Source organism: Grammomys surdaster, unplaced genomic scaffold, assembly GCF_004785775.1.
Source record: "Grammomys surdaster isolate TR1022 unplaced genomic scaffold, NIH_TR_1.0 139, whole genome shotgun sequence".
Classification (NCBI taxonomy): domain Eukaryota; kingdom Metazoa; phylum Chordata; class Mammalia; order Rodentia; family Muridae; genus Grammomys; species Grammomys surdaster.
Window position 1 is genome coordinate 9,476,487 of NW_021604597.1, and position 61,346 is coordinate 9,537,832.

The 61,346-nt window shown below is 36.9% G+C and overlaps 1 protein-coding gene across 1 annotated transcript; it reads right to left on the reverse strand.

The window, feature by feature from the left end:
• Positions 1-13,409: 13,409 nt before the first annotated feature.
• On the reverse strand, positions 13,410-31,479 carry LOC114617828 (arylacetamide deacetylase-like 2). Its single transcript, XM_028763447.1, has 5 exons — positions 31,342-31,479; positions 22,175-22,397; positions 19,220-19,289; positions 17,446-17,617; positions 13,410-14,012 (listed from the first exon to the last, which is right to left on the reverse strand). The coding sequence occupies exons 1-5, from the start codon at positions 31,477-31,479 to the stop codon at positions 13,410-13,412; spliced, it is 1,206 nt and encodes a 401-aa protein (XP_028619280.1).
• Positions 31,480-61,346: the final 29,867 nt, after the last annotated feature.

Genomic DNA, 61,346 nt, shown 5'->3' on the forward strand with positions numbered 1-61,346 from the left:
CCCTCCCTCTCTTTTTTCCTTCCTTTCTTCCTTTCTTCCTTTCCAGTTGTAAGAGCCTTCTTGTTATGGGTCCTCTCATCCCCATATTTCCTATGGTGTCTTTTCTTTCCAAATTCTTTTAACTCTAGGTTTATTTTAGACTTTTAACCTGGGACTTTATATATTATTTAACTCCACATACTTTCTTAATATTTTGGGAGTGAATTTATGAGTTACATTTATAATTCATGTGTATACATACATAGACATTATTTTAAAATTTAAATCATTTGTTTATGTATGCATGCATGCATCTCTGTGTATGTATGTGTGTGTGTCTGTGTGTCTGTGTGTCTGTGTATGGCATGGACACACCACAGAGGCAGGTGGACGTCAGAAAAACTTGCAGGAGTCAGAGATCATCCTCCATTAAGTGAGTTCCAAGGATTTACTTCAAATGGTTAGGCTTGAAGCCAGCATTCTTCTTGCAGAGCCATCTCACCAGCTGATATACATACATAAATCCTCTTAATTCTATTAATAGTACATTATTATTTCCACAGTCAATAATTTGTCCTTACAAGAAATGATTTAAGAGGATGTATCTTTTAAAATGGAGTTATGAAGAATTTTTCTAAATGGATAAAGGAACACCCTGAGAAGAATTATTTTCCAAGTTCTTTCTGTTGCCTAGAGAAATATAAATAGATATGCCCTATTTTATTAAGCCAATCTTCAGGAAGTTCTCAAATCTTTCCCACATGCAACTGCTGCTGGTTAAGTTGTCAATTTGAGTCTAGTATCTGTATCTTAAGGGAGGTGTAGGAAGTAGGGGTCAGAAGGAAAACATGGGATACATGGTCCTCAGACAAGTAGCAGGGATCAGTAGAGTTTCAGTGAGGCACTAGTGTCTGTCTAGAAAAGCCAAGAAGTGGTCATCTTGGCAGGCTGTTAATATTAGTATGTGCTATCATTTGCGAATTATTTGTACTAGAATTTCTCTTAGAGCAGCAAATAACTAAAATGTTTAGTGTATTTTAGCATGTTAAATGCTAGCTTTGATTTGTTTTATGTTTATTCTCTCCTTCAACATGTAGTTTACTATAAATGATATTCCTTCAAAATTTTTTCAAGAATTAATTTTTATTGACTTTACATACTGATCACAGAACCCCCCTCTCCTCCCAGTCCCACCCTTTCCTATTTTCTTTCCCCATTGCCCCTCCCCTTCTCTTCAGAGATGGGGGACCCCCCTTTGGTACCACCCCACTTTAGAACATGTAGTCCCAGGAGGACTAGGCACATCCTCTACCACTGAGGTAGGGGAAAGGAATCCAATGTCAGGGAAAAGAGACCAGTACAACCGTCACTCCACTTGTTAGGGGACCCACATTGAGACCAAGCTGCACATTTGCTGTAGGGTGGTCTAGGTTCAGCCTCTGCATGCTCCCTGGTTGGTGGCCCAGTCTCTCTGAAACCTCATGGCTAGTTGACTTTGTAGGTTTTCTTGTGGTGTTCTCGACCCCTCCCTTCCAGCTTGCTCAATTCTACCCCCTAGTCTTCCACAAAACTCCCCTAACTCCCCCTCATGTTTGGTCACGGGTCTCTGCATCGGCTTCCATCCACTGCTCAATGAAGCTTCTCAGGAGACAGTGTTGCTAGGTTCCTGTTTGCAAGTGTAGCAGAGTATCATTAATAGTGTCAGGAGTTGGCTCTCTCACATGGGATGGAGTCTCAAGTTGGTGCAGCCATTGGTTGGCTGGTCCTGCAGTCTCTGCTCCATCTTTATCCCTGAACATTTTATAGGCAAGACAGATTTTGGGTTAAAAGTTTTACAGGTGGATTGATGTCTCCCTCCCTCCTCTGGAAGTCCTGCCTAGCTATAGGAGGTGGCCACTTTAGTCTCTATATTCCCCTCTGATAGTAATCTCAGCAAAGGTCACTTCCATACATTCCCGTATCCTTCCCATTCCAGGCCTCCAGCTTGTTGCCAGAGATGCCCCTCACTGATTTCTATTCTCATTCCCAGCCCTTTCCCACCCTCATCCCCCCTCCTGATTGCGCTCTCTGTTCCCCTCCTCATCCTTTCTCCTACCCAATCTCCTCTCTCCATCCACCTCCAATGATTAGTTTCTCCTGAGTGGGATTCGCACAGCACATCCTTCCTTGAGACCTCCTTATTACCCAGTTTCTTTGGATCTGTGTGTTGTAGCACGCTTATCCTGCACATCATGGCTAATGTCCACTTATAAGTGAGTCCATACCACATGTATCTTTCTGGCTCTAGGTTACCTTGCTCAGGATAATATTCTCAAGTTCCATTTATTTGTCTTCAAATTTCAGTAAGTTTGTTTTTAAAAGCTGCATAGTATTTCATTGTGTAGATATATCACATTTTCTTTACACATTCTTCACCCAGGTCCTTTAGGCCCTTAGAGAATTCCACAAGAAGAATAGGAAAGAAGTTCAATGCTACTGGGAGCTGAGAGCCGAGGTAGCTTGAGTATGGTCATAAATTCACTTGTCCTATTCCACTACTGAGTATCTTTGTAGTCATATAGTCTAAGTCACATATTCTCTGTAGCACAGGTCACACATTAACTGGGCTTGCTGCCACAAACTACAGTACACTCCCCTACAATCTTCCCTGTAAGCCTTTAGGAATGGAAACCAGATCTCTCTGTACGGCAGGCCTAAAACTCAATACTCTGAGACTTTCACTGTGGCAGCATGATTAAAGACCTTTTAGGTCAGAGGTTCTTCCAAGTTTAACCTTCCTCTGAATCCTAGGGGTTAGAATTTAACTTTGGTCTTTTTTTTTTTTTTGACATTGAATAAATTTCCACACTGGAAGATGAAAGTTCCAAAGATGCTGGTTCCTTTTCTAGATTTTTGGGTTACTTAAAGCCTGGTTGCTCAGTCACATCAACCTAAAGACTTTTGTCTTGGTTGTCTTACTCATAGACTTAAGCCTCTTCATTCTGTGGGTGCTATTAAACACAGGACACTGATTTTCTTTGCGCACACTGTTTGTCCATAACACAAACTAGATAATGACAACCAGCAGTCTCATAATTGTATCTTTGATTTTAAATTCTTCGAGACCTAGGGAGCTCAGAGGAATAGCAACTTGTCTGAAATCCCTTATATTTAAACTTGCCTTTAACTCTGTAGCTGCCCCTCTCTCTGTCAATGCTGCTCTACATCTCAAATTTTGTTACTATACAAAAATCCTGTTCTATTCAAAGACTTCCTCTGTGTCTGGGAAACAGCACCTAAATGTAAAAATCTGGTCTCATCTTTCTACGTTAATGCTGTAGATCATACTTTTCTTTTTGACATAGCCCCAAATTCCTGCAAATTGCCTTCAATTCTCTAACTGGACCCTACTCCTACTCTCCAGAACCACCCTTTCAAACTTTTTTCCCTTGTTGCCATAGCTTTCCTCTGCTTAAAGCTTCTAGCTCTCTCTTCTGCCATCTCTCTCTGCTCACCACCTTTCATTTTCCATTTATTTACTCAAACATCCAGTACTTTCAGGTTTCTACAAAAGACCCTGCTTCCCAGATACATTTATAGAAAGTCACTTGAGCCAACAACAGTCTCCATTAACATATCCCTTCCTCCCTTTCTGACCTTCCCAAATTGGAATTGTCTGGGGTTCTTGTCTACAGAGCCTACTCAACTGCCTATGGAGTTCTGACACATTCTACATTTTCACAATGTGACTCTGTAGAATATATAGATCATTGTCTCCTCTTGCACCACAGCAAAGAACAAACACACAAACAACACAACAATACCAACCAAATAAACATGAACAACAAGAACAAACAAGAACAATAACTAGAACAATAACAACAGCAAACCAAACTAAAATTAAATTAAAAAAAACATATTTGATGCTTTAGTTGTAGATTTGCAGATTCTTTTTCATGCTCAGGGATCACACCAATATCTACCAAGATATATCAGTGCCCTCTTCTGATCCTAAGTGGAATTGTGTGTCTAACTACCAAGTCTGGTCGGTATGTCCCACTTAATTACGTAATAAGGGAAATGAGAGAAACTTTTCTCAAGGCAGCACATTATGAGAAGATCCAAGAAATAACCTGAAGAACTAATGAGAACCTGATTAAAAAGACAAAGAAAAGTAAGTTTATGAGCTGGGTTAGAAAAGTACTTCTTAAATATGCTAACCTAGATCCTAACTCTGAGATCAGAGACAATATTTACACACTTACTTCTTTTCCCATGATTCCTCAGACACTATTAAAAAGCAAAATGAAAACTGGGTGATAGCCCTCATCCCCCTCAAATTTTAATTAAAACAACATCTTAAATAATGGTAGAGCAAGAAAGTATGCAAAACGGACAAGAGATCAGACTGGAAAACAACTAATCATAACTGCCATTCAGGATCCAGGACAACCACAGACAATCGTTCCCTTAGGAGGACCTTGCTTCAACTATACCAATATGGAGAGATGGGGTCAACACATCCCCTAATCCATGAACTCCACTGAGAACATGTCCAGTGTACAATGTTCGGGGACATTGGAAAATGGTATTCTCATGTTATTAGGCAGAGGCCAACAATTCCAATATCTAACTCTGAAACAGGATGGCTAATTCATGACCTTGTGAGGCTGCACTCTAAGGATAGAACCTGAGTTCAGAAACACCCACTGCCTGAGTAACACCATGGTTGATAGTAAACCAACTTTATCCTTTTAGATTTGGAGGTTATGAAGTGGTCTTAATTGAACACTCATGACCATCAAGTCCATCTGCCATCTCTATCATGGAGATGGGAGGCTATGGAGGAACCTTACTATTAATGTTACTGTGACTAGATGGCTTCTAAGCTTGGTGCAAAATGGGGGACTCCCTTTCTTAGTGGGGCTTCCCTGTCCTTGCCGCTGTCTGGAAAGTGTCTTTGCCTGGCAAGTGTCCATGAACACAAATGACTGGCCTTGTGTGAAAAGTGACCTTGTACAGAGCTGGAAGGCTCTGGAAGGCTGCATAACTCAGTACACATTTCCTGATTTTGCTTCCTGCCCACATGAAAATTAGGTGCTATAGTATAACCAATCATCACTTCCTGATCGCCTGATGCCATGACCAATTACTCCTTTCCACTCCTATCCCTAAAAACCCCTTGTATATGTTATCCCTGAAACAATAAAGTAGACTTGTCACACTTCAGTGGTCTCTGGAGGCCATTCCATCCATACTCACTGTCTTCTAAACCCTGCTCTCTGCCTCTGCTCCCTTTTTCCCCTCAGGCTTGGGGACACCAGTCTCAGGGGAGAGAGGGGGCACAGGAGGCATTTTTTTTCAAGCCCCAGTATGCTGGGGATCAGCCCAGGGTGAGGGCAGGGCTTAAAGCAGGTGAATGCAGGGGCATCAAGGGAAGAATTAGATTCTGGACACCATGTAGTTTTATTTAATGAAAGAGAAGACAGAGAGGAAGGACACCTCAGTATGGCTTGACTTACTCTGACAACCTGTGTTTCTCACAAGCTTTATTTATACTTAAAATCATTTCCTCAAAAACTTCAATCATTTAATCACACAGCCTTTTAGAATACATTTTTCTTCTAAAATCTTCATTGATTACATAAGTATATTGAAAAAGAAACAAAACAAGCAAACAGTAATTTTATAAGAGCTAAACATTAACATTATGATATAAATCAATTTTCTTTAAACGCAATATTTTCTTCCTTAAGACTGATGTTGTAAAGCTTTGCAATTACAGAAATGCTAGACAAGATGACACTATTTGAATTTGATTTTGTTTCACTTTGACACAGAATAGATCAAAAGTTACTTCCTACTGCCTGTTACGTCCAACTTGTCTTTCTACAAAAGTCCAATCTCTCTAATCCTTAATTCTTCCTTTCCTTCCTAATATTTTTTATATTTGTATGCATATATACATATATGCATATATATACACATATATAACCATCCTCTTTCTTTAATTCTTAAAATACTGTGCTGTTCATTGCTTAAGTAAAGACAATCTGTTCTTTGTTTATCTATAATATCCAAAAAGTCCTGTCCTGACAAGTCTGTTCTGGAAGGCAGGCAGTTCACTGAGATAAATGTTTTCCTCTGTGTCTCTGTCATGTACTCCTGCTTCAGTACAATTCCTATCTTTATTACAATTCTATAAAGAATAGAAGTACAGAAGGATTCCTCAAACTGATTACGTTGCCTTCAATAAAGATCAAGGTTTTTCATTAATTGTAGATCAAAATCTTTTCCTATTAATTCTGACTCCATATTACTGAAGCTGAACATAAAAACCCAGTGATTCAATCACAGTTTGTCAACTTCTAGAATTTCCCTAAATTTCTTTCCTTTAATAATTTTTCTCAAATCATTTTTTATCATGCTTACTAATAATACTCAATAATAAACTAATTGTGTATCTAAATAGTAAGTTGTAAAAGAGACTCAATCTTTTGCAAAACGGTTTTTCCCAGTGAAGTTTCATTAATTTACACCAGTTTCTGTTATCCCAGGTCTAGTTTTTGGAAGTAATTGGCCTTTAACAGTGAGAAATATAAATAAAAGCAAAAGATGTTTAGCAAAATTCCAAGGGTGGTGAAGGGTCAATCCAGGTTTTCCAAGCATTGAAACTTTCTCAAGCAGTGCCTTCATAATGCTTGGCACTGCCACCAGAAAACAGCTTCTCTCTTGTGATTAAGACATACTAACCTCTACTCATTCCTTCTTGGCTATCCTCTACTGTTTCAGTTCTGGATGAGACACTGTTCTTTCTAAACTCCAGATCATTATCTCATAGTTTCAGCCATAACTCACTAATGGATTCTCTTCCTTTTTGCCATGATTACATCATTTATTCATCTATTGCACCACCAACTTATTAGAACAGACATCTTCCTCTTTTGTAACTTCAGCCTACTTTTGTTCTTTTACCAACAAGTCTGGGATGTGAACCTTGGCATCCTTATTCATAAATTGGCTCCTAAAGCAAGAGCTTTCCAATCTTCTTAATTGATCATACACTCAAATAGTTGCCCTCCTTTGTGTTATTACATATAGTAGCTATCACGGGAACATAGGCTTAGCCATATTAGTGACATACATACTATCATTATTTGTCTTAACTGTACAAGAAAGGCTTGATGACATCTCTTAGAGCTATCAGAATCCAAGACCAGGTAGACTCCTTGACAGTCCTTGCACTTCAAAATAAGAGAGGCCTAGGTCACCAGAGATGAGAAAAGAAAAAAGCAAAACAAAAGCAGAAACAAAGGACCCAATGTCTTCTTGGAGGGGGAATGCTACTTTTATGTAAATCCATGAAGTTTGGTCAGAGACACAACAAAGCTTTCATCTAATAGGTTTCAAAATTCCAACAGACAGCCTCACAAACTCATCCTGGATCCCCTAGTTCACACCTATCAATACCCCCTTAATAAACACTTTGATTATTTTATACATAATACCTACCTAGTTCAAGCTTTCTAATTTCCAGGGCCCAGGAGATGGCTGTTGTCTACCTTTCATAACTTTGGAAAACATCTATATTGTTTTTCTCCAAACCTTCTGTCTTTTCAAACTTTTTTTTTTGGTATCACAGCAATTTGGTAAATTTTTTTTAAAATAAATACTTTTTAATGTTTAATTTTGACATCTTATCAACCATTCAAAAATTGAAACACAACTTTCAAATTGAATAAATTGACAGGTAAAGTTGACTTCAGTCTATTTATTTTGGTTTCTAGCACCTTCTTTGGTTCTATGTTCTTGAAATGGTGTTTCGCTTTCTTCACCGAAGTGAAGGTTCATTAGAGCAGATATCCAGACTCTTCCACCAGACTTTCCTGATATGGGATGGGCCATGTTCTTCTTTCTAGACATAGTATTATTTTACTAATCTACCCTTTTCTTGGTTTAGTTAGTGAGAAGAGAATTTTTGTCTTTGTTTAGCCTGACTTTAGAGGTTACTAGTATTTTATGCTCAAACTCTTGAAAAGATAAAATAGAAACAGATCTGGGACAATAGACCACTATCCTGTGCTATAAGTTTAAGACTTCTAGCACACTATCTATCTTTTCTTCAACTTTCAGACTGTTCATGCCTTTTTATGTGAATTATTTACTAGTTTCATTTATATTTAGTGGAAAAATAGAGTAAATCATAGCTACTCCTCTTCCTGGATGCAGAGTTTCATTCTTTTATTTTTCAGTCAGTTTGAAACACTTTGGTCTGGTTTGTCCATTGTCTACTCTACCCCATAGATTCTGATCTTCTTATAAACCAAGTTGAAATTGCTTTCTTTAAATAAGACAGTAGCACTTTTCATATTTATCAAAATGGGTAGTATGTTTCAGTTATGATATTCTACAACTATTTTGTGTTTGCCGTGTGTTAGTTTATAAGACACATATTTAGCATATCTACTTATTATTTTACCTAGAAGAGTTCATTTTTGTTATCTTTGTGTTTATGCTTTTGATTACTATTTTTTTCTGTTTCCTGTTGGTTTAGACTATTTCTACTCAGTGTACTTAAATACTCACCCATTTTCTGTTTTTTATACAGTAACAAGCATTATCTACTTTCCTCATTCTTTACTGTTTTCTGTTTTTTTCTACTTCACGAATCTGGTAAATTTTGACCCTACTCTTCTACCCTCCTCAGTCATTGCTTATGTATGTGTCTGTCAACATATTTTAAAAAGCTCATTTTCAATTATTTTGCTGAAGGTTTCCAATCATTACTTGATCAGATTAAGTTTACTTTGTTATATTTTTCAAAAAGGGCCATAAACTTTTTGGAGGGATCACCCTATCCACTTGCTCTGAAGATTATGGATTCACTAGCCTACAATTGTATAAAGAAATTCCTGAAAATGTTTGTAGAGAAAAATCTACAAAAATTAATTTTGTGTTGGACATGGGACCCACCTGTAAGTGATCACAACATGGAGTTTTATGTGAAGAGTTACCATGACCACAGAAACTCTTATAAAGTAAAACATTTAACTGGGACTGGTTTACAGTTTCTGAAGTTCAGTCCATTATCATCATTACAGGCAGGAAACATGGCAGCATGCAGTTAGGCATGGTGCTGGAGAAGAAGCTGAGAGTTCTAAATCTTGGTCCAACGGCAACAGAAGGAGACTATGTGCCACACTGGACATAGACTGAATATAGGAGACCTCAAAGCCTACCATTACAGTGACATATTTCCTCCAACAGGGCCATAACTATGCCAAAAGGTCACACCTCCTAATAGTGCCATTCCCTATGAGCCAAATATTCAAATACGTGAGTCTACGGGGCCATAACTATTCAAACCACCACAGTGAGTGCCAATTCTCAATATCTTCTTGACTAGAGATGGGAACCCATGTCCTAGTCTTTTTGTTGAGTCTGGTATCCTAACTTGAACCTATGATGGCCTTGTCTGTGCTGCAACAGTAAATTTGAGTTCATATGTGCAATGATTTTGTAATCTTCCTGAATGATATGCTGGTGCATTAGTGGCACAAATGGATGGAGTAATGAACCACTTTGACTGTATTTAAGGCTCAGTCTATGAGATACAACCTTACACTTCAGGCATAAAACCTGAGACTGGAGAGGCCAGAGGCCTAGGGGAAAACCAAATACTACTTTTCTGCTAAAGGAGAAGCAGGGGGAGGTGGAATAGGATAGGGGGATTTTGGGGAAGGGGAACCAGGAAAGGGGATGACATTGGAAATGTAAGTAAAGAAAAATCTAATAAAAAGATGAAAAAAAGTCTCATAGCCATAAAATGACCCCCCATTGACATTTCCATATCCTTGCCCAATGTCAAATTCTTTTTTTTTATTATAATTTATTTTTCTCAAATTGTAATTCATTCACACAGGAGTTATAAACACAGAAAGGCAGGATGTGGGGAAGGGTATGACAATGGAGTGTGGGTGTTCAGGGGTAGAGACCTCTCTTTATAAATTGCATTGTGGTTTGTAATGTCAAGGACAGTGGAGGTTGGGAGACTCATCCTGAATGCCAGACTATAAGTAAAAGAGTGAGCTGAGCACTTGCACAATGTGACTAGGCAGCTTTCCCTACCAGGACAATATACTCACCAAATCTACCAGAATAAAGCCTTCCTTTTTACTATTGTTTATTGTCAGGTATTTTTTTCCAGAAAGGATCATGGAAAGAACATTTGTAGGAGAATATGTGGTTAATAAACAGGGCATATAATCTGCAAATACCAGCACTGATACTTACAAACAAAAAACTAATTCTACAATGAAGTATTGTCTTCATACAAAAAAACAACTGAAAGGACAAAAAGTGAAAGGAAAGCACAGATTAGTTTCCCTGGTGAATACAGACACAACAATTCCCTGGAAAGTGACTTTATTCTAGATTCAGAAGGCCAAAAAAAATATCACAAGCAATGAACAAATTGGTTCTACTCTACTAATGTAAGAATACATCAACAAATAAAATACAGCACCAAAAGATAAATTTACAAAAGAGAGAGCGAGAAGAAATTAAATTAAAGTTGAACTATTCAGAGGTGTTGGGAGAGAAGGGAACAAGTGGGACCTTTCTAGCAAAAGTGAAACCCAAGCAAGAGTGCAGAAATTGCATGATTCCCAGCAAATGTGGAGTGAAATTATGTATTCGTAGGTAAATAAGTTTGCTTCATCAAAAGATAAAGGAGCCATAGTGAGGAAATTGGAAATACAACATATTGCAAATAGAATGGCTTGTTTCTCTTTACTTGGGTTCACCACTTGTTCTTATTGTTTGGGATGCTAATAACCTCTCTGTGCCAATCACTCATGATGGTAATAGTTTTGATTATAAATTGCCTGCTGGTCCATTTGATAAAAACTACTCCAGTGTAGTAACATTAGCGGTTAGGCTGACAGGGAAGATATATTAGGACATCCAAATACTCATAGAAGAATTGACCCTAAGCTGAGTATTGTAAAATCCTTGAGAGATTATAAGTGTTGTATTGCTGATGCTTCACTAGCAGCTCCAAGGCTAGAGTTGTCAAAATAATCTCCTAGAACCACATAAACCTGACACTTATCTAAATGGTATTCTGACCTCAATATTTCAGCAAAACCAAGAAATATTTAAGCTAAAAGTCTGTACAAGGCAAAGTGATATTATATATATAATCTCACTATAGTCCAGTAATCCCAACGATGACTAGCTATAAATGGAAAGTTCATGAATCTAGTAGTTGATCAGTCCCACAAGACTGGATGTCTCTGCTGATCTTCAGTGAATGCTGGAATCCTGAAGAAGTGGGCTCTAATGCTAGTGAAGAAATGGGTGTGCTAGCAAGGTGAGGGCAAGCAGGCAGAGAGAAAGAGCTTCCTTCTTCCAAGTCCTTATATAGGGGACAACCAGAGGTGGGGCCCAGATTAAAGGTGTGTGTTCTGACTCAAAAATCTGTGTGTGTCTTCCTATTTCAAAGGTCCAGATTAGAAGTGGATTCACACACTTCAAACCAACCAGAAAATCTCTCACAAGTGTGCCCTCCAGTTTTGGGTTGTAGTTTGTTCAGATATAGTCAAGTTGACCACCAAGAATAGCTATCACACTACGATTCTAGTTTTCTATCTATATGTTCTTGTTTTGTCAAAACTACAGAAGTCTTATAAGCAAGTTAATTAATAAAATAGGGGGTTTGTTTTTTGTTAAACAATGATCTCAAATTCTATGGGACTTAAAGTAATGTAAAAGAAAAAAAGTGAAGGAGGAAGAGGTCTTGTGGTTGTCTAGGAGTTTACTGAGCTCATTCCATGTAAAGGACAAAGAATTGAACATCCAGGTAAGACAGAAGACCAAGTCATAGAGAAGCAAAGTAACAGCTTTATTTTAAGGAGCTTTTATCAGGATGGGAGGGATCCTAGGCTGTATTCAGCTAAACAGAGTCTGGATGGGGTACTTTTTCGGGTCCCTAGGTCTTCCCCTTTGCTGTTTTGTTTATGTCTTCTCAAAAAAGTGAACTATCATCTGAGGGAAAGCACATTCACTTTCTATGGCTATTTCTGTCCTAATTCTCTCTCATCCTGTGATTAACACTTAATGAAGATAAGCAATTTTTATCAAGTCTGGCTTGTTAGAAAGATCAATACTCTTCCTCTTTCACAAGTGAAACAAGCAGAGTGATGTTACTACAGCAAAGAAACCTATTAGTCAGCCTTTCCTGATGTTCTTGGAATAGCTTAGTGTCTGAGTGTCAGAGAAGATGCTCATATGGTGAAATCTGAGAGGTCAATGAGCTAACCATAGCTGAGATGAACAAAAAAGCTCCAGATGCAGAAAAACACTAATGAAAATGTTGGAAATGAGGATGAGTTAGATTACCAACTAAATTCACAAGACACGCTTAACTTCCATTTCACAAAGTCTGTTAAGCATTAAGGATAAGCACCAAACATGTCAAACAATCATAGACAAGCAGCAAAATCACCAAAACATCAGAAAATTAACACTGATTTTGATGTTTCCTAGTGGAAATCCAGCTATTTATGAATTGATTTCTGCTGACAGGAACATGAGTTCCATCATCACAGGGAAGCAAACATGTCTGAAGATCATCAACTCAGATAACTCCCTGGATATGCAGTCTCTGTGTGCACAATGAATCACCACATGACTCTAAAAGAATACTATAAATAATTACACCTGCATCCTATAGTTGTCTGGGTACCATCCCTCCATTAAGAGGCATTGTCTATCAGTATTTCACCTTACAAAAGTTAAAGTAAATATTTAAGCTTTAGGAATAATTTGCAGTAAGATGTTAACCTTTTCCTCCAATACACAAGTATACTATAATGCTCAGTCCACTTAAATGTCACTACAACTGTACTTTATCACACTTTCTTCTCATTTGTGGTTTCTTTTCTTTACTATTTATTAAAATTTTTCTTTTCTTTTTTTGAGACAGCATGCCACTATACAGCCATGGTTGTACTAGAATTAGCTATATAGATGATCTGGACCTTGAACTATCAGATTTGTTTACCTTGTTGCCTCTAGAGTACTGGAGAATAATGTGCCAACCTAACTAGTCCTCGAGATTCCATTCATATCACAAACCTCATCACATTTTTGTACTGTCCTATCATTTTTTGAATACTCACAGTACAACTTTCCTGAGAAATGATAATTAATGGCAGTGAATATTGAATTGAATAATGAAGTGAATATTGTTGTTTATAGCAATATTTCTAAGATTTAGAAGATGAAGTAACTTTCTCAAATATATTCAGTAATCTTTATTCAAACTGAAATACAATTTTACCCAAAACTCAGATTATTTTGTGTCCATTCATCATACAGTAGTTCAAAGTATAGCTATCGGATTACTTTTCTAACTAAATCACTTCATAGCTTCATGTACCTCTAATTTATAGGTTTTCCTCTAACCAATGAATATACCTATCTCTTATTTTAAATCCTAGCTGTAAAGCCACTGTACCGGTAGTAAATGATAGAGCTCCATGAACTCCTTTCTCCATGTGCTCATGAATAACTTGAACTCCAACATTTCTAAGCCGAACGATGTAAATGAAACTGTCATCTCTTAATAGATCATGTTCGCAAGTGAGGATATAAGTTAGTGGCAAATTCTGTAACTGGGAGTCATTGGCTAGCAAAGGAAACAGCCTGCTATCCACAAGTACTGGGTAGGAAGCATTCAATTTTCCAAGAACTGGTTCAGTGTAAACATGGTTCTTTTTATATTTCTCAGGAAGGAAGTCACTCCAGTTAACAAACTTGAATATGTGTCTTGATCCTTCAGGCATGTGCTCATTTCTCAGTAAGGCCTGGGTCAGTGATGAGTCTCTAGTCACATATAGAGATGCCACCTTGAGCATCATCTCCCTGTGCAGGATTGGACCATGTTCATACTCTCGATGAGATGGCAGAAAGGTATCAATCAACTGTAGGCCAGGGTATATCAAGGCTTGTGCCTTGATTCTATTTTTGAATTCTGGATCATTCCGTAGCTAGAAATATAATGAATACTAATGAGTCAATAGCTTTCAAACAAAAGGATTGGCAGCTTTAATTTAATAGCCTGAGGTAAAATTAATTTATTTATCTGAAACCTTATCAGTGATTTTCTCATAAAATTTATTCATTAATTTAGACATGAGAGTAAGTCATTCTAATTTCATCTGTTCAGGAACAATGCCTATTTTGTTTCTCACACATTTATTCACATATAACATGTAAACAGCAACATGATCAGGATGATCCCAAGCGTCCAGGTAAAGATGACAGAATAACTACAATGTATTTGTTGTTTGTTTCTTTTAAGAGATTTAGCTTTTGTTATTTGTAATGAAGCTTTGTTGTGAATCTCAGGCTGTTCTAGAACATAGTGTCCTCTTGCTCAGTCTCCCAATTGCTATAATAATAAGCATATTACCATGTCTAGTTTCCCTAGAAGAATATTTGACCTGAGTAATATGAGAAAAATCTACAAATATAATTCAATACACTTGCCAATACTTATATATAAAGTAAAGTCTAATGGAACATGGCATGCTAAAGAAAGCACTTATTTACCTAAGAAGTGTAGTTATGATAACAGTGATAGATGAGACAGAGAATAATTTATGAAAATCAGAAGATCAGAAAAGGATGTGTAATGTTGCATGTCAAGCCTCTGTTTCTTATCAGAAATAAGAGGAGTTGTGAGTCTGCAGCTACATTACTTTGTTCTTGTGCACTCCGCTTAGTGACTCTGAACTTCACCTGTGAGCATGAGAATCTCAACAGCATCAGCTTCTACAGCAGTTCTGAAACAGTGACCATATCTGCTGCCAATCCTTGGGAAATTCCACCCTATGAAAAGTGCTCTCAAGTGTAGAAAGAAACTCTTGTGTAATGTATGAAAGCATCACTTGTCAATAAAATGTTGTTGGCTTAGGCAGGAAATAAAGGAGGTGGAAGTTCTGGTATAGAGAAAGGATTTCTGGGATAGAATCAGGTGCCACGAGATTTGCCCCAAACTCTGAGGAAGATGGTCACATGAACCAGAGGAGAGGTAATTAACCACGTGGAGGTAGTTAGAATAGAGTAAGGGTGGTAACTGAGCTAGTGGAAATAAGCCAAAGCTTGTGGCCTAGGCATTTATTCATAGATGGCTAACTTTCAGAGTCATTATTTCTGGAACTTGTGCATGGGCAGAAAAGCATGAGGATTTACTCAAGGCCATGCCCTCATATAGGCAAAAGACTTACACAAAATGAAAGAATTCTGTGAAATCTCCTTAGCTCATCACAAGGCTAACATTTGAACAATTCCAAATTACAGAACAATAGAAGGCAGTTTGTATAAGTCAGGAAGAAAATGAAGAAATAAAAATTTTCTCAAGAGAATCTTTCTAGGTTCTTGTTACTTCCCAGTGGTTTTGGAGTAGGAATTTTCTAAATAAAATGAAGCCTCTCCTAGGAGTAGAGAAAAATTCTTTAGTGAGCACAGTTTCAAAACGGAGGCAGAATTGTTAAAGCTTCTTCATGTATATAAGCAGGGTTGCTGCCCCCAAGTGACTTAGTAAACATGCTTGTTCCTGAAGAACAGCAGCCAAGTTATAAGGTAGTTGACCTTTTAATTTCATTTTGAAATACAAAAGAAAAGAAAATGAGTAAGAAATTAATCCAATCAGATGTGGAGTACATGGAAATGGCTGTCTGTAAATGATTTGTCGATGCCACCTTGATGAACTGACTACAGATGGCCAGAAGAGAAAGCTGGGCATCGCAGCATACACCTGTTACCTCAGCCCTGTGTGAGCATGGTGAACTCAAGGGGAATCCTGAAGGTAAATGTAGAGCAAATCTAGCTGACTCAGAGATCTTAGGCCCTATAAAAAAACCCAGTTTCAAAAATGAGGTAGAGAAAGATAGAAGAAGACACCCTATATCAACCTCTGGAATCTACATGCATAACCATACACATGAACATGCATATGCAAGTACACACGTTTTTAAATATGTATAATAACATAAACCCATGTACACACACACATTAAATAAAAACTATTGCACTTAACATAGAAAAAGGGGGAGAACAATAGTTCTCTAGGTAGTAGTTGAAAATTTCACATGCTCTAAATCAAACTAGTCTGGAATAAATGCCATGACACTACCCATCGGGGAGAAGGTCTGAGCTTCAAATTTCACTAGATCTGTGCTGTTCTGAACCACTAGACTCCTTCTTTTTCTAATACCCACTGCACTAAAGGTAGTAAAATTTCATGGTGCAAATACTGTCTTTACCTCTAATTTCTCAGGTTTAAACTTTATTATTATAAAAAACTTTTCAAATAACAGCCATCATAAATACTCATTAATATCAGTATCATTTATTATAAATCCCTAAATTTGGATCCTATTATACTAAAACAATTTCAGAATATCCTATGACAAATCCCCTGTAGAGACTTTGGTGACCAGGTTCGTTTTCCCCAAAGAGGACAGTTGCTGAATAGTTGGCAGTGTTGACATTTATCTAGGACGTTGAACACCTGATGAGGAACAGCAATGGATGTCTCAATGTTGGCAAGTCAGATGGGTTACAGGGTATAACTTAGCCCAAAGCATCTGACCCTTGAAGCACTGGAAGGAGATTTGGTGGCCACATCTCTGCTTCTCACAATCTTTTCACTTGTGACAGCCTCTTGAGATACCAACTTGGACTTTGTGGGAAGGGTGTCACCCTTACAATAGAATCAGAAGATGTCTTTATACTCTGTAAAATGCTCCAACTGCCATGCCTTCCCTGCTATTATGTACAGACTAGTTGCTGTTAAAGTCCCCTCTTCTCTTTAATTGCTTCTTGTCAGGTATTTAGTCTCAGAGGGAAAGAGTAACTAATATACTCATCAATGATAGTGATACAAAAATATTGATAATTTTTATATTTTATCTATAGAAACTCAGTAAATCATGAATGCAAAATCCATTATTGTAATGAATAGAGTGGTTCATAAATTATGTTGCTTTTTCCCCCCTAACGTTGGCAGAGTGAGCCAGAGTCATTATAGTTTCCTAATACCTAGTTCTTGAGATGTTTGGGCAGGAGGCTCACAAGTTCAAGGCCAGCAGAAACTAAACAGCAATTTAGGGAATCTTAAAAAAAGCCCATTTTGAAACTGTTTAAGCTTAAAAGTGAAGTTTACATAGTCCTGTGGTAGCATACATGCCTGGAAAGCATACTGCCCTGGATCGAAGGCCCAGAACCTGCCTCCAACCTCTAAAAATGTAAAATTGTAAAAGCTTTCCCTAGCACATCAAAAGTAATATGCAAAATGTAAAATCATACTTGTTTAATTTAAATTTCAGATATAACAGTATAAAAGTAATGCAAACACACCTAAAACATAACTTCTTTTGCATTAGGATTAAAATGTATATAACACATACAGCATACCAGTTGAGTCACTGTTGCTGCCAAGGTACCCCCAGAACTGTCTCCCATAATGCAGATGCGAGAGGGATCCACTCTGTAGTTTGAAAGAATATTTTCCTGGAGAAAGAACTTGGTCACATGAACACAGTCTTCAAGGGCAGCTGGGAATGGATGCTTAGGAGCAAGCCTGTAGCTTTAGAGGTAGATCAAGCAAATCCACAACAAAACCCTTGTTAAAGTTATGCAAGTTAACATCTCACTCTCATCAACAGATACACTGATATGTTGACCCTATTTTGATTCCTAAGTCTCACCAATTAAGTGGAGCTCACTGGTAATGTCTGTCGTAAAGTGAGGACTAGATTGTGGGTAAGGATTTCAGATATTGGCTGTAGGGAATTGAGTGAGACAGAAGGTGTGTTCACCCTATGATGTCTGCATGTGTCAGTGGCCCTCAGTACGTGCCATTGACAGAAATACCCAGAAACTTTAAATTTAGAAAATATGAGAGTAAATTATTGACACATGGCTTTAACTATAAATGTATGTATGTAAATACTCAACAAAAATGTAGAGTTTCATATCTTAAGTTGAAGATCTGAATTTAAATCAACATAGACATGAAATATGCATATTTTAAGTATACCAAAGATCTTACTCAACTTTTTGAATTTTTTGATTAGACTAAGTACTAGTACATCTTTTCATTCTCTGTTGTGTGTGTTCGGTCTTTGAAGTACACTTCAATAGAGTTCACTTTTTTATTTTATCATCTTAATAGCTGCTAGAATTAGTGGATAATTCATATGCTTATATTAAAGTGTCCATCATATGATCCTTGTAGATATTTATATTTTATTCTGTCTTAAATATTTGAAAACCAGCAAAATGACTTAAAATATTAATAGTCTTCAAAGTAAATAACAGCCAAGTATCTAAAATCATGCAGAATTCATAAACAATATACAATACTTTATACCATTAAAAAGCTTACTTAAAACAATAATGCATTAAATTTAGCTAAAATATTGCATGAAAGACATATCATTCTTACTGTTATAATTTATATATTTCTGAAAACCTTAAGTTTTTTTTTCTGGTTCCATTAACAAATAGTTATGAACAGGACAGAACTGAAGTCTCTAGTGGGTTCTACCGGCCCCTAACATATTTTCAACTATGAAATTCCTTACAGTGATTTTGTCTGAGGTCTGTAAGTCTGCAAAGTCTATTTCTACACCATGTACTATGGGATTAGCAAAATGTATAGTAAAGTCTTCATCCTTCTGATGAGAGTTTCAGTAATATAGAGGAAACAATTGTTCATAATACATAATACTTGTAATGTCTTAAAATATTCAAACTTTCCTGACATTTTCACCTTAAAAAAAAAAAAACTAGAACCAAAAACAACAGTAACCTTACACTGTTTTATAACCAGGTCAAATAAAACCCAACATCCCAAGAATATAATGAGAACACTTTTTAGGTTTGTTATCTGCAGATAAAGTTAGCTACTTGTGAAACCTGTAAATTCATACTTCTGGAGATGTCATAGCTGAGATAACAAAGATGCTTATTCCTCTGGCCTTATACTTGTATGTACAATTTTTAAAATCATAGCAGATACTAGTGCCTTTGAGAACACATTGATATAAAAATTCTAAGAAAAAAATATATAACAAAACCCCACAGGATATAGCTATTTGATGGCTAGGTGACAAGCTCTGAGAAAGTCAGGCCTATGTTATGAGGGTCCAGGATGTGGTTAAAAGCATTATTATTATTCTCTTACTCTATTCCTACAACAACAGCACCAAGCTTGTTCGATGTGTGCCTGTTCAGGCTGTCATGATCTGTTGTCTCTGAAATGAAAGAAATGAACATAAATTGATGCACTCTAAATAGAAAATCAATGAGAACCCACAGATAACCTAAGGATGTGATAGAAATGTGGACTGTGGTTAATTGATGGAACCCTGTAACTTTTGTTGTTACCTAGAGAAATACTCTGTTAGAATTTAGGAAATTAAAAAAAAGTTATCTGAAACTCATTACCACCATATTCCATGAAACTCTTGCTAGAAGAATTGAGAAATATGGAATTAAGTTGAAAATAACATTGTAGCTACTGTTATAATTTTCACAAAGGAAGATATTTACCATAGTTACTTTTTAAAGGAATTTTTCAATGAAGGAACATCAGCTTACTTAAAGCAAGATGCATTTTTACTGTAATTAAAACAAATGAATTTTTCCTTTGCCAAAGGCTTACATTTTTACATAAGGTCATGCATATTTAATAAACTTAGAAGTAAACTTCATATTACCTTTCTGTATAGAAAAGTAATTTAATTTTTATAAAATCAAGTAATAGCATGGTCTTACGTTCGTAGTTCCTTACAAACGTTAACTGTGGATGAAATAAAGTTATAATCAACTTAAAATAATTAGAAAGGAGAGCAAAGGAAAATGTTTTACTAAATTTCATAGGTAGCAATGTCAATATTACTTTTTGATAGCAAAATATATTGATTCACCTAAAATGTATAAATTGCCATCCATCATGTTAGACATAAAAACATAATAACCATGAGGAAACAAATTAGAGAAAAATTAAAACTTTTTACTGAAAAAATATTAATTTTATGAGAATTTTCAAAGTTCAGAGAAATATATGTCACCAAGTATAGTTGAAATAAAAACTTAAAGTAGAGTCAGAAAGTGGACAAAATTATCAAAATAGGAATGGAAGATCTATACTTCAATATTCAACAAAAGTTTTATCACTAGGTGGTCAATATGTCGCAAATATTTACCAATAATTCATGTAGCTATATTTTCAAATCATGGAATGTGAGAAAGAAGGTACCAGAAATTAAATAATGGTGATGAGCCATTTGAATTACGGAGTGAAGATCAGATTGCAATCTAAAGCTACTAAGTGTGGACAGGAACAAGAAGATGCTCAGAATTCTGTGCCCAGAAAATGTCATAAAGTGTAGATGAAACTGTAACATAGAGCACAGTGGTTACTATCGAAGGATGTTTGCCTTTCTTGTGTTCTTGGGAGATTTATTTATTTTTCTGTTTACTCTTTGAGAAAGTGATATGATGGTACCTGTTAAGGAAATCACACAATACACTAACAATCAGGTATGCAGACTAGTCTGCAGGTGAGTTGATTCAACTTAAGTCCAGCAACAATGTTAGAGATGGGAAACAGCCCATATCAACAGGATGGGCATTGGGGGCTATATTGGAAACAAATAAAGAATTGGAAACAAAGTCTCAGAAAATAGTGATAAGGAAATAATTAGAACAACCAGGGACTGACAGAAGTCAAGGCAGAAAAGATAGTGCACACTTAGGAATCAAAAAGGGGGTACAACTGCAGGTAGAGGAATCATAAATCAGGTGATGAATTGGAAGAAACTATAATTCCTAGGAAAGTAGAGACTCATCTTGACCAAAATATAGACATGTCCTATCCCCGGATGTAAGTAGAGAGTAATGCAGAAGAGATCAGTAAGATGCCAGGAAGTTTCAGACAGTGGAGAGAAGTAAGGAGAGAAGTGGACTGGGAGACACCAAACACATGCGCTTATGTCCCAGAAAGAGCAGGCAAGGTTGGAAACGGGATGACAATGTAGAAATAACACTGGAACAAATCAGAGGGCCTAACAGCTTCTGAAAGGTAGCATTTTCCAGCAGCATGGATGGCATGCATGGGCTGCTCAATGGGAGCCATAATGCTCTGGTTTCTGCTCATAGGCCTATTGCTTTCTCTCCTTTCTGTCAGACTTGAAAACAGTTCTTAATCTATTTTTTTTCACCACTGAAACATAATACCTATCTGTAAAGGTACCTACTCAGCAGAAGTATCTGAAATACCTCTCTGAAACATGCCCACTCAGTTGGCTGCCCAGCTTTGCACAGTGGCATTTTTGCTTAACGTGAAATATTTACAGATTATGAAGAGAAAATACTGGATCTTATAATTAGGTGACAGGTTCATCGAAGACAGGAGTGCTATTACTTGTTTGTTACATCTGTTACACAGCACAACATCCTAAAGCTTTTCTATGTAGTAAATCCATGTCATCAAGTCTAAAATTCTCTCTATCCCCCTCACTTATTCTGTTTTTCTATGTCTCTCTGTCTCTGTCTCTCTCTCTCTCTCTGTTTGTTTGTGTGTGTGTGTTTGTATGTTGTACACACTACACTCACCTCCAGACAGGAATACAGAGGTCTAAGCCAGAAACTGATTACTCAGGTTTATTTTATTTTTAGCATTTTAATACCAAGTTATGTTTTGATTTCTAAGCCTCAAATGTTATTGTTATATCACAGTCTACAACTTTAACAAATGTGGACTGCAGTATGACAATTATATTTCAGATCTAACAACTAAAGCATCTGGTTCAGGTTAATGTTTCATACAATTTATGTGATTAGGTTATTTTAGTCTGAATTCCAAGCACATCATTTATACTTCCAAGTCTAGGCTATCCATATGTTTATTTAAAAACAATATTTCCCTAATGAAACAATCTTACTTCTACATGATTGTTTTATAACCAAGCTGTAAACGAAGAAATATGTGTGAGCCATGAGCCATACATCCTAATGTATCTCTGCTAAGAAGTACATATTACCCAAGTCAACATTATGCTGACAAAATTCTGTCAATATACAGTACTTATTTGAATATAAATATATGAACCACACACATCAGAAATATACTTACTGCAACTCCCGAAGACAAAGATCCCACCATGAATGAAAATCACAGCGGGTCTCTTTCTTTCAGACTTCCTCTTTGGCAAGTACAGACGAACAGGGATGCCACTGAAGTCTGTATCAATCACTGTGATGTTTTCATCTGAAACTGCTTGTGTAATGTAAAATGTTGCCATAGTTGAAAATATTGTTTCATATTTCATGAGACCTATGTTTTCAAATAAAGTGGCCTATAAAAGCATGACAAAATTTTTAACCATTATACATTTTTATTTTGATAACAACAAATATACATATGCAATGGTAAAAAATAATGTGATAATACTCTAGAGGACTGATTTTATTTTCTAATTATATTTTGGTAGCATGGATATCTCAGAGTGTTCATCTGCACCAGACCAGCACAAGATTGAGTTCATGAACAAGTCATACAATGGAGAATGGACAAATGAAATCCCATCCCTCCCTGAGGACATACTGGCAGTTATTGATTATTGAGAGAGGAGGCATAACTTTCTTTAATACTTGTTAGTATGTTTACCCTTGCTCTAGTAATTTATCTCCCTGCATTTCTCATCAAGAAACTCTAATTAAACTCATTGGATTGCACAAAGGATTGAAGACATAAAAGTAGGAGGGCAATGTGTTAAGAAGATGGAATCCAGTAGGCTCATGAAGGGGTGAAAGAAGGAAATTCATCAGGTGAATGAATAAAACTGTCAAATAAATAAATAAATAAATAAATAAATAAATAAATAAATGCTTGAAGATATTATATTGTTACTGACCTGGAAACTGTATCCTTTCTAGTTGTTTTAAGACTGGAAGTTGCTATGTATACTACCAGAGGAGGAATGTAATCACCAATCTTGACAAACTGTGAAGCTTGTGAAGGACAATAGCCACTGGGTTGGAAAGACTTGCCTACTTTTGTAATAGAGGTTAGAACATTATGGGTTAAACAGTCACATCCTTATTGGATTTAAGCCCCATTGCACAAGATGAAACTTATACCTAATCCCATTGTTGGGTCAATAATCTGTGGATAGACAGATCCTAGGCTATAGAAGAGGAACCTGCTACTGCTACTCTGTTAAGTGTGCATAATATTAAACTAACTCCTAATGACTTATTGTTATAGCCATAGATTAATGCATCTCTCGATCTTTATTACAGAAGCTTATGTTTGTAGTAGATTATGATTGACACAGAGATGCAATATGAATTCAACTCTAAATGGATCATCTATACTGCCTTCTCTTTTGCCAAAGCTCAGAGATCATTGCAGAAGAAGAGACTTAAAGACTATATAATCCAGAGATACTGAATGAATTAAAAAAAAACAAACAAACAGTAAGTTGAAGGGCCCAAGCAAGGATGCCTCAGTCCAACTTGGGAGGGAGAAAAAAGCATCCACAAGGTGGGAATGAGGGAGGAACCTGTGAGGGAAAGGGGATGGGGAGGAAGGGAACAAGATCTGATACTGGGTGGGTGAAAAGGACTAAAGCCCTGAGGGCCAGCAGAAAGAATAGAAACAGGCAACCTCAGGAGGTAGGAGGTTGGAGGGACCCTCCAGAATGTACCAGAGACCTGGGATGTGAGAGACTCTCAGGACTCAAAAAGAAGGACCCTATAAGAAATGACCTACAGGGAAGTGAGGGAACTTGTAGAGCCCACCTCCAGAAGAAAGACAGGACATCGAATGAGGGATGGGGTTGCTATCTCACAGTCAAAATTCTGACCCATAATTCTTCCTGTCTGATAGAACTGCAGGGATGGACATGGAGACGAGCCTGAGGAAAACAAAGTCCAGTGAAAGGCCCAAAGTGGGATCCAGCTCAAGGGGAGGTCCCAAGGCCTGACACTATTACTGAGGCTATGGAGCGCTCACAAAAAGGGACCTATCATGGCTTCCCTCTGAAAGACCCAACAAGCAGGTGAAAGAGTCAGATTTAGATATTTGGACCCAATCAGTGGACCTCTGTGGTTGAATTAGGGAAAAGCTGGAAGAATCTGAGGAGGAGGGTGACCCTGTAGGAGGACCAGCAGTCTCAATTAACTTGGACCCCCAATATCTCTCAAACACTGGGTCATCAACCAGGCAGCATACATCAGCTGATATGAGAGCCCCAACACATATACAGCAGTGAACTGCTGGGTCTGGATTGAGACAGAGAAGATACACCTAACCCCCAAGAGTCTGGAGGCTCCAGGGAGTTTAGAGGTATGGGTGGGCCTGGAAGGGAATAAAATGTGGATTGAAACAAAACAAAACAAAATGAAAAAACAAAAAGAAAGAATAATAAAAAAATAAAGTTAAAAACAACCACCACCACTACCACCATGACCACCACCACCCAGTGTTCTCCAGATACAACATGGTAGCTGAATGTGAAATCAATGATGGTGACAGCGTGCACAGGCCCATGAAACTCAAGTCACACCAAATCCCATCTTGGCAGATGGAAATGGACATGATGTCCTATCCCTAGCTAAGGAGCTATTGAACAATTTTAGCTGCTCAGAGAGAAGAGTCAGTTTTTTAAAAGGGCTTGGCTTCTGGTACATCGCCCTCTCTCTTGTTGATAGACACACATCCAAGAGTACTCAGGCAGTACATATTGGACATGATTAGTAGGGGAAAAAAGAGAATACAAATTAGGAAATTTGGATGGCTAAGTAAGGAGTTTCAAGATTGGTAAAACTATAATTGTGCACAATTCTCAAAGAAGTAGTAAAACAAGAAATGCATAAAGTATAAATAAATAAATAAATAACTTAGATATGAAATGTTTGAAAATAAAAGTAATTTCATATAATGCCATCAAATTTTCACTGTATTTTGCATAGGTATAGTTTAACTATAGTTTTATCTAAAACAAAAACTATCTGTAATATGTTATTTTATATATATTCCAAAATTTTATTTTTATTTTGTCACCCAATTTAGTATTATAAAATTCTCTCTCTTTGTGTTTGTGTGTGTGTGTGTATGTGTGTGTGTGAAACATGTCAACCATTTGTGCTTATGGGAGTCAGACTGTAGTGTGGGTCCTTATCTTTTAACCTTGTTTAAGTCCAATTGCTCTAGATATCTATATCTAAATCTCTATCTATCTATCTATCTATCTATCTATCTATCTATCTATCATCTATCTATCTATCTATCTATCTATCTATCTATCTATCTATCATCTATCTATCTATCTACCTATCATCTATCTATCTATGCCAAACTTTCCAAGAGCCTCCAGTGATTCTCCTGTCTTTCCCTCCCTTCCCACTGTAGGAAATCCATGCTACCATTTTCAGCTGTTTGTGAGTTCTGGAGACCTGAATGCAGATCCTCATTATGGCACAGCAAGGGGTTTTGCCCATTATGCAATCTCTGTTGTCTCTAATTTAGTTAAATATTTTAAAATGTTATGCAGTTACTATATTAATAATAGTTTAAGACCCTCATTTTCAGCTACAAAACAGCTTCTTCTTTTTTTCTTAAAATCCCCTCAAGTGGGGAAAAACCTCAAACAATGGGCACAGGAGAAAATTTCCAGAACAGAACACCAATGGCTTATGTTCTAAGATCACAAATGGACAAAAGGGACCTCAGAAAATTGCAAAACTTCTGTAAAGCAGAGGATACTGTCAATAGGACAAAATGGCAACCAACAGACTGGGAAAAGATCTTTACCAATCCTACATCCAATAGAGGGCTAATATTCAATATATACAAAGAACTCAAGAAGTTTTACTCCAGAGAACCAAATAACCTTATTTAAAAATGGGGAACATTTGTCAATGTTTTATGTGGAGGTCCTTGATCCACTTGGACTTGAGCTTTGTACAAGGAGATAAGAATGTATCAATTTGCATTCTTCTACATGCTGACCTCCAGTTGAACCAGAACCATTTGTTGAAAATGCTGTCCTTTTTCCACTGGACAGTTTTAGCTCCTTTGTCAAAGATCAAGTGACCATAGGTGTGTGGGTTCATTTCAGGTCTTCAATTCTATTCCATTGATCTTCCTGCCTGTCTCTGTACAAATACCATGCAGTTTTCATCACTATTGCTCTGTAGTACAGCTTGAGGTCAGGGATGGTGATTCCCCCAGAAGTTCTTTTATTGTTGAGAAGAGTTCTCCATATCCTGGGCTTTTTGTTATTCCAAATGAATTTGCAAATTGTACTTTCTATCTCTATGAAGAATTGATTTGAAATTTTGGTGGGGAGTGAATTGAATCTGTAGATTGCTTTTGGCAAGATGGCCATTTTTACTATATTAATCCTGCCAAAACATGAGCATGGGAAATCTTTCCATCTTCTGAGATCTTCTTTGATTTCTTTCTTCAGAGACTTGAAGTTCTTGTCATAAAGATGTTTCACTTGCTTGGTTAGATTCACACCAAGGTATTTTATATTATTTGTGACTTTATGTCAGCTGTTTCCTGATAGGCTCTGCCAGATCCTGACCAGTACAGATGCAGATGCTGTCAGACAACCAACCGTTAGACTGAGCAAAGGATCCCCAATGGAGGAGTTAGGGGAAGGACTGAAGAAGCTGAAGGGGCCTTATCTCACATCAATGTGAGGGAGGCCCTTGGTCCTGTGAAGATTTGATGCCCCAGTATAGAGAAATACTAGGGTGATGAGGCAGGAGTGGGTGAGTAGATAGGGGAGCACCCACATAGAAGCAGTGTAAGGGAGATGGGATAGAAAGTTTACAGAGGAAAAACTGGGAAAGGAGTTAACATTTGAAATATAAGTAAATAGAATATCAGTTAAAAAATACAGTGCAGTTTAAACAATAGTCTGTGTGGGTCTACACCCAATGTCAGACTATTCACTTCATTGTTGAAATTTCAGTAAGCAGCTGAATTCAACTGGACACAATTGAAAAACAGCATGGCAAAACTGGAAGAAACTCATTTTAGACTGTTGGCACAGGATAGTTTATCAAAAAGCCTTAATAATGCTTTAGGGGATATTTCATTCCTTGCCAATTCTAAATTTAAATGTAAACATCTAAAAGTTTTGTTGTACTATTTTATACTTGATTTCAAATAATGTCTCAAGATCTAGCATTGGTTACTCATCATTTCCATGATAAGTATATGTATTTTTGTTTAAATAATTGTTTTTGACTTCTCATAAATAAATGGATTTAACTAAAAAAAAAAGAAAGAAAGAAGGAAAGGGGAGACACAACAGAAACCAAGGAAATCCCAAAAATCATCAGATCATACTACAAAAGCTTATACTCAACAAAACTGAAAAATCTGGATGAAATGGACAATTTTATAGGCAGATACCAGGCACCAAAATTAAATCAGGATCAGATAAACTGTTTAAACAGTCCAATAACCCCTAAAGAAATTGAAGTACTCATTAAAAGTCTCTGAACCAAAATAGCCCAGGACCAGACGGGTTTAGTGAAGAATTCTATCAGACCTTCAATACTCTTCAAACTATTCCACAAAATAGAAACAGAAGAAACACTATCCAATTCATTCTATAAAGCCACAAATTCACTCTTACTAAACCACACAAAGATCCAATAAAGAAAGAGAACTTCAGACCAATTTCACTTATGAATATTGATGCAAAAATACTCAACAAAATTCTCACAAACTGAATCCAAGAGCACATCAAAACAATCATTCTTCATGATTAAGTAGGATCTGCACCCAGAGGTGATCCTGGGCCACAGTGCTCCATAACCAAATACCCCCAGGAGACAGCAGGACTCCCAGGAGGGCTGACAAGCCTGTGAGTACAGGTAAGACCACCACTTCTGCTCAGAAGAACATATCTGGAACCCTCAGGACACAAGAACCAAGGAACAGCCTGGGACAAGATCCTTCCAGTTTCTGTCTGCACAGGAGCTGATCCTGTACAACAGTGCTCCATATTCAAATACTGCCAGGAGAGAGCTGGTCTCCCAGGAGAGGCAACATATCAGTTAGCACAGGTAAGACCACCACTTCTGCTCAAATTCCTGGCCAAGAGGGACCTGGTCAGAGCCATCAGGGCACAGGAACCTAGGAACAGCTGGGGACAGGATCCTTCCAGTTTCCATCTGCACCCTTAAGCTGACACTGTGCCATAGCTCTCCATACCCAAATTCCTCTCAGAGAGAACTGGTCTCCCAGGAGTACTGTCATACAGGCTTGCAGGAGGGACAAACCACAGTGAGAAACAGCAAGACTAGCTAATACCAGACAGAGATAACCAGATGGTGAGAGGGAAGGACAGGAACATAAGCAACAAAAACAAGGCCACTTGGCATCATCAGAACCCAGTTCTCCTACCACAGAGAGTCCTGGATACCCCATCACACCAGAAAAGCAAGACTCTGATTTAAAAATCACATCTCATGATGATGATGATGATGATGATGATGGAGGACTTTAAGAAAGACATAAATGACTGCCTTAAAGAAATACAGGAGAACACAGGTAAACAGCTAGAAGCCCTTAAGGAGGTAACACAAAATTTCCTTAAAGAATTACAGAAAAACACAACTAAACAGGTTAAGGAATTGAACAGAACCATCCAGAATCTAAAAATGGAACTAGAAATAATAAAGAAATCACAATAGGAGGCAACCCTGGAGATAGAAAATCCAGGAAAGAGATCAGGAGTCATAGATACAAGCATCACTGACAGAATACAAGAGACAGAAAAGAGAATGTGCAGAAGATCCCATAGAAAACATTGGCACGACCGTCAAAGAAAACGCAAAATGCACAAAGCTCCTAACCCAAAACATCCAAAACATTCAGGACACAATGAAAAGACCAAACCTAAGGATAATATTTATAGAAGAGAACAAAGATTCCTAACCTAATGGGCCAGTAAATATCTTCAACAAAATTATAGAAGAAAACTTCCCTAGCCTAAAGAAAGAGATGCTCAGGAACATACAAGAAGCCTACAGAACTCCAAATAGACTAGACCAGAAAAGAAATTCCTCATGCCACATAATAATCAAAACACCAAATTCACAAAACAAAGAAAGAATATTAAAAAGCAGTAAGGGAAAAAGATCAAGAAACACATAAAGGAAGACCTATTAGAACTACACCAAACTTCTCAACAGAGACTATAAAAGCTAGAAGATCCTGGACAGATGTCATACAGACCCAAAGAGAACACAAATGCCAGCCCAGGCTACTATACCCAGCAAAACTCTCAATAAACATTGATGGAGAAACCAAGATATTACATGACAAAACCACATTTAGACAATATCTTTCCACAAATCCAGCCCTACAAAGGAATAATACATGAAAACCTCCAACACAAGGAGGGAAACTATACCCTAGAAAAAGCAAGAAAGTAATCTTCTTTCAACAAACCCTAAAGAAGATAGCTACACAAACATAATTCTATTTCTAACAATAAAAATAATAGGAAACAAAATCACTTTTCCTTAATATCTATTAACATCAATGGACTCAATTCCCCAATAAAAAGACATAGACTAACAAACTGGATATGTTAACAGGATCCAGCATTTGTCTGCATACAGGAAATACAACTCAGTGTCAAAGACAGACACTATCTCACAAGTAAAGGGCTGGAAAACAATTTTCCAAGCAAATGGTCCCAAGAAACAAGCTGGAGTAGCCATTCTAATATGGAATAAAATCAACTTTCAACCAAAAGTTATCAAAAAGGATAAGGAAGGACACTTCATACGCATCAAAGGAAAAGTCTACCAAGAAGAACTCCTAATTCTGAACATTTATGTTCCAAATGCAAGAGCACTGACATTCATAAAAGAAACTTTACTAAGGCTCAAAGCACACAGTGCACCTCACACAATAATAGTGGGAGGCTTCAACACCCCACTCTCATCAATGGACAGATCATGGAAACACAATCTAAACAGAGACACACTGAAACTAACAGAAGTTATGAAACAAATGGATTTAACAGATATCTAGAGAACATTTCACCCTAAAACATTAGAATATACCTTCTTCTCAGCACCTCATAGTACCTCCTCCAAAACTGACCATATAATTGGTCACAAAACAGGTCTTAACAGATACAAGAAGATTGAAATAATCCCATGCATCCTATCAGATCACCACGGCCTAAGGATGGTCTTCAATAGCATCAAAAACAACAGAAAGCCCACATTCACATGGAAGTTGAACAATGTCCTACTCAATGATAACTTGGTCACGGAAGAAATAAAGAAAGAAATTAAAGACTTCTTAGAATTTAATGAAAATGAAGGCACAATATACCTAAACTTATGGGATACAATGAAAGCAGTGCTAAGAGGAAAACTCAGCTCTGAGTGCCTCCAAAAAGAATCTAGACAGAGCATACACTACCAGCTTAACAGTACACCTGAAAGCTCTAAAACAAAAAGAAGCAAATAAGGCCAAGAGGAGTAGATGGCAGGAAATAATCAAACTCAGAGCTGAAATCAACCAGGTAGAAACAAAAAGAACTATACAAAGAATCAACAGAACCAGGAGCTGATTCTTTAAGAAAATCAACAAGATAGATAAACCTTTAGCCAGACTAACTGGAGAGCACATAGACAGTATCCAAATTAACAAAATCAGAAGTGAAAAGGGAGATATAACAACAGAAGCTAGAAAACTATTCTTAACAATAAAAGAACTTCTGGGGGAATCACTCAAGCTGTATTACAGAGCAATAGTGATAAAGGTATTGGTACAGAGACAGGCAAGTAGATCAATGGAACAGAAATGAAGACCCAGAAATGAATCCATACATCTATGATCACTTGATCTTTGACAAAGGAGCTAAAATCATTCAGTGGAAAAAAAAGGCAGTATTTTCAACAAATGATGCTGGTTCAACTGGAAGTCACCATGTAGAAGAATGCAAATTGATCCATTCTTACCTCCCTGTAGAAAACTTAAGTCCAAGTTGATCAAGAACTTATATATAAAACCAGCAAAAAAGAAAAGAAAGAAAAACAAAAATCAGAACAAGAATACGAAGACCTCCCCAAAAATCAACAAAAATGAACAAAACAAAAAACATAACAAAAAAAATTGACCAACCAACCAACAATAAAACAACAACAATAAAAAAACCTGAAATCACTTTCAAACATTTAGAATTAAAAGAAGTTTCAAGTATAATTATAAACTGGTACTCCAATTCTCCATTTAAAATATATTACCATACGTGAAGCCACTTTTATAATAGTATCCACATATCTCACTTTCCAACGTTCTTCAATATTCTCTGGAATTGGTGAATAAAGACAATAAGCAAATAAAATACAAGAAAATCCAAAGCACAGAGTCTTGTACCCCATGATAAATCTCCTGCGAACCTGTCTGTGTGCTGTGATAGTGAACAACATCCCATATATGGAGATGTAAGACAAAGGTAGGTAAACTGTGTGAGGGACAATGATAATATTAGCAATAGTGATGTGCAATTGAGTTCTAAGATCAAGCTACTGTTGAAACTAGTTATGCAAGTGTGAAGCTTTGTGGAACAGATTTTACTACAAAATGTCTGATAAAGTATGCAGCAGTGGCAAAAAAAAAAGTCTTATGAGAGCAGTGAGTTCCTATTTCACCACATAATACCAGACAAGCAGAATAATTTAGGAACCTAATTAGGGTACACTGAAAAAAGACCAGGAAATCCCTTTGTTCTATTGCCATTTGCAAAGAGTAGTGGAGACAGTATGGAAGCAACATAAAATGTTAGGTAACATTTGATCAACATGAAGAGGCCAACGCCCACAGCACAGGTCATTCACAAACTTTCAATGAAATGAAATTGCTTTTCTTTTCCAGCTTACAAACCAATTCATCTAATACTTAGATTTGTATGTAGCTCACCACAGGGTAAACATAAAGCTTGTATATTCATATAAATATTTTTACAATCATGGAAACACTACACTTTGATTAAACAAATACTTGTTCCATTCTGTTACTCCATATATTCAGGTTAGATAAAAAAAATTTAAATATTGAGTAAGACTTGGCATCATCTGTTCCCCTGTGAAAATTCTTCTTTCTTTCTCTTAACCACGTTCTACAGCTCTTCCATAGAATGCCTACCTCAGGCGAGGGCTCTCCCACCTTCCTCATTAACTTGTGGGGCAGAAGCCTTTCCTGGCACTCCTACTCCTCTCATGTTGTAATATTAATGCAACCTTGCTTTGAGGTCCATCTGAACACCAGAACATCAGGGTCAAAAGTCATTCTCCAATTTGGGGAACTAAAAGGTATGGATCATGGATGAAAGAGGTTAGGGAGGCTGCAAACAAGTTGAACAGAGCAACCCTGTTCATCCTGGAAGCATCAACCCACTATTTATTTGGCATGTTATTCCTACTCTCTCTCTTCTGAGGTCCATAGAACTCACATGGAATTCAATCAACTTTATCCTCCCTACCATCCAATCAGGTTAGCTCTGTTTACCCTCAAATTTTCAAAAAAAAAAAAAAAGAATTTATAATCAGTAAGGAAGAAAACATAAAAAAAGCTTTTTATCTGTTTGGCTTCTGACATCACATTTTATTTCCTAATAGGTTTTAGTAAAAATATAAACATGAAGACATGCCAATAATATTTATCTCAACAGAATCAGAGAAAAATATGAATGCCAAAGGCAACAAAGCCCTGAGAAATGTTTTCATGCACTGATCTCATGTGCTTCCAACTGTCTCTCATGAGCTCCAGAAAGAATTGGTTGGGTGGGGGGGGATTGCTGTGAGGGAGGGGGTTGCTGTGCTGGGAGAGATTGAGCATGAGTTGGTGTAAACTGAGAGAAGACAAAACCACGCTGCAGTGTCTCAGTGAACTCCACGCAGTATAAATACAGAGGAATCCCCAACAAACTCACCACTGCTGACAAAACAAAGTAAAAACCTTGTAGTAAATAGAATTCTAAGGTGACCCTCAAAGTTCCCAGTCACTGGGAGATAAACTTTATCTGACAAAGTTGGCTAAACAATAAGCTTAGTAATCTGTGAAGAAATTTTGTGAATAAAATAAAATGTTCACACAAGGGGCCTTCAGACCAGGTTAGATAGCCTAACCAATCATGTAATCCCTTAAAGCAAGGATTTATATTTTCTACACACACACACACACACACACACACACACAAGCCTGAGAGAGAAAAAATGGCTGCCATGTGAGAATATTTCAATTGTCTCTTGAAGTAAAAAGGGGTCACATGGCAGCCTTTAAAAAAGAGACCTTTGTTCCCAATAAAATAAATGAAGAAAAAATGTAAAGTCTAAAAACAAATTTAAGCCAGGTATGGTGGGCCACAGCTGAATTCCCAGCAAGAGGGAGTTCACTTGGAAGAAGAATTATGAGTTCAAAGTAAATCTCTGAACTAGCATAGCATGCTCCAGGTCAGTTTTACTATGAGGAAATACCTTTTCTCAAAATACAAAAGAGACAGGCAGAGTGGAAGAGATATAGAGAGATGAGGGAGGAGGACAAAGAGAGGCAGGAATGGAAGAAGAGGGAGAGGAAGAAAGAAGGGGGGAAATTATCAACTTAAACAAATCTGTAGCCTTCTTCTACTCTGAGGATAAACAGGCTGAGAAAGAAATTAGGGAAATGACACCCTTCACAATAGTCACAAATAATATAAAATACATTAGTGTGAATCTAACCAAGCAAGCGAAACATCTGTATGACAAGAACTTCAAGTCTCTGAAAAAAGAAATCAAAGAAGATCTCAGAAGATGGAAAGATTTCCCATGCTCATGTTTTGGCAGGATTAATATAGTGAAAATGGCCATCTTGCTAAAAGCAATCTACAGATTCAATGCAATCCCCACTAAAATCCTAACACAATTCTTCATAGAGATAGAAAGAGCAATTTGCAAATTCATTTGGAATAACAAAAAGCCCAGGATATGGAGAACTCTTCTCAAGAATAAAAGAACTTCTGGGGGAATCACCATCCCTGACCTCAAGCTGTACTACAGAGCAATAGTGATGAAAACTGCATGGTATTTGTACAGAGACAGGCAGGAAGATCAATGGAATAGAATTGAAGACCCAGAAATGAACCCACATGACTATGTTCTCTTGATCTTTGACAAAGGAGCTAAAACTGTCCAGTGGAAAAAGGACAGCATTTTCAACAAATGGTGCTGGTTCAACTGGAGGTCAGCATATAGAAGAATGCAAATTGATCCATATTTATCTCCTTGTACAAAGCTCAAGTCTAAGTGGATCAAAGACCTCCACATAAAACCAGATATAATGCAACTAATAGAAGAGAAAATGGGGAAAAGCCTTGAACACCTGGGCACAAGGCAAAAGTTCCTGAACAGAACACCAATGGCTTATGCTGTAAGAGCAAGAATTGACAAATGGGACCTCATAAAATTGCACTTCTGTAAGGCAAAGGATACTGTCAATAGAACAAAATGGCAACCAATAGATAGGGAAAAGATCTTTACCAATCCTACATCTGATAGAGGGCTTATATCCAATATATACAAAGAACTCAAGAAAGTAGACTCCAGACAACCAAATAACCGTATTTAAAAAATGAGGTACAGAGTTACAAAGAATTCTCAACTGAAGAAAGTCTAATGGCTGCGAAGCACCTAAAGAAATTTTCAACATTTTTAGTCATCTGGGAAATGCAAATCAGAACAACTCTGAGATTCCACCTCACACCACTCAGAATGGCTAAGATAAATAACTCAGGTGATAGCAGGTGATGGTGAGGATGTGGAGAAAGAGGAACACTCCTCCATTGTTGGTGGGATTGAAAGCTGGTACAACCACTCTGCAAATCAGTCTGGCAGTTTCTCAGAAAATTGGACATAGGACCTGAGGACCCAGCTATACCACTCCTGGGCATATACCCAGAAGATGCTCCAACATACAACAAGGACATATGTCCCACTATGTTCATAGCAGCCTTATTTATAATAGCCAGAAGGTAGAAAGAACCCATATGTCCTTCAACAGAGGAATGGATACAAAAAATGTGGTACATTTACACAATGGAGTATTGCTCAGCTATTAAAAACAATGAATTTGAGAAATTCTTAGGTAAATGGATGGAATTAGAAAATATCATCCTGAGTGAGGTGACCCAATCACAAAAGAACACAGGTAGTATGCACTCACTGGGAATTGAATATTAGCCCAATAGCTCGCAATATCCAAAATACAACTCATAGACCACATGAAGCTCAAGAAGAAGAAAGACCAAAATGTGTTTGCTCTGGCCCTTTTTAGAAGGAATAACAAAATACTCATGGGAACAAATATGGAAAAAAAGTGTGGGACAGAAACTGAAGGAGGGGGTCTTCTCGAGACTGTTCCATTTGAGTATCCAACCCATATGCAGTCACCAAATGTAGATGCTGATGTGGATGCCAGGAAGTGCATACTGACAGGAGCCTGATATAGCTGTCTCCTTAGAGGTCTGCCAGAGCCTGAAATATACAGAGGCGGATGCTCACAGCTAACCATTAAACTGATCATGGAGTCCCCAATGGAGGAGTTAGAGAGAAGATTAAAGGAGCTGAAAGGGTTTGCAGCCTCATGATGAGAGCAACAATTCCAACCAACCAGAGCTCCCAGGGTCTAAATCACCAGCCTGGGAGCACATAGGGAGGGACTCATGGCTCCAGGTTATATGTAGGGGAGGAGGGCATTGTTGGGCATAGGTGGGAGAGAAAGTCCTTGGTCCAATGAAGTCTGGATGCCCCGGTGTGGGGGAATTCGTGGGTGGGGAGGTGTGCGTGGGCAGGTGGGTGGGGGTACATCCTCATAGAAGCAGGAGGAGGGGGAATGGGATAGGGGGTTTCTGGGTTGGGGGGAAATGGGGAAAGGGGATCACATCTGAAATCTGAATAAAATATCCAATAAAAATAAAGAAAAAGAAGTAGGTAAATTAGGAGAAGGAGAGGGAGAAGGAGAGGGAGAGGGGGAAGGGGAGGGAGAGAGCGAGAGGAGGGGAACAGGGAGGGATAGGGGTACAGGTATGGGGAGAAGTAGGGGGAGGAGAGGGAATGTTCTTAGACAGCATGAGTTCTTAGTTCTACAGCCATAGAAAAATCAGAGGTTCAGTATGCAATATCCAAAGATCTGCACCTTGTAGTCCACTTTTGCTAGTTGGTTTTTACTTCCCACTAGTCCCTGGCTTCACATGCAACAGGCAAAATTAGAATGATGTTATTTGGGGATCCAGCATCCAAGCCAAAGCTGCAGGAGTCTCAATTTTCAGTGGGGATTGTAAGAGGGTATCTCAATTGCTGATACAAATCTTGATCACTGCAAAGAATTTTAATTCTGTTTCCTTTGCCAGCCATTTGATTTAAAAAAAAAAAAAAGAATGAAGTGGGCATTAGGCTATCAGGAGGCAGAAAGCGTCTTACAAGTACCAAGCAAAATTGGAAATTGGGGTGAGGTGGAGTCAGATCTTCCAACTCTATCACTGGTATACAGTGCTTCTTCTAATGCATATTTCTGGGATGTTTGTCTAAATTCAAGATGATAAGGTTACATGATTATTTTCATGACTTCTAGTCTGATATATTGAGTAATTTGATCTACACATCTGTTTTAAAGTTTGTGTCATGCTTATTTCATTCCTATGGCCCAGCACTATAAGAAATCTAGTATGAGGATTCATGGGGATCTGTCAAGCAGTATTCTTTTACCTGAACTCATTTGCTGGACAGGATCTTTTGTAAATCCTAGTGAATTTAAGATTGATTTGCAATGACACTGCAGTTTTAAATGATGACATTGAATCTATAATAGGTGTTTGTATAAAGGATATTTACTCAGTACTAACTATTGATACTTGTAGTTATGTTTGGTTTTTCCATTTTATATGTCTTGCCCAGTTTCTTTAAGGTTTTAACCTTTCCATTGTAAGTCTCCCACTCCCAGTTAAATGAATGACAAAGTATTATTTTCTCAAATTATTGATGATGAGATTACTTCACTGATTTATTCCCAAAGTGTTTGCCAACTGTATAGAGGAAGACTACAAATTATTATATTTTAATTTTGTTTCCTTCCATTTTATTGCATATACTTTTCAGTTCTTAGTGTTTTCTGGCAGAGCATTAGGGTCAGTTGCATGTTGAAGTGTGTCATATGCAAATAAGGATTTGACTTCTTATTACTTCACATCTCTTGTTTATCTTGTCTTATTGCTCTAGTGAATATTTTAGCATTATGTTAAATACAAGTAAGGAAATTGCATATTTTACCCAAATGTTTCTTTATAAATCCTTTATTATATTGAGATATGTTTCTTCCCATTTGGAGAATTTTATCATGTAGGTTGCTGTGTTTTGTCAAAATATATTTTTTGCACCTATCATGAAAATCATATAATTCCTTTCCTTGAGTTTATATTATCATTTATATTATTTGCATTATATTATTATATATATTATTATATATATTATTATATTATTTATTTATATATCATTTATATTATTTACAACATGTATTGCCTTATGTATATTGAACCATTCCTGCTCATCTGCAATCAAATCTACTTATGGTGAGTGAACTTTTTCATGTGTTCTTGAATTTGGCTCAAATATATTTTGCAAATATTCAATCCCAGATATCTGTTTGACATTTTCTTTTCTCATGGAGTCTTTAACTGGTTTCAGTGTCAGGAAAATACCAGCGAGATACTTAGCTTTTGTCAACGTGACACAAACTAGAGTCATCTTTGAAAAGGAAACCTAAATTGCATAGATAACATTAGCTTGTGGCCTGGTTAGTGAGACATTAACTTAATTAGTGAGTGGTGATAGTAGTGGGGACAACTCCTGTGGGTTATGGTAACCCTGGACAGGTAGTCTTTGGTTATATAAGGTAACAAGATGAGCAAATCATGAATAACAAGCTAGTAAGCAGCATTCCATGGTCTCTCATTCAGTTCCAGACTCTAGGTTCATGTCTAGCAGTGTACGCTAGTGGGTATGCACACAAAAGCACACATGCTCACACATGTGCACTCTCTTTATGCATGTTGTTTCTCTCTCTCTCTCTCTCTCTCTCTCTCTCTCTCTCTCTCTCACACACACACACACACACACACACACACACACACACACACACACGTAGGTTGCTTTTGACCAAGTTTTTTTTTTTCAAAGCAATAGGAAGCAAAGTAGAACACAAATTGCTACCTGTGAATGAGATATTGCTAAAGTGTAATTTTTGGGGGAGCATTATGAGAAGTTTTGGAGCTCTGGGCTAAGAAATACTATTGATTACCCAGGGATTAATCATCTGTTATGTCAGTTTGGGACATATGAGTGTTGGGCAAGGTCCAGTTGAACTTTCAGAGTGAAACAAATATTATATCAGGTCATTTATGTGGTATTTTGATTAGAATCTGAGGAAGTGAATAAACAAACAGAACAGGAAACAAACAATGCTGTATTGTATTTGGATAAATGGTGCTGGATATCTGTGGTATAAACAATAAGTTTTGTCTTGGTGAAATCTTCTGGGAGTTCTTCCTCAGTTAGCTATGGTACAATGTACGATATGTGCCACAGAAGCTATGGTACAATGAGGTACAAAGAGTGTACTTCAGTCTGTTAACAGTGCTTGTCAAGTAATGTATAGTGTAGAAATCTCTCACTTGGTATTACTTTAGAAGGTATGGAGGATGATGGAGAGGTGCTGAGATTCAAAAGTGTGGCAGGTTCAGAGCCTTCCTGCAGGCCAGGCCAGGCCATAAATGAGGATGAAGCCTTAGTTGCAGTGAAGTGTGGGACTACGTAAGGGTATCCTGGTTCATGGTTGGGCATGGGCCTGGAACCCAGAGACTCTAAGTGAGAAACAGCAGGTGTTTGGCCACGTCCCCTGAACCCAGAGTCCTGATGCACAGTCTTGTCTACAAAGACCTACATTGTTCAGTCACATAGACCATTATAGCCCCTCCCAAAGTGCACAGGTAGAGGGTGTGACTATAGGCCTCAGGCCCTAGGGATTTACATACTAATGAAGACCAGAGGGTGGAGCAAATTAAAGATTTTTCCCCAGACCCTCTCCCTTTCTCCCTCCCTATTTAACTCAGGACTGTCCTGAGTTTCGAGGGGGTACATCCAAATCCATCTATCATCCGTCATGATAATAAACCCTTTTGGAACCAAGGACTTTCTCATGTCATTGGAGCCTGCCGTTGCCAATACCTACAGCCCCTGGAACCTTAGACTTTCTCTGGTATGTGGGACCTGCCGTGTGGAAAGTCTCTGGGACCCCTCGGTTGCGGCTTATTTTTCCCACAGTGAAGACCACAGGATACTGTAAATGCCAGGTCAAAAAGTGGTTGGCTATCCATGTAACTATCATTCCATGAATGTACCAGTGGGCATTTCTTGCCAGATCAATGATCATTATAACTGGTATGTTTCTTTACAGTAGTGTATATGGAACCCTGAATCACTGTGAAATCTAGCTAGCAAGGCTGAAGCATCTAGATCAGAACTACTTGATTTCTCAAGTGTCTTCAGCAATAGTGCCTTACCAGTAAGTGCTGGAGTGTATCCCAGAGCAATTAAGAGTTAAGATTTAAATGTGAACTGTAGGACTTTCTATCAACTTGGAAAAAAGTTCTCCCTTTCCTGGCAATTATTTCTTTTCATTGACAGACTGTGGTATCTGGGAGAAGAGTTGTTCCCCTGATACATGACAACTCCATTTATATTTTTTCATATATGTCTAGAGTAGTAGATTTCTATAAAGATTTTTGAAAGTTTTATGTTAGCCTTCTTCATACTCCCTACTTATTCTGACCTTCCACCCTTGACCCCATAAACCCTTTCTCTATTTAATTATAATCCTTTCCCCCTTCATACCCTCTGTTTTACTGAAATCCTCCCGTTGTCCTACTAGTTTTGTGATTTCTATGTGCACACCAATTTAAACACATTTATCTAAAAATTCAAATATAACAAGCACATGTAAGGGAGAACATGCAGCAGTTGTATTTCTGGGCCAGAGTTACCTCACTCAGAACTACTATTTCTAGACAAGTCCATTTACTTATGAATCTCATAATCTCAGTTTTCTTTAAATGGAGCACTATTCTCTATGTGTATTTGCATGATATTTCATTATCCATTCATCAGTTAATATACACCTAGGCAGTGTCTATTTCTTGGGTATTGAGACTAATGAAAATGGATGAGCAGGTGTTGTGTGAAATATAAAAAAAAGCAAAGCACCAACGCTAGAGCCATCTAGGCACCAGTTAGCTGGTAGCTTCAGTCGGTCTGTCTCCAGCCCAGTGAACAGGCCAAGACTGCATTTTTTTTCTGTTAATCAGGGCCAGTCTCACCCACACTGGCTCTGCCTCTCTGGAGCTCTGCTCTCTCCACCATGCTCGCTAAGTTCCCATGGCTGGAAACTGCCACACCAGCCCCACACTTCCAAATTCATGTGGCTGGCTGGGTTGAGCTCTTGCAAGCTCATGCTCTGCTGCTGTACCTTTCTCTGTAACCCAGCTGGACCAAGGGATGGGGAGTGGGTCAGTTCAACAAACAGTGGCTCACTCACCTGTTCTTCTGACTGGTTTTACCTGCCACTGAGCAGCTGGAGTCTTCTGAAATTGTGGGCAGGGGTCCAGCCATGGGACAGGCTATGTGGTAGGCATGGATAGCCATGGTAGAGTGAGTCTTGGACAACTGAGTCTAGGGAGTGGGGCAGTTTAACTGGCAAGGGCTCACTCATCTGCCCTTCCTACTGGTTTGGCCTACTACTTGCTCATAATCTAGGTTTCTAATATACATTGTTAAGTTATTTGTTTGTGATATTTATAATTTCTTAAGATATATACTTAAAGCTAATTATAACTTATTGTATGCCATAAGTTGTTAAAAAATGTTTGCTTTAAATTTTATTTTATTCTAGAAAATGTATTTTCTTTCTGCTTTAATTTTTTAAGGTTATAAATTAATAACAGCATTTCTTCTTCCTTCAAATCTCTCCATACACCTCTCATCATCATGCTTTAATGCAGTGGTCTCTCAATAGTATGCATCTGATATAAGAATAAGTAGAGAATATTCTTAATCTCATTAGCACAGGAACAGACTTTCTAAAAAGTACACCAATAGCACAGGCACAAAGACTAACAATTAAAAATGGGGTCTCAGGAACCTGAAAAACTTCTCTGTGACAAAGTACACCATCATTTGGATAAAGGGACAGGCTACAGAACTGAAACTACTTTTGTCAACTACACATTGTGTGAGTATTAGTATTCAAGATAAATAAAGAACTGAAAAACAATCTAATTTTCAAAAGTGAATACAGCTTTGAGTTCAATACTTCCTTTCAAATAGAAAGCATTGGGCTACAGACTCCAGATAATTAAGCTACCATCTCTGAGGAGCCCCATTTTACTTCCATATTCTCTCATTTACCCAAGTTTTCTGTAAAGCATCCACTTATAAACAAACCCATATCACATCTCGTAGGGGAAGTACTTGGACTCTCAGATATAAGTACATTTCAAGTCTCTTTTTCAATCACGGGTATACACTAATAGAGCTGGCTTAGTGGCCATGAGTTTCTTTAGTTATGTTTATCATGGAAAAAATTTCTCTCTCTTGCAGTTTTGAAGGATAGCTTTGCTTGATACAGTAGTCAGAGTTGGCAGTTGACATTTTTCAAATGGTATATCTCATTCCAAAAAAAAAAGAAAGAAAGAAAGAAAAAGAAAAAGAAAAAGAAAAAGTAAAAGCCCTCTTGCTGCTGAAAAATCTGCTGGTCTGTTGGATTTTATTTTATATATAAGTTGGTACTTTTGTCCTGTTTAGCATATTGGTTGTTTTGTATACTTATTGTTCTCACTATTATATGACATAGTGAGGTTCTTGTCTGCTCTTGTAAAAATTGGTTTAAATCTGGTAAAGCAGGTTCTTGAGTAGGCGGTGTCTTAACCCAACAGGCTATTGTTGAGTGGTTTTCTGCCCAGGCATCAGCAGAGGTCAGCCTTCCCTCGTGAATCTTCTAGCCATCTGTGTAGATTGTTTTTCCAGGATATCCTCTTCCTCCCAGCACTATTCTGCTCCGTTTTCTACATGTTCTGCCTAGATAGAATTCCAGATACAGATTTCAGTGTCTGAGGTCCTGAGGTCTCGATGTGGCTAGACTCGCAGCTAGAGAAGATGGAGAAGAATTCTCATCTGCTTTTGGAACTCTGAGTTTGAGTTTGTTGTTTCACTTATAAATTTAGTGTTCAGTATTTTCTTATTTTATCTAGTCTCTCTGTTTGCTGATCACTGTGAGCATACATTGTCCTTTTCACCTTTTCTTAGAGATGTTCATCAGATATATTTGTTTCTTTCAGATTTGTGTGTATGTGGAAGAATGCCATTTCTTTCTACTGGATCTGAGGATGAAACACACACATACATGCACACACACACGCACAAGCACACACACACTAACCTATTTTTTATATGCTTTAGCTCAATGGCCAGGCTGTTCTAAGCCTTCCTCAGCTATCAGGCCCTTCTTTTTTACTCCCAGCCCAGCACCCTAAAACTGCCCTCAACTTTAGTTGCTCAGTTATCTCCTCCTTGTTCAGCCCCCTAAATCTGCCCTCAGCTTAATTATGTTTTGAATACCCTGCCTGGCACCCCAGGCCCAGTAAAGGAAGTGACTGAGGGCCACTTTGCCTGAAATCTCACATGACTGATCACTCCTTCTCCCTTTGAAGCTTGATGAAAAACCCTTTTACTCTCCCCTGTGTTTGCTAGCTTGCCTGCGGGGGAACCTGCAAGTCCCACCTACTCTGCCCTGCTCATTGGCAGCTAGTGTCCTTATTGATCGATCAAGAACCAACTGGGGAACAGAATCTTCAGTGTTCACATGCAGATTCCCAATCAAAACAACAGAATTGTCTTCTACAAACTAGTTTGCCTGCTCATTATATAAAAAGAGAGAGAAAAATACGTGGAGTTTGGTTGGTGGATGATGAGTTAGGGACTATTGGGTGTAGTTGAGAGAGAGAAACAGTGATCAGAATATATTGTATAAAAATATTATTTTAATAATAGTAAAAAAGATTTGACAACATTGTATTGCATATATATTCAGCATATATTATGATATATGAACTGGATTTCCACTGTCTGGATTTCTCAGGTACAGGCAGTATATTGATAAATTCACTATGAAAAATTTTATGTATATATTTTTGTGGTGATCATATGAATGTATTTGGATTTAAAAACTCATTCAGCTAAACTTTTAGGAAGAGTGAATCTATTCCTACTTGTGAAATAGCTTTCATAAGAAAGACTTAAAATATTTTAAAAAAAAGAATCAAACACTATAGTATATTTTGAAGTGGATTAGCAGCTAAAAGTAAAATATAAAACATTATTAGAAAACTGAAACATGACAGAATTAAAGTTGACTTCGGGATATATCCTATATAAGGAAGCCTATATGTAGTAAGACAAATGTTTGTAACTTGTATGCAGGCTTACCTATTAATCAGTGTAAACAGTACCACACTTAAGCTTCATAACAAAATTTAAGAATTGCAACTGTAAGCGTAATTTAAAATATGTTTAGTAGAGGAAAACAGAGGGGGAGAGAGGGAGAGAAAATGGATTAAGAGGGAGAAGAAATGCTTTGTTTTTCCAGTATACATTTTTGCCTTCTTTGTCAATCAAATGTCTGTTAGTGTATGGGTTTATTTCAGGGTCTTTGATTCAATTCCATTGATCAACCTGTCCATTTGTATACCAACACCATGCAGTTTTTATTACTATTGCTCTGTAGTTCTGCTTGAAGACAAAGAAGGTGATGCCTTAAGAGTTTCTTTTATTTTTCAGGATTGTTTCAGCTATCCTGTTTTTTTTTCTTTTCCATATGAAGTTTGGAATTGTTCTTTCAATGTTTGTAAAGAATTATGTTGGAATTTTTATGGAAATTGCATTGAGTCTGTAGATTGCTTTTGCTAAGATGGCCATTTTCACTGTTAATTCTACTGATCCATGAGCATGGGAGAGCTTTCGATTTTCTGCTATCTTCCTCAGTTTCTTGTCATATAGTTCTTTCACTTGCTTGGTTGGAGTTATTTTTGGATATTGTAATGGGTGTTGTTTCCCTAATTTCTTTCTTGGCCCAATTATTGTTTTATAAAAGAGGGCTACTCATTTTTTGGAGTTAGCTTTGTATCTAGCCACTTTTCTGAATGTGTACATCAGAAACATGAGTTCTCTGGTAGAACTTTTGGAGTCGCTTATGAATACTATTATATCATCTGCAAATAGTGATATTTTGACTTCTTCATCTCCAATTTTGTATTCCTTTAGTTACCTTATTGCTCTGACTAGAACATCAGGAATATATAGAATAGAGAGACAGTGGACAGCCTTGTCTTGTCCCCAATTTTAGTGGAATTGCTTTAAGTTCCTCTCTATTTAATTTGATGTTAGCTATTGGATTGCTGTATATTATGTTTAGATATGTGCCTTGTAGCTCTGATCTCTCTAAAAGTTTTAACTTGAAGAGGTGCTGGATTTTGTTAAAGGATTTTTGAGGAACTGATAAGATAATCATGTGATTTTTTTTCTTTCAGTTTGTTTATATGCTGGATTGTGTTGAAGAATTTTTGTATGTTAAACCATTCCTGCATCCCTGGGATGAAGCCTACTTGATCATGGTGGATAATGTTTTTTTTATCTGTTCCTGGATTCAGTTAGTGAGTATTTTATTGAGTATTTTTATTCCACGTTGATAAGTAAAATTGATCTGAAATTATCTTTTTGTGGAGTCTCTGTGTGGTTTAGGCATGACAGGGTGACAGTGGCCCCATAGAATGAGTTTAGCAGTATTCTTTTTGTTTGTATTTGTGAAATAGTTTGAGGAAGTATTGCTAATAGCTCGTCTTCAAACATCTGGTATAATTCTATGCTAAAACTGTCTGGCCCTAGGCTTTTTTCTTCCTTCCTTCCTTCCTTCCTTCCTTCCTTCCTTCCTTCCTTCCTTCCTTCCTTCCTTTCTTTTTGTAAGACTTTTAATGATTCCGACTATTTCCTTAGGTTTATAGGGCTAAATAAATAGTTTATGTGATTTTGATTTAACTTTGGTAAGTGGTATCTGTCTAGAAAATCATCCCCTTTGTGAATATTTTTCAAATTTGTGGACTATAGGCTTTTAAAGTAAGGCCTATTTCTAAGGTGTCTGTTGTCATGTGTTCCTTTACACTTCTGATTTTGTTTATTTGGATACTGTCTCTCTGTCTTTTGGTTAGTTAAAGGGTTTGTTTGTTTATCTTGCTGATTTTCTCAAAGAAGAAGCTCTTGGTTTTAATGCTCTCTTTGTTTCTACTTGATTGATTTAGCCCTGATTTTAGTTATTCCCTTCTTTCTACTCCTCTTTGGAGTGCTTGCTCCTTTTTTTTTTCTGGATTTTTCAGTTGTAGTTTTAAATTGCTGTTATGAGAATTTTCTAAGTTCTTTAGGGAGGCAGGGAGTTTTATGATCTTTCTTCTTAGCACTGCTTTCATCATGTCCCAAAAATTTGTGTATATTGTGCCTCTATTCTCATTGAATTCTAAAAATTCATTAATTTCTTTCTTTTTTTCCCTGACCCAGAGATCATTCGGTATAGAGTTGTTCAGTTTCCATGAGTGTGTAGGCTTTCTTCTGTTTCTGTTTTTTTTGAAGTCCATCTTTAATCCATGATGGTCTAATAAGATACAAGGTACTGTTTCAGTTTTCTTACATTTTTTTGAGGCTTGCTTTGTGACCAATTACATGGTCAATTTTGGAGAAGGATCCATGAGGTGCTGAGAAGTTATACTTTTTGTTTAGTTGAACTATTCTACAGATGTCTGCTAAGTCCATTTAATTCATAATGTCTATTACTTTTATTATTTCTTTTGAGACAACTCTGCTACTTAAGGTTGAAGTTCACAATGACCTGATGATCTCTGAGAAGGGCATAAAATAGGAGACTCTTGTACCAGATTTTCTCTTCCTCTGACCTTGTAAGAGGATTCTAAGCCCCCACACTTGCCTCTACCTGAGGAAAGTCACATAGCATAAAAATGTGGAATTTTCCACGCTAATGAGATATCTGGATGGGCCTTGAGTGTTTAGCCAGTGAGCTTCTGTCTATCTTCTATCTGGATGATCTGTAAATTGGTAAAAGTGGGGTGTTGAAGTCTTCCACTATTAATGCATGGGTTTCAGTGTGGAATTTGAGCTTTAACAATGTTTCTTTTACAAATGTGGATGCCCTTGTGTTTGGAGCATAGATGTTCAGAAATGAGATATTTTCTTGGTAGAGTTTTCCTTTGAAAATGAAGCATCTTTTCCTGCCTCTTTTGATTAATTTTGGTTAAAAGTATATTTTATTAGATATTAGAATTGGTACTCCAGCTTACTTCTTGGGTCTGTTTGCTTAGAAAGCTTTTTTTCCAACCCTTTACAGATGTATCTATTATTATTACTGAGGTATGTTTCTTATATGCAGCTGAATGATGGATCCTATTTTCATATCTATTTCATTAGCCTGTATCTTTGTTGGTGAATTGAATCCATTGATGCTGAGAGAGATTAATGACTAGTGATTGTTAATTCATGTTATTTTGATGCTGTGTGTGTGTGTGTGTGTGTATCTTGGTTTTGCTGGTATGGAATTACTTATTTCTTGTGTTTTCTTGGATGTAGTTATTCTCCTTGGGTTGGAGTTTTCCTTCTAGTATTTTCTGTAGGGCTGGATTTGTGGATAGATATTATTTATATTTGGATTTGTCTTGAAATGTCTTGTTTTCTTTATGGTGATTAAGAGTTTTGCTGGGTGTAGTAGTTTAGGTTCACATCTATGTATTTTTTTAAGAGATTGGAAGTTAGCTGTGCAGTTCCTTTTAGCTTTTAGAGTCTCTGTTGAGAAGTTAGTATAATTCTGATATTTTTGCCTTTGTATATTACCTGGCCTTTTTTTTCCATGCCACTTTTAATATTCTTTCTTTGTTCTGTAGATTTGGGTTTTGATTATTATGTGTCAGGAGGATATTTTTTTTTTTTTGGTCCAGTCTAATTGGTGTTCTGTAAGTTTCTTGTCAATTTATAGCCATCTTTTTCTTTAGTTTGGGGAAGTTTTTCTCTATGATTTTGTTGAAAATATTTTCTGGTCCTTAAACCTGTGACTCTTCACCTTCTTGTATTCATATTTTTCTTAGGTTAGGTCTTTTTTTCTGGTATCCCAGAAGTTTTAGATATTTGTGTCAGGAAGTTTTTAGATATAACATTTTCTTTGACTGATGTATCAATTTCTTCTGTTGTGTAATTTATGCCTCAGATTTTCTCTTCCATCTCTTATATTCTGTTGGTGATGCTTCTTTCTGTTCTTTTTCCTAGGTTTTTGATCTCCAAGATTCCCTCAATTTGTGTTTTCTTTGTTGTTTCTATTTCTACTTTCAGGTCTTCTTCAACAGTTCTATTTATTTCCTTTACCTGTTTAATTATGTTTTTCAGTATTTATTTAAGGGATTTATTCTTTTCCTTTTTAAAGGGCTCTGTCATCTTCATAAGATTGGATTTAAGGTCATTTTCTTGTGCTTTGGTTATGTTAGGATATCAAGGGCTTGCTGTAGTAGAATAGCTGTGCTCTGATGGTGTCATATTTCCTTAGTTTTTGTTGTTTCTGTTCTTTTGAGGGCCTTTAGCCATCTAGATGGCTTTGGTTCCTGAATGTTCATGTTGTAGTAAGTATTGTAAGAAGGACTAACCTGTATAATCCTGGTGTGGCAGGCCTCTAGTGGGAATCCTTGGTCTGTATGGTTCTGGATCAGCACATCAGAAGAAGGAGGGTGGAGAAATGGCAGCAGAATGGATGTCCAGTAGGGATACAAGGCTATCTATAGCTGCTCTGTATCCCCAGAGGACTCAGTAGAAAGGAGAGATAGGTGTAGTAAGGGAAACCTGTATGGCCTTGGATGGCAGGTCTGATGAGGTGAGTAGAGAGGTGGTGGGACAGAGCAAAAGTAATAAAAACTGCATAGTTGTGGAGGATGTGGATGTCAACTTTGTGACAGAAAAAGTGAGATGGAGAGTGAGGTGCTGTAGACTCTTGTAACTCTTCAAAGAGTAGGTAGTGAGCACACTCATAGAAGCAGGGAGAGGGGGGATTGGAAAGGAGGTTTTCAGAGGGGAAACCAGGAAACTGAATCACATTTGAAATGTAAATAAATAAAATAAATAAATGTAAAAAAAAAGTTCTAGCATGGCATCAGGCACACCCATGAAATGGCAAAAATGAACTGAGGCCAGGGTAGTGGCCACTTCCTCCAGCTTCATGGAATACAGGTGATGATATACTCTTGTCACTCCTTCTGAGTTACCTCATTAGGCAGGACTTTCATAGGACCATGGTATGGTGTGACAATACAAAATTGGCCAAGGATTTAGGAGTTTGGGATTGGCATGATGATGAGTTTATGGAGACGTTTGAACAAAAGAGAAATACTATAATTAATTTATAATCTCTTTGATTTGATTCCATTGATCAATCTGTTTGTTCCTATATAAATACCATGTGTGGGAATAGGACCATGGATAAGGGTGGTGAGAAGATCAAAAAACCTGAAATAAACCCATACACCTACAGACATTTGAGACCCAGAGATAAACCCACACACTCATGGCCAGTTGATTTTTGACAAAGAAAACAAAACCATAAAATGGAAAAAAGAGAAAACATCATCAAAAAATGGTGCTAGTATAACTGGATGTTTGTATGTAGAAGGATGTAAATAGAACCATATCTATCACCCTGCACAAAACCCAAGTCCAAGTGGATCAAAGACCTCAGTGTGAAACAGGATATACTAAATCTAATAGAACAGAAAGTGTTAAATAGCTTTGAACTCTTTTTACAAAAGATAACTTCCGAAACAGAACACCAGTGGCTCAGGTTCTAAGATCAAAAAATGATAATTAAGACCTCATGAAGTTGAAAAGCTTCTGTAAGGCAAAGAACACAGTCAATAGGACAAAATGACAGACTTCACATTGGGAAAGGAACTCCACCATCCCTATATCTGACAGAGATCTAATATCAAAAATATATAAAGAACTCAAGAAGTGAGACACCAACAACCCAAATAACCCACTTGAGAAGTGGGATACAGAGCTAAACAGAGTATTATCAGCAGGGTAATCTCAAATGGCTGAGAAGCTCTTAATGAAATGTTCAAGGTCCTTAGTCATCAAGGAAATGCAAATCAAAAACAAGCCTGAGATTCCATCTTGTACCTCTTAGAATGGCTAAGATCAAAAACTCAAATGATAGTATATGCTGGCAAGGATGTGGAGCAAGGGGAACACTCCTCAATTGCTGATGAGAGTGCAAACTTGTACAGCCACTTTGGAAATCAATTTGGTGGTTTCTCAGAAAACTGGGAATTGTTTTACTTCAAGATCTAGCTATACCACTCCTGAGCATATACTCAAAAGATGTCCCACTATACCATACAGATACTTGCTCAACTATGTTTATAGCAGCATTATTCATAACAGTCAGAACCTGCAAACAACCTAGATGTCTCTCAACTGAAGAATGGATAAAAACAATGTGGTATATATACACAATGGAATACTATTCAGATATTAAAAACAAAGACATCATGAATTTTGCAGGCAAATGGATGGAACTTGAGAATATCATTCTGAGTCAAGTAACCCAGAACCAAAAATGACAGGCATGGTATGTAGTCACTTATAGGTGGATATTAGCCATAAAACACAGAATACCCATGATACATACACACCACAGACCTAAAGAAGCTAGAGATGTAGAAAGGCCCAAGCAAGAATGCTTGAATCTCACTTAGAAGAGGGAATAAAATAGTCATAGAAGGCAGGTATAGTGAGGGAACTTGTTGGAAGAGTGGATGGGGAGGATAATGGGGGGTGTTTGGGATCAGGTATAGGGAGAGACATGATGGAGGGTCAAATGTCCAGAAGAATGGGGGGCATGTTGGGGAAATCTTGAGGACATGCCAAGACCCGGGTTTAGGAAGGTTACCAGGAATCAATGGGGGTGACATAAGCTGAATCCCTTTGGATCAATAGGGACACCAATTCACCCACAAAACTTTTGACCTAAAATGTATAGTGTCTACAAGAAATGTGGGAGTGGACAGGGATGGTGCAGAGACTAAGGGAATGGGAACGAATAATTGGCCCAACTTAAGACCCATCTTATGGGCAAGCTCCAATCACTGACTATATTAATGATACTCAGTTATGCTTGCAGACAGGAGCCTATTTCAACTGTCCTCTAAGAGGCTCTACACAGCAGCTGACTGAAACAGATGCCAAGACCCACAGCTAAACACTGGATGGAGGTTGAGGACCCTTATGGAAGAGTTGGAGGAAGGATGGAAAACTCTGAAGGGGATAGAAACTCCACAAGAAGACCAACAGTGTCTACTAACTTGGACCCTTGGTAGCTGTCAGAAACTGAACCACCAACCAAAGAACATACATGGGCTGCTCTAGGTGCCCCACCATATGTAGCAGATATGCAGCTTGGTCTTCATGGAGGTTCCTCAACAAATGGAGTGGAGGTTATCCCCGAATCTGTCTTCTGCCTGTGGATCCTGTTCCTCTAACTGGGCCGCCTTGTCTGGCCTCATTAGGAAAGTATGTGTCTAGCCCTAAAGAGACTTGAAGTACTGGGGGTGGGGGGATACCCGGGGATGGAGCTTCTACTCTCTCTCAGAGGAGAAAGGAAGGGGATATATGGGGTAACTGGAAGGGGAGCAGAAATCAAGATGTAAGGTAAATAGAAAAAAAACCAACTGGCAGAAGAGATTATATGTATTTATGCTTATGAACATGTGTTCACACCAGGTCATTAGTACACTGTAATTTATATTTAGGGAGATGAACGTGAAGTCAAAAAAATTTTTAAAAGTTTCAAGTGGAGTTCATGGATGAGAGAAAGAAAAGAATGTTTGGTTTTTGCTTATTTGTTTGTTTTCTAACAAAAATGCAGGCAATTCATGGAATTTATGTTGCCAACATTTAAAATTCTAGTTTTTCCATTTGCATTGGTTTTCTCAAATTTATAAATTCATGTCCCAAGGTTAGATATTACTCTTATCAATATTCTATTTATTTTTATCATAAAGAAAGAGGCTAACTTAAATGATTTCAATTTTTAAATTTAGATATTTTTATAAATAATAATCTGTAACAGATATGATCAATATGGGAAAGCAGGTATGAGTGAGAATTAAATCAGATTTTTTTGCTTAGATTCATTTAATCTATAGAGTTTTTCAAAGGTGTGATAAGTAAATGCCCATTCTATATATCTAGTAAACTTTCCAGGCAAATATCAGGAGTACTAATTTTGTTCTCTAGTGACTATTTTCTCTTAGAAGTGGCTAAAATCGTTACAATCACAAGTTACATCTGAAATTCTTTGGCTGTAAAGCAGATGTTTCTCTATTTTGTCTTCTAGAATGTTTGCTCCAAGGCCAGTGGTCTCATCTGTGCTAGCTTGTGACTCTATAGGTAATTCAGAGAATTCTTCATTCTATTCAGTCCTAAGTCTATGATGAGAAACTATTATTGAACTTTAGCTAATTCATTCTGGAGTTTATCTGTACAATTTGATGCTCAGCTGCCTACTAAGTCTTCTAGATTTTAGTTCTTCCTATCTACTTACTGAATAAAACCTGCAGGGCCATCATAGGAGAAGCTAAAAACTAGCAGGTGCTCTTCTTGAGATGAGTTCTCCTTGGATTATAATCTATGACAGATTTGGTCCAGTAGGCAATGCCCAGGAGAAATTCATTTTAGGAAAGATTCCTGTTATTAATATGCCTTTTCTGCTATTACTAAACATATAATCACTAGGTATTAGGCTACCATTTTGAGCAGATCTCTGCAGACCTACAAAGATGTACTCTCTTATAGTGATGCTATGTAGACAAATAAATAATAATTCTATAGAAATCCTGATTTGATTCAAATAATTTTAGGAATGAAATTTTTAGAGATGGTTTTAATTACTAGAAAGATGTAATAAAGTTAGAATCAAGAATAGAATGTGTCCACTCCTCGGAATAGTAAGTAAAGGCTGCATAATAAGAAATACAATGAGCTTTCACAATCACACTAAAAGGAGAGATAGACTAGGGACAACTTTGTGTTCAAGATAACACATTTAGGCCCAAGGATAAAGCCACAAGTGTGCACTGTGATAAGGCAAAGCCATGTAAAAACTGTTGCTTTGAAATTTTAATGAGTATATTATAATGAAACACAGCTTTGAGCTTAATATCAACATTCTTCTATAACTCCCACTTTATGTAGCATTTTACCTCTGAGATAATTTTCTAAAGAGCTTTTGGACTAAGAAGATATAAAAAAGACCATAGGGGACAAATGTTGTTGGTTGAATGGTTTGGCTTAGGGTGATTTGCCTCATTCACTCATCCATCTACCAAATGTATATGGCTGTTTGTCTATATGTTTGTGTGTAGGTATATATGTATGTGTGTAAGCATGCAAGTATACTTGTGGAGTCGATTGTGACAGGTGGTCAGGCCTAGCCAGAGTATGGGGATATGAATGTTTGAATATATGTGTCTGTGCATAGTTGCCTGTACAAAGGATTTTAATTCTTTTTCTTTCCTTCTTCTCTGGATCACAAAGAGTTAACCAGCTTAGCCAGAGAGGCTTCTGGTTGAAAGAAAGGAGCACTAGCAATAAATCTTCACTTAACCTCCTGCTGCTTTATGATGAGGTGTGAAACAGCTTTTTGTCTCAGAGAAACTCAGAGAAGGCAGGTCAGCTACAGAAACATAGTGACTTAGACTTAAGACCAATACATGTTTTATTAGTATACAGCAACTCTAAACATTTCACAAGACCAACTGTTACCCCAAAACCCCAACCTTGACTGCTTTTTCTCCTCCACTGCCTCTCCAGAAGAATAAACAAGAAAGAAGAACAGCTGGGGCTGCCCCCCCAGAAAAAAAAACCTATGAGAAAATAATTAGCATACTTAATTGAAGAATTTAATTATTTGGATAAAATACTTACAGATATGTAAGACCTATGTTTATATTCTTAGAACATTTTCTTTAATGTTTCTAAACATTTAAAATTTTTCTCTATACCAGTTCTAGATTTCTTAGTGTGGTTAGTAAACTTGTAGACATTTTTTTCTTTTTCAAAGTTGTATGGTTTTTAGAAAATATTTAAAATTGAAGAAATGTTTTATTACTAACAATCTTGTATTTCTTCCAGTTTTCTTCAATGTCCATTTTTACTACTTTAATTTTCACCAATCTCTCAATAAATATTATATTCTACATAAAAAAATGAGAAAGAGAAGATTATCTAAGATGTTAAAACTGGTTTTAAAGCCCACAAGGACTTAAATAAAAAATATCCTATGAATAGAATACTATGTACTCTTAAGATGGTATAATAAATTCTTTCAATGAACCATTTCGTTTTTTGGCCACTCTCGAGTTCTGTGATTCAGCAAACAATATCAGCAGTCATGTATTGCTGTCTAAACAAGATTCTTATTAAGAGTCTATGATGGTCAACCATGGTAGTACATTCATATATTAACAGTTATTTTTAGATACATAAAATATGATAAATTTAAATATAGAAATTATGTTGTAGATGTTTCAGTTCGAGCTAAGTATCATATGTTTTTTTCCTCTGTATTTTGATCAGTTTAGTTTTCTGCAATGTTCTCTGTCTGTCAAAAAATGAAATGTCTTTGACTGCAGGTGAGAACTGTACTTACATGTGAATGTAGGATAATTATTTAGAATGTAGTTAGGAATTATGCTCATTTAGTGAAGTGGTACTTGTAGGATTTACCTCCAAGATCTGTGACATCATTAGCCACAGGTAGTTTTGACTAGGTTTCAGGTATGGTTTCCCTTTTGTTGAGCAGGTTTAACATTCAAATAATGAGCTATTAGTTATCATCAAGGTGTGTGTGACACTATTAGAGCCTTATGTTTACTGTACCATGCTGTTTTAGTTTTTGGTTAACTAAATTGCAGAGTTACATTTTGTCTTATCCTAAAGCTTGGGTTATTTGGAGATTTCTATGGGATCATTTTGGCCAACAGTTGAATGTGACCTAGTCTCACCATGGGAAGCCTTGCCTGACTACAAGTGATGGCCAGTTGATATTCTATATCCCCTACAACTGGGAGTTGGTTAACTAATTCCAACTATAAGATGGAATCTTGAAGCAGTTTTAATTTGCATTTCCCTGATGGCTAAGGATGTTGAACATTTCTTTAAGTGTTTCTCAGCTATTTAAAAGTCCTCTGTTGAGTATTTACAATGTTTAGAACTTTTCTCCATTTTTACTTGGATTATTTGTTTTTTGATATCTAGTTTCTTGAGATCTTTATGTATTTTGGTTATTAGTTCTTTGTTGGATGTGGAGTTGCTAAATACCTTTCCCCACTCTGTAGGCTATGGCTTTGTCCAAATGGTGGATTCCTTTGTCTTACTGAAGCTTTTCAGTTTCATGAGGTCTCCTCTGTTAATTGTCAATCTTAGTGCTTGCAGTATGAGTGTCCTGTTTAAGAAGTTGTCTCTTGTGCCAATGCATCCAAGGCTATTCCCCATTTTTTCTTCTATCAAGTTTAATATATCTGGTTGTATGTTGAGATCTTTGATCCCCTTGGACTTGAGTTTTGTGAAGGGTGATAATTATGGATACATTTGCATTCTTCTACATGCAGCCATCTGTTTGGCAAGCACTACTTGTTGAAGATGCTGTCTCTTTATTTTTCCAGTGTGTATTTCTGGCTTCTTTATCAAAAATCAGTGTCCATATGTGTTTGGATTTATATCTGAGTCTTCAATTTGATACAAGTGATCAATAAGTCTGTTTTTCTGCCAATACCATGTTGTTTTTATTACTGTATGTCTGTAGTACAACCAGATACCTCAAGCAGTTCATCAGTTCATTTCTTGTTAGTTATCCAAAGCTTTTTTTGTTTTGTTTTTCCATATGAAGCTGCAAACTGTCTTTTCAAGTTCTGTAAATAATTGTTTTGAGATTTTGATGGGGCTGCATTGAATCTGTAGATTGCTTTTGGTTGGATGATCATTTTCACTAGGTAAATCCTACTGATTCATGAGCATGAAAGGTATTTCCATTTTCTGGTATCATCTTCAATTTCTTCCTTCAAAGATTTGAAGGTTTTATCGTACAATTCTTTTACTTTCTTTGTTATAGTGGTACCCCAATATATCTTATATTATTTGAGGCTATTGTGAAAGCTGTTGTTTCCCTGAATTCTTTGTTTCTGTTATTTGTATATAGGAAGGTTACTAATTTCTTTGAGTTAATTTTGTTTCTAGCCACTTTTAGCTTTTTTTTAGCCACTATATTTCTCCATTTAAGTTTATGTCTTGATTACCTTGTCCATTGGTGAGATTGGGGTATTGAAGTCTCCCCCATCAGTGTGTGAAGGTCAATATATGAGTTAAGCTGTAGCACTGTTTCTTTTAGAAACACAAATGCCCTTGTTTTGGGGGCATAGATGCTAAGAAATAAAATATCATCTAGGTTTTTGTTTTTCTTTGATGAGTTTGTAGTGTCCTTCTCTATCTCTTTTGATTAATTTTGGTTTGAAGTCTATTTTGTTAGATATTAAAATGACTATAGCAGCTTGCTTCGTAGGTCCATTTACTGGTAATACTTTTGCCCAGCTTTCTCACCCTGAGGTGATATTTATGCTTGATGTTGTGGTTTGATTCTTGGACACTGAGGAAAGAACAATACTGTTTTCATATTTATGCTGTTAGTTTTTATCTTGAGTTCACTGATAGAGATATCAATGACCAATGATTGTTTATTCCTGTTATTTTGTTGTTGTTGTTATTGTTGTTGTTGTTGGTGGTATGTGTATGTGTGTCTTGTATGTATGCTTCTCTTCTTTTAATTTTGTTGATGTGATAATTTTTATTTACTGTTTTTCATGTGTGGAGAATATGAAAGTATTATTAGCCTCCTCAGGTTGGAGTTTTCCTTCTAACACCTTCTGTAGGGATGGGTTTGCAAGTAGAGATTGTTTAAATGTTGTTTTATATTGGAATATCTTCCCTATCTACGTTGATTAAAAGTTTTTCTTGGTATAGTAGTCTTGTTTGGCATCTGTGATTTTTTAGAATCTACAACACATATGTCCAGGTCCTTTGGCTTTGAGAACCCCCATTGAAAAGTCTAGTGTAATTTACTAATCTGGCTTTCTATGTTACATTTTCTTGCAGCTTTTAATATTTTTTTGTCCTGTATGTTTAGTGTTTTGATTACTATGTGCCATGGGAACCTTCTTTTCTGGTCCAATCTAGTTGATGTTCTGTATGCCTGTTGTACCTTTATAGGCATCTCATTCTTCATGTTAGAAAAAGTTTCTTCTATGATTTTGTTGAAAACCGTTTTGGAGACTTTGAGCTGGGTTTCTTCTGTTTCCTCTATTCCTATTATTCTTGGGTTTGATCTTTCATACTGTCACATATTTACTGGATTTTTTATATCAGGAGGTTTTAGATTTAACATTTTCTTTGACTGATAGGTATATCCATTTTCCATAATATACTTTCTATACTTGAGCTTCTCTCTTCCATCTCTTGGTAAAGCTTACCTTCTTAATTTCTGTTCAAATTACTACATTTTTTATTTCTAAAATTCCTTCAGTTATTTTTTTTCTGTTTCTAATTTCAGGTCTTGCATAATTTTATTTATTTATTTACATTATTTGTTATGTTTTCCTGGATTTTTTTTTTTAGAGATTTATTCATTTCCTTTTAAAGAACCTTTATTTTCTTTAAAACAGTCATTTTAATATACTTTTCTTGTGTTTCAGCCATGTTGAAATATTCAGGGCCTGCTGTGGTAACATAGCTGGGCTCTAGTGGAGGCATGGTACCTTGGATGTTGGTGATTGTGGTTTTATACTGGCACTTCACCATCTGGGGCGATTTTAGATCTAGGTGCTGACTTGTCTGGATTTGTCTTTGTTGGGTAGATGTTTTGTTCCTTGATATAATTTCCTCTTTGGATATTCAGGGAATGTGATGGCTATTAGTTGCTTGTTTTCTTGGTCTGTTCAGCTTATGCATTCACAAATAATGCCTACTGGTACTGGAGTCTGGGTAATTGAGATGAGCAGGGGAAGGATGGTTGGAGAAGAAGCCTTTGTGGGTGTTTGTGGGTGATGAGGAAAGAGAGACTGTAGCAGGTTTCCACATACATAGCTAGGGTTGAGACTAGAAAGAGACTCTCACAAGCAGTAGGAAAGGTGTGGGTCTGCCTTCAGTCTACTTGTTGCCCTGGAAGTTGTAGTCCTTGGATTAACGGCATATTTGGTGGAGTTGGATTCTGGTGTATAGTGATAAGTGGGGTCTGGGAGTTTAAGAGGGGATAGTCTATGGGATATCCAAGTGATGTGGGCATAGGAGAAAGAAGGCTGCAGCTAGTTTTCTGTTGCAGTTCTACAGACTAGACTGGGGGAATTAGGTCTGGAGGAACAGATATCTTTTTATGTGGGATAAATTCAGAGTCATCAGACCTCTGTGAATGCCTGTTATCTTTCCCACTGTAGATCTCCCACAGAGAAGGACTAGGTCATTAGATACACTCAGTGCCCTTTCCCATTTTATTGTTGAAGGCTCCTATCCTTACTTATGAGAGATTTGGGTTTGATCAATCAGTTGTTCTTGATGGCATAGTTATAAAAACTATTGTCCACAAAAAATTGCTCATGTTTTTTTACAGGACACAATTGTTACACTGGTTTACTCTTTTAACCTGTAATCTTGTTTCTCCTTGTTCATGAAGTTAAAAGAACTTGGTCCTTCAAATATGGTTCAGTTACCCACAATCACTTTAGCTTTAGATTTAAGCACCAGTTTAAATTGAAGCTACACACTTCCACCTCAGTCCCATGTAGTAAATGGTGGATAAGCCAGGGCTCAAGATTTAGCAAGGCTTGTGTTCACCACTGCTAGATCAGAGAGTCTTTGCAACCTGTTATAGAACAAGGCATGGAATGGCAGATGTTAGGTTATTATCAGTAGTAGCCACAGCTGGAGAGAGTCTAAGGAAGCTGTTATGTTTTCAGCCTTTTGAACTGCATCTTTGGAATAAAGGAGATTAACAAATCACTGTCCTCACCACAGGGATGATGATGTTCCGTACTATCTGTCAGTCAAGATTTGACTTCTGTTGAGAAAATACCCTTAACTTCCTTCCTGTTCTCTAATCTGTTCCATTTGTGGGCATTCATGCTTGACTAAATAAACTCTTTTAGCTACACTATGCATTTGAGAATGGTGAGTCCCTTATGAACAAACTTGCTTCTCTGGAAGCATCATCTGTTTTACTGGAAGACTGAATCTGTATAATTGGATTAAAGTAATTGAGGAATATGTCAAACTGAAAGCAAACATGAAGAAAATATCACCTTAGCTCTTAAATTATTTCTGCTTTTTTTCATAGCCTTGTCAGACATTTGGAAAAAATGGCATCTATCTGTATACACATGAAGAACTAAGATAAAAGCTAAAAACCTGAATGAAATGCTAGTAATAAACCCAGCAGGATCCATATAAGATATCATAAGATGTGAATTTAAACATATGTATGTGGCATTTAAAAATGTATAAAAAGTATATTGGCAACTGGCTGGATATTGTTTAAAAGGGAGAAAATTTAAAATTACAGTAAAAACAAAAATCAAAATACAAAAAAACCCCAAACAAACCAGACATGACTTATTTCAAATGAAAAAAGGATTTGGACAGAAATCTGAGGATCCTAGTATTTCTTGAACATGTGAAACAGTTAACGTGCCATGATTGTGAAGTTACAGAAGAGGTGAGAGAAGCAAGAAAATGAGGGAACTTGTTTTAACAGAGATGTGGTAAGAACTTCAAAGCTCTTGGGAGGTCTTGTTTGAGGAAAGGTCAGAAGTTTTGTCTGAATTATCTTCTAAAGTGAGATTTGGGTAAAACCTTAATTTGGAGTTTTCCATATTACTGCAAAAATATTCCTCAGTAAAATAAACATCTCTGTGGTAGATTTTACTCAGAAACCTATGACCTGGCCTGGAACAATGCCAAAACCTACACAGACTTTTACTTGGCATGGATTCTGTGTGACGAAAACTCCAGGGAAGATTGCAACAATTACCTCTGCCCCAAGAAATTTTCATGCTGCTTCATGAAGTTACAAAAGTATGAAAATCAAAGTACAAAAGAAACTTTGTGTTGAAGGAAGCCCCTTTCTTTTCTCTTTTCCTCAAGAAATCAAAGGTTTAACCAGCTAAAGATCAATGATGCTAGTGACTCCTTTAGGAGGCTGGAAAATGACCACCAGCCTTTGATGAGCAGCAGATGGAATTGGTTTTGTACATTCTAGGACATGTAAAGGTTCTTTTCACTCTCATTTTTAACCCAGGCATTTTGGAAGTACATATGTTATTACCACAATTATTTATCTTTATAGATACTAGGTCTGGGTCTAGAGAATTGCAACACTGGGCATCACTTTCTTCAGTTCCCCAAAGGATGGCACTCTTAATTCCTTTCTCCAAAACAGACCCAAATTAATTTCAGCTGAGAAGCATTCTTGAAAATCCCGGAGGAATACTTTTCAAAACTCATGCAATCCTTAGAACATTTACTACAGTGAACAATACAAAGTTTATAGAAACTTCCAGAGCATTCATTTTTATGAATAACAGTCAAGACTTACTATACAGTTTATTGTTCTTGGTCATTTTTGAGAAAAATTTAAATTGAATCTCTCATTTTAATTTTTATAATTATTAAATTATATTATTGTATAATAATATATTCATGCTATATATTCATTATATATTATGTTATATATAATGTATACAATTATATATATATATATATAAATATATATATATATGTTTATAAAAATATAAGACATTATATCTTAAGAAATTGAATTTGCCTGTACAATACTGTATTGGACTTTGGTATTTTTCAGGAAAATCTGTTTTGTTGACTTCCTGATTCTTCTTCCTCAATCCCATGAGCTACTTGGGCCCTTCAACCCATCACCTATCTTTTTTGTTGCTTGTAGCCAGTGTGGAAATCAGTGTGAAAGTTTTCTCACAATGTGAAAAATAGGACTATTTTTGGATCTATACTCTCAGATCATACTCACAGAACTACAATGTAATTGTTTGCTTATCTCTGTTCGATGTCATGTTACTCACAATAGCAAGAGATGGAACCAGCTTTGATTGTTACCACTTGATGAATCCATTGTGAAAGTATGGCATTACCCCATGAAATTTTACTAATTTCTAAAAAATAATTAAAGCATAGGAGAATGGATGAGACTGGAAATAATCATATTGAATGAATGTCACCAGGACTTGATAGACAACATTCCCTGATTTCTCTAATATGCATTCATGCTTCAGATTTTAAAATTGTATTTAGTTTGGATTGTTTGCAGAGTATGAAGCTAGGAAGAGCCCATGATGTGGGTGGAGGACAAAGACATGGGGAACAGTAGGATACATGTGATATGGAAGTATAGGGAGAGTATACTTGGAGGGGAAAGTTTTAAACAGGAATGGGAAAAAGGGATGGGGAGAGAAGAATACCTAGGTAAAAGGCTAACTAAAACTAAGAATTGTAAAGAGACAAATGGATAGCATCCATTCTCAAACTAATTAAAATATAGGTTAAAAGTGTGTTTGAATAGAGAGATTCCTTCCATAAGTGGACAACATTTCTCCCAGATGTCCTAGATTCTCAAACAAAAGTTATAAGTTTTTGAAGAGACCAACAGCTTATTCTTCAGGGACAGGGTTTTATGGGATAACAACAGGTATGAGAAAATAAACAAGATGGGTAAGTTGGGAGCAGATCTTGCAAAACCTGATGACTTATGCCAAGCAAGTTTATTAAGAAGTATGGCATCTTATTGGCAGATAGTAGAGGTGAGGCATGGGAAGAGTTACGAGAGAACTACCATGCAATGGGATGACGTGATAGGAAGCTAATCAAACATTGTCATACAAAGAAAGCACATAATATTGCAAGTATGTCACAGATTGAAAACATAACACATTGAATTTATCAATCTCTTCAAG

Coding starts and splice junctions, on each gene's coding strand:
- LOC114617828 (XM_028763447.1), bottom strand. CDS start 31,479: ATGGGGTACAAGACTCTGTGCTTTGGATTTTCTTGTATTTTATTTGCT. Junction 19,290..22,174: donor CTTTGTCTTCGGGAGTTGCA/GTAAGTATATTT, acceptor CTTTCATTTCAG/AGACAACAGATCATGACAGC. Junction 14,013..17,445: donor CAGCAACAGTGACTCAACTG/GTATGCTGTATG, acceptor TTATATTTCTAG/CTACGGAATGATCCAGAATT.